Raw genomic sequence first — 72,089 nt, 5'->3', positions numbered from 1 at the left:
ATACCCACCCAGTCACCCACATTTGATGTATTTTTCATTCTTCATTGTTTAGGTTTATAATCTTTATATGAGAGAACACAGAATATTGTATTTTGTTTCATTTCTCTTAACATGACAATTTCCAATTCTATCCACTGTCCTTCAAATGGCACAATCTTATTTTTTCCTGATGTCGGAATAATATTCTACATTTTCTGGGCTCATTCATCTGCTCAATCCATACTTCGGCCTTTGGGAATCTTGTTGCTATAAGCATGGAGGTGTGGGGATGTCTATTAGACTAGCAACTATTTTATTGTGTTTCAAGGAATATATAACATTTTCCCCAAACAGAGCCTGTATCTTAGTATATATTTTGTTTCTAGATTAACAGCATGTTGAAATTTAAAGGTTTCATGGTGACAAACAAGGGTCTTTGTTTGTATTTCTGCCTATGGCTGCCCAGGTTTCAACACCAATTGTTGAAGGAGTTATGTGTTTTTGAATTGTATGTCTTTGTTTTATTTCTGGGTCTTCTAATCTGTTCAATTGATCCTAGGGTCTGTTTTTGTGCCAATACCAAGCTGTTTTTCTTATTATGGCTCTACAGTAGAGTTTAAAATCTGGTATTGTGATACTTTCTGCATTGTTTTTTTTTGTCTAGAATTGCAATGGTTCTTCTAGGTCTTTTGTTGTTCCATATGAATTTTTGGATTGTTTCCTCTATCTCAGTAAAGAATGTCATTGGGATTTTGATGGGGATTACATTGAATTTGTATATCAATTTTGGCAGTATGGCCATTTCACAGTATTGATTCTACCTATCCATGGACATGGAAGGTCTTTCCATTTCTTCTGATTTTCATTGTTCTATAAAGATCTTTTACATGTTTGGCTGGTTGATCCATAAGTATTTTTTAGTCTATTGCAAATATGGTTGTTTTTCCTTTTGCATGTACGTTGTTGGTTTTCAGAAAGGATACTGATGTTTTTGGGGGGGTTAATTTTGTATCCTGCTACTTTGCTGAAGTGGTTGATTAGCTCTAAAAGTTTGGGGGTGGTGCTTCTTGGGTCCTTTATGTATAAACTCATGTAATCTGCAAATAGGGATGATTTATTTTATTCTTTCCCTATGTAAATCTAATGTCCTTTTCTTGCTTTATTGCTCTGCCTAAGAATTCCAGAAACATATCTAAGAGGTGAAGAGGAATTGGGCATACTTGCCTTGTTACTGATTTTAGGCACAATCATTTTAGTTTTTCCCATTTAATAGGATATTGACTGTTGGTATGTCATATAAAGCCTTTATCATTTTAAGGAATGTTCTGCTTCTAGTGTCTCCAAAGCTTTTAACATGAATGTATGCATCAATTCAAATTGGATGAAAAACCTCAATGTCAAAACTCTGAAACTACTGTAAGAGAAAGTAAGAGAGATAGTAGAACTTATACATGCAGGTCAGAACTTCCTGAATAGGTTCCTAAGGGCAAAACAGCAGAGAGACTGGACAAGGGGGACCACATTAAAATAAAAAAGTTTGTACATGATATAGAAACAAAAGCCATATAATGAGTGATTGTTGTCCTCGATGGACTATGTTATCTCTCATCTCTTTTACTGTCCCTTGGTTATCTCATATTGTTACAATATTTCACCTTGTTATCTGATATGCTTAATTGGTTGTTTGAAATAGGAGAGGGAAGGGGAGAAATCAAGTTGTGAGGGGGAAAAGGGGAGGGAAATGGGAAACAGGACATGAGAAAGGGTATCAATATTTGTGAAGTAATGTACCTTCTATCTGATGAATATAATTTAACCCTTCTATTAATTACAATAAAATATATGAAAAAAGTTGCTACACAACTAAGGACATAGGTACTAAGCTAGAAAGACAACCAATAAATTGGGAAAATATCTTTACCAGCAATACATCAGAGAAAGGACTACTATCCAATATATACATAATACACCAATTACTAAATGGGTAAGGGAGCTCAGAAAACACTTTTCAGAAGAGGTGAGAATGTCAAAGAAATGCATGAAGAAATGCTTATCATCCCTAGTAATAAAAGAAATGCAAGTCAAAACAACCCTGAGATACCATCTTACTTCAGTTAAATTGGCCAACAGTTTGAATTTTAGCAGACCCCAAAATGCTGTACTTATATACAATGGAGTTTTATACAGCCATTAGGAATAATAAAATAATGCCATTTTTCAGAGGAAACAATCGAACTAGGACAAACCATGTTAAGTGAGCTAAGCCAAGATAGGAGAGTCAAATGGTTCATATTCTCCCAAATGTTGACGTTAGATCTAAGATACATTGGGATATGACAGATTTCACAGAATTATAGATACTCCTATACAGTGAGACCAAAAGAGGATAGTCTTAGGAGAGAATCACAAAGTTGCAATACCCAAATGTGTGTGTGTGTGTGTGTGTGTGTGTGTGTGTGTGTGTGTGTGTAAGGAAATGATGATACACTTCTTTTTTCCCTTGTTTATATTAAAATTATCTTCTGCTTCTATTATTTTTCTAATTTTCCCCCTATACACTCCTCTTTGGTGAGACTGCTGGGCGGCAAATTATTGTTGAAGGGGATCAGTTTCATGACTAGATTACTCCAACATTACAAGTGAAGTCCCCATAACTCAATCCTCTCCTACGGCCCCAATAACAGATGAATTTAAAAATTCTTTCCTCAATATCTGAACTTGGGAGACACGTGAAAGATGTAACAATTTGCAAGGAAATTTGACTTTGAAAAAACTCTGGTTTGGGAACAATCCAAGGTGAAGGACCGTGTCACACTGTCCTCTATGTCACCAAAGAGGCAGTGACAACTGGAGACTTTGTTATCTTCACCTATTTCCAAATGGCCTCTTCCACACAAGTAACAAAAGTCGTTCTGAGGAGTTAGAACCTGGGGAAGAAGTGTCTTTTTCCCACCAAACAGGATTATCCCATGTTTGGAAAGTAAATTCGTTTACACAAGCTGCTTCATACAGCTTCGCAAGAAGAAAAGCAGACTATGAATCTTTCTACTTCATTTTCTTCATTTTCTGACCTGGGGTTCTGTCAGTGTTGCCCGTTTGCACAGGTTTAATAAATATCTTCAAGTGTACATTCCAGTTTCCTGTGCCCCATCCTTCACATGCTCCTTAGCACTCGTGATAGCTCAATACCACCCATTCTCATAGCTTCTCTATGCTTCCCTTCCAATACCAAATAAATGCTAGGTATTGTTCAAGTGTCCTGTGAGACACAAGATGTCAATCTAGTTAATACCAACTCCTCTGACAATACAGATATTATTATTCTAGGAGCCTTACTGGGAACAAGTCAGGTAATTGAATCTCAAACCGTGAGGTGTCCTCAAATGAGTAAATACCAACACAAGAATGTAATAAATACAAGAAATCATGGTAACAAAACAATTTTAGAAACTATTAAGGACATGACTGTGGATCAGAAAGATATTGAAATGAAAGAAATATTATGCAGGAATCTCAATGGAATGATGATAACAACGTTTAATGAAGTGAAAGAGGACATTTCTAAGAAACTGTAGGAACATATACAGAGTACATAACAAATAAATAGAGAAATCCAAGAATATTAATAAATACTAATCAGATACAAATAAACAGATATATGACAAATACAAATAAAAGATAAATGAGCTCCAAATACAACTAAATAGTTAAAAATGTTAAAAAAAAAAGACAGCTCAGGGATGGGAGTTTAGCCTAGTGGTATAGTGCTTGCCCTGCATGCACAAAGCCCTGGGTTTGATTCCTCGGTACCACATACATAGATAAAAGCCGGAAATGGTGCTGAGGCTCAAGTGGTAGAGCTCTAGCCTTGAGAAAGTCCAAGGACAGTGCTCAGGCCCTGAGCTTAAGCCCAGGATTGGCCCCCCCCAAAAAAAGACAGTTCTACACAAGCACATGAAATAAAGACATCCTCAAGTCACATTAAAAGAAGTGACATTGATCAAGAGACACTGTATTCACAAACTGCTCAGGTGAATGGAAAATCCTTTGCACAACTAACTAAAGAAAATAACTTGAAAAAAGAAATTTTCCTGAAAAAACAAATCTCAAAAACTAGAAACTTATTTTCTGGTGATAAGAAATAATGTGGAATGTATCAGCAGCAGTATAGACAATTCATAAAATAGAATTTTAGGTCTTGAAGATAAATACAGTAGAAAAAGTAGGTGAGAGTACTAAAAGTATTTAGAAAATTAAAGACATTTACAACTTCAGGACTCTATTAATTAAGACATAATTTATGAGCAATAAGGATACCTGAATAAGAAGATGTAATAGAGAAGGCCTCAAGGAAGATGCTTAACCAATATCAGAACACTTCATTTAGGCACATAGTAAAATGGAAATTGCTGCATTTAGAATACCTTCTTCATGACTGTTCTTGCACCAATTACCTGTCAGAAATGCTCAGCATGCTCAGAGAAAGGCTAAGTCTTATATCCTTCTGGGAGCCAGAAAATAAATCCATCATTTTTTGGATCAACTATACTACAAGTAGGAACATAGAGGTTGTCCAGAATTAGGATATAGAGAATATAAAAATAAAGCACATCATCTTTCAGATAGTTATGTTTTATTGCTAGATGTGTCTATTTTATTGGAAAACTTTAAAACACATGAGCAGATACCTTAGTAATCCATTTAAATTGTTTCATTCACGTTTAATTCATCAGTTTACAGTAATGGAGATCAGTGGAATGATATATAAAATTTAATACTGTAGTCAAGGATTGATGCTATTGGAGTATAGTATATTGCATAATGATTTCTAAATAAGCATTCATAACAAACATCTAGGTCTCAGCTCTACAAACAAGCATGCTTCTCTTAAGATCAATCAACATGAGATAAAACATAAGAGGAAAATGGTAAAGAAATAACTTGCCATAATAAATTAAGAGCAACTAGGAGATACACTAGGCCTCCTTGGCACAAGTCGAAACTTTCTTAATAAGGACCAAGAATCACAACAAATCAGAGAAAGGCTGGATAAGTGGGACTGCATTAAACTGCAGAGCTTTTGTATGGCAAAGGACATAGATAGCAAATTAATCAGGAAGCCTACAGAGTGGGAGAAGATCTTCACCAACCAAACAACGGACAAAGGCCTCATATCTAAAATATATCAAAGCTCAAAAAATTGAATCAATCCAAAACTAATCTCCAAAGTAACAACCATCCCATTAAAAGATGGGCCAAAGACTTAAAGAGAGTCTTCTCTGAAGAAAAAACAAAAATGGCCTATAGACACATGAAGAAATGCTCAACATCTCTGGTCATAAAAGAAATGCAAATCAAAACAACTCTAAGATTCCACCTCACTCCAGTTAGAATGGCCATGATTAAGAAATCTAATAACAACAGATGCTGGAGGGGATGTGGCTAGGAGGGATCACTACTACACTGTTGGTGGGTGTGCAAACTGGTTCAACCACTATGGAAAGCAGTATGGAAGTTCCTCAAAAAACTAAACAAAGAACTCCCCTATGTCCCAGCAATTCCACTACTAGGCATTTACCCAACCATCCAGAAACTAGGGCATACTAAATCCACTAGCACAACAATATTCATTGCAGCATTATTCACCATAGCAAAGATATGGAACCAACCTAGATGTCCCTCAGTTGATGAATGGATCAACAAGATGTGGTATTTGTACACAATGGAAATCTATGCTGCTGTCAGAAAGAATGACATCACCCCATTTGTTAGGAAATGGAAAGACTTAGAAAAAATCATATTAAGTGAAGTAAGCCAGACTTAAAGGAACTTAGGCTCTATGGTTTCCCTCATTCATCATAATCAATAGAAACCTTGGGCTCTACTAGCAGAAATTTGCAATAGAGCAAAACCTTGATACATAAGGCCATATAGTATGAAGCTAATTGAATGGACCTCTAGGATAGTGAAACAAAAGCCATATAATGAATGATTGTTGTCCTTAATGTACCATGTTATCTCTCATCTCTTTTGCTGTCCCTTGGTTATCTCATATTGTTACAGTATCTCACTTTGTTATCTGATATATTGGATATATTTATATTTGGTTACTTGAAATTGGATAGGGAAGGGGGGAAAACCAAGATGGGGGTGGGGGTGGGGGGGTAATGGGGACCAAGTCATGTGAAAGGGTATCAATGTATGTGAATTAATGCACCTTCTATCTGGCAAATATCATGTAACCCTTTTATTAATTACAATAAAAATATTTTAAAAAATAAATTAAGAGCATCAACCACAAAGATAAACCTTTTGTTTCCATATCCTAGAGTTCATTTTGTTTAGTCTCATCCTATATTGCCATGTGTATATATAGATTTTGAGATATTGTGATCCTCTGTTAGGAGAGCTTAGATCAGTACTATACTAATTAATACAAATGAGAGAAACCATGGACACTATGTTCCTTTGGCTCTGGTTTACTTCACTTAATATGATTTTTTCCAAGTCTTTCCATTTCCTTACAAATGAGGTGTTGTCATTCTTTCTCATGGCAACATAGAATTCCATTATGTATAAATACCACATATTTTTCATATATTTTATTGTAATTAATAGAAGGGTTATATTATATTCACCAGATAGAAGGTGCATTACTTCACATACATTGATACTCTTTCTCATGTCTTGGTTCCCATTTCCCTCCCCTCATCTCTACCCCTCATCTTCCCTTCCCTATCCTATTTCAAATAACCAAATAAACATATATACAATATATCAGAAAACAAGGTGAAATACTGTAACAATATGAGATAACCAAGGGACAGCAAAAGAGATGAGAGATAACATAGTACATTAAGGACAACAATCACTGGAGGTTCTTTCATTTAGCGTCATTCTATATGGCCTTATGTATCTAGGTTTTGCTCTATTGTAAATCTCTGCTAGGAGAGCCCAAGGTTTCTACTGGTTATGACAAATGAGGGAAACCATTGAGCCTATGTTCCCTTGAGTCTGGCTTACTTCACTTAATATGATATTTTCTGTCTTTCCATTTCCTTATAAATGGGGTGGTGTCGTTCTTTCTGACAGCAACACAGAATTCCATCTTGTTGATCCATTCATTTACTGAGGGGCATCTGGGTTGGTTCCATAGTTTGGCAATGGTAAATAATGCTGCAAGAATATTGTTGTGCTAGCAGCTTCAGTGTGGCCCTGTTTCTGGGCACTTATATTAATGCCCAGGAGTGGTGATTGCTGGGTCCTAGGGGACCTCTATGTTTAGTCTTTTGAGGAATTGCCATGCTGCTTTCCAGAGTGTGTCTATAGGTCATTCTTATTTCCTGTTAAGAGCAGTCTCTCTTTTAAGTCTTTAGCTCACTTTTTAATGGGATGGTTGTTTTTTGAGGATTTGATTTTGAAAGTTTCAAATTTTTGAGCTGTATGTATATTTTAGATATAAGACTCTTGTCTGTTGTATGGTTAGTGAGATCTTCTCCTAGTCTGTAAGCTTTGTGTTTAACTTGCTAGCTATGTCCTTTGCCATACAGAAGTTCGGTAGTTTAATTCAGTCCCATTTGTCCACCCTTTAATTTGTTGTGTTTCTGGGTCTTTATTGAGAAACATTTGACTTGTGCCAATGAGTCTAGTGTATCTCCTCTTTCTTCTTGTAAAGTTTTCAGGATATCTGCTTTTACCTCAAGATATTTGATCAATTTTTAATTAATTATGGTGCAGGGTGACATATAATGATCTAACTTTAGTTTCCTACAAGTGCTTTACCAATTCTGTCAGCACCATTTGTTGAAAAGGCTGTCTTTATTCCAGCCAGTATTCTTGGCTATTTTATCGAAGATTGGGTCGCCATAGATCTGTGGGTTGATTTCTGAGTCTTCAGTTCTACTCCTTTAGTCCTGTTTTTGTTACTATACCTCTGTAATACAGTTTGAAATTTGGTATTAATATTCCTCCAGTATTGTTCTTTCTTCTAAGAATTGGTTTGCTATATGGGGTCTTTTATTATTCTATATGGATTTTTGGTTTGCTTCCTTTATTTTATTACAGAATGACTTTGGGTTATTTATGGGTATTGTATTGCATTTGTAGATAGTCCTTGGCAGGATTGCCATTTTCATGATGTTAATTCTTCCAAACCAGGAGCATGAGATCTTCCACTTCCTTATTTCTGCTTTAATTTCCTTTTTGAAGTTCAGAATTCTTAAAGTAAAACTCATTTCCCTTCTGTTATATAGACTAAACAACGGAAATGCACTCTCCAAATAGTAAATCAGGCAGTTTTCTGAGATTAGGCAAGATTTGTGCATGTGTTTCCATTTCTTATTTAATTTTATTTGTGCTCTTTTAGCATCCTTTCCTTAATTTAGCAATAATAAATGTACTTAGCTAATACTTCTTCTGTTTGTTTTGGAAAAAAAACCAATACAGAGTAATAACTAATATGCCAGATACTCACTATAGGCAAAATTACTGTATCTGAAAATTTTGAAGTGGTGCAATTTCATGGTATTAATTGAAGATAGGACTAATATAATATCATTAAGTCTGTCTTTGAAAAAATTTCAAAGGTATAAAGATTTTTCCCATTGACTGAAGCATTTAAATTCCTAAGCATCAATAGAAATGATTTTGATTCATGTTTAAACTTCATTCGACACATAATTGAAAATAACCACAGCATGTTTTCCAACCTATTGCATTTTTGCTTTGATATAATTGCTTAGAAATTTTCTGGTTCTCCCCTTTCTTTAGGTCAGTGAAAAGTTTGGTGGGTTAGATGCAATGCCCTATGCTAGATTTGCATATGGGCATAGTGATTCTCGTATGTGGATTCACCTTGTTCAGTATGAATTATCCCAAGGGGTATGCTGGAAAAAGAGCAAGGAATATGCTGCAAACAAAATGTCATATAAAGTAGACATGATTGAGAAAGACTAATCCTGATACTAAAGATCAGAAAGAAGGGGATGGTTTAAGATTTTCCTGTGATAATTCGGATCTGGGTCTTTAAAATGCAAGTTATGATTTAAGCCTCTATGACAGGATTGCTATTATTACTATGATGATGATGGTGGCATCTGGGGCAAATACAACGATGATGTATGACACAAAACAAAACACAGGAGTGTTGTGTTGCAATTTGTTCCTATTCAAGGGCAAATCAGTAGCTGTGCAGTGCTGTATGGAGCTCCAGGCATGCCAATTACCCTTAGGGTCATCTTCTCATGCTTGATATTTGTGGCAATGAGCAACTGACTTCACAGCTTTGGGTCTTTGTGTCCTTATTTGTAATATGAGTATGATGATATTGCCATATAGACTAATGCTATTAAGAATGCCACTTGACATGTACTCACAGTCACAAATAATATACTTACAATTGTTTGCTATTATTATGTATACTTAGCCTTTAGGACTTTTGGTTAAAAAGCAATGAACTAGAGCTTCCTCAAGTCATAGTGGAATTATCACAGTAATCCACAGGGGTTCAGAAGACAGAGGGCATGACATCACATATCATTAGGGCTGCATGGAATCAGTAGGGAAGCAGCACATCTTACCAAATAACTGCAGTGGCTGTCCTTCAGCACACACTGGAGGAAATGCACAGTTCTTTTCTAAAAACAAATAGTTTGAGTTTAAGGTTTGGAGGAGACTGTGAATTGTTCATTTAAATGAGTGCCAGACTGAATTTTTGGAGATCAGAAACAAAATTACAATCCAATGTATACAATAATATTATTCTGCTTATATCTTAAGAATACTTAATTCACTCTACTCTGGAGACTGAGATCTTAACAGTAGTGGTTAAAGTCAGCCTAGGTAGACAATTTGAGAGACTCTTTTATCTCCGATCAATCAACAAAATCTAATCAAATGATTAGAGTATCAGTGTTGAAATATAAATGCAAAAAAGGCACAAGTCCCCCAATTCAACTCCTATTACTAACCCACATATATACACAAAAAATGGAAAAAAATAAAGAATATAAAGCAGAAGAAATGTAGTTAAGAACTTGATATGTGCTTGAAGCACTGATGTTATATTTTATTGTGAAACTGGCTAACCGACACAATTTCTCATACTCTAATTTCTAGGGTTAGTTTTCTCATTAGAGAAGTGGATGGAAGTCAAAATAATTTAATTATGAAGACTTGTTTTGAGTTTTAAATGTGCGTAATAATCATCCTAGATCCATAAATGCTAGCCATGCAGAAGCAAGCAGTTAGTTTCTTGTTGATGATTGTGAAGCTGGTGGCAAATGTGAGTGTGTTGATGAACAGGTTCTTTATTCTGGGGAAGGTAACTCTTCTGACAACAAAGTGTATTTTAAATTACACGGTATTATTTGGTTTTCAAGAAGTTGGCCCAGAGTAATGTCTATCACTCAGGGACAAACAAATATTTGAAGAGAAGAACACATAGGCATCAAGTCCATCTATAACCTGATTAATTCTAAGGGACATCTGTAAGCAAATTGCTGTGTGAACAACGATGAATCGCTATGGAATAAACTCCCTGGAGTTGGGTGAAAATGAAGTACATATTTCGAAGCCAATGGAATTTTCTCTGATTGTGACAGTTTGGGGGAAAAGTAAAGATTTTCACACATTTTTGAGTTGCATGTTTCTCACTTCTGTGTCTATTACTTTTTTTTAAATGATAAATTGGATTTAAAATAACATCACAGAAGCTTTAATAATTTATTCTATAGGCATGTCTCAAATAAAATTGAATGACATATTTGAAATCATCTGAAAGTCAAAGCTGAGTAGCTTCCTTCTTATTTTATAGTATATTCTCATTTGGGTATTTGATCATTTTTAAATAGACTATATATTTCCCATGGACTTTCAGATATTTCTATGTTGTTATTATATATAAGGAAATCTCAAGCAATTAGAGCTATGAAAAAGGAACATTGAATCAGAAATTTAAAGACAATCCTATGAAATGAGAATCTATTTCTAGGTCTTAGCATATTCTCAAGCCAAAGTATTCTATATTTAGTCCCCAATTCCTGCATGACTTAGAGTTAAACTTTCAGAGATGATTTCAGGATCTCTTTGTACCTTTCATGGCTTATGGAGATCCATATGATATTTGAAATCAAATGTTCTGGGTTTGAGGCAGTACTGAGGTTTAACTCGGGACCTCAAGCATCCTGGACCATATCACCAGTATTGAGGAAAAGTATTTTTAACATGTAATTATAATATTTATATTGACCTTTACTATGTTCTATGTCTAATTAACATGGAACATTGAGTTCTTCTTGTATATAATCCATTATTATAAAAACAAACTCATTTTTAAATATATGAATTGAAGGTATGACATCATAAGTTAATTAAAAATTATGAGGTAAATATGATAATTCCTATTCTTTGAAGCACCACTCGACACTGTAAGCTTCTTAGATTTTTCTGTAGGTCTCCTTTTAGTATATAAAATGAGTTGTTAAGGGCCGGGAGTTTGGTCTAGTGGTAGAGTGCTTGCCTAGCATGCACAAAGACCCAGGTTAGATTCCTTAGTACCACATACATGGAAAAAAACCGAAAATAGTGCCGAGGCTCAAGTGGTAGAGCTCTAGACTTGAGAAAGCCCAAGGACAGTGCTTAGACACTGAGCACTGTCTGGCAAAAAAAAATGAGTTGTTAGTAGACTGTAATAAAGGAAACAATATAAATTAAATAGTATACCTTTTAAAATTATTGCTGAAATACAATTATAATTTTTCACTTGGTTAGAAACTAATGAGATTTTTATCTTTTTTTCCATATCATAGAAGCTATTCTGCTTTTAAAGTAGGGCTACAAGGTTTTCTGCAGAAGGAGATTGGTGTCAAAACTTCCAATAAAAGTTGATTGTGTGATAGATGACCTGCTCAAGTACTGATATATAGCTTCCAATGCCTTTAAAAACACATTCATCCCTCATTCCAGTGTACATATCACATAGATTTTATTTGAGATTTTTTTTTTGGCAAAAGTGCTGCTCAGTCATTCTTTGTACTTAACATGAAGGGGAAAGCTGTAAGTTTCACTAAAGCATGACATTTTCAAGCATATATTCACAATATATATGTAATTTTTCACCATTTTCCTTGAACACTTAACAGGTCAGTAGGCAAGATATTGTTGAGGCAGAGTACTTTAGTGGAATGCAAGTGTTTTAGAAGCATATCACTATGTAGCCTCATAAATTAGGAATGAGGTGATAGCAAGAAAGTATCAGTGAAGGATAATATTGTTTCTGAGTTAGAGCTATAAGAGGATCCAAGATAAATGTTCTTTATAACATTAACACTTGTGAACAGACACATACACCACACACACACACACACACACACACACACACACACACACATATTGACACTGTTTAGGAAAACAATCACATATATCATGGGATCATTTGCACCATAAATGTGTTGAAATGCTTGAATGGGGTTTTCTTCTTAGCTGGAAGACTTCATTCATGATAACATATGTAAGAAGAAAAGAAATACACATTGAAACCCCAGGGAAGGAATGTTTCTTTTCCTAGGAGCTCATGTCCCCATTCTCTACTGCAAAACAGTGGGACAACTGGTGGAGTGCAGGTGACGCAGACCTGTAATCCTCGCTTCTCAACAGGCTGCAATCTGAGGATCACAGCCAGACTGGGCAGAAAAGGCCATGAGATTCTTGTTTCCAAACAATCAGAACAAAAGCTGCAAGTGGTGATATTAAGTGTTTGAGTGCAAGCCTTGAGTGAAAACTCCAAATCCCCCAAATGACAATGAGAAACCTTGAGTTCAAGCCCCAGTACCACCACACACACTCACACCTACAGCCACATTTACCCCCCCACTCCCACCAAACATCAATAACAACATCATAATAGCCACCCAAATGCTGATTTGTTCTCTAATCAAAGAGTGAGAATCAGGTAGCTCATTCAGCCAGATTACTTGGTGCACAATGTAGGTATCACAGAATGACTGTCCAGTGGTGCATTTTCCTGTATATTTGGTAAAGTGGTTGGGTGGGAAATGTGAGCATCTAGAGGTGGTGAGAATTGTACTTTAAACAAATAGGCAAGAGAGCATAAATCCATGGCCCCCAGATCCATGCTTCTTCCTGTGTGTTCTTTTATATCCTGTGAGCTAACAAGTTTATAATTTATTTAAATGATAATGCCAATTACAAATTCCATATCCATAATTATATAAGTTCACTTGCAGCACAAGAGCATGTACTGGTTTACACATGTCTGACAACTTTGAGAGTAGTAGGTTTGAGTAATAACAGCAGGAACTATATCATCTGTAAAGGACTTCGGTATTTGTATTGGGAAATAAAAGTTTGTGGCTCCAGTGTTAAGTATCCAATTAATGCTGTGTTATAATGATTATAAATACTAATGTATCATTTGTGGCACTTTGTTGCCAACCAACTCTTTTTAGGAGGATTTGTTTGGTGGAAGAGGACAGGAAAATGACATTGAAATGAAAACTTTAATAGTTCTACTATTTAATCCGTGAAAGTAATGAACTTAACTGCTTATTATAGGCTCTCATAATCTCATCATCAAAGATCAAATGTCTTTCTAATGTCACTGAAGCATCACAGATTATATAAGCGATTATTTCTTTCAGTTAACAAATGTAGGAGAACTGACAACGGTTATTATATTACTCATTTTGATGTCTGTTCAGTGAGAGCATGCAATCTATAATAATTAAATATTCATAAAAGTTACTTTATTTTCATGTTATTGACCAATATTATCCATCATATCTTTCAGCCATTTTAGAAGATGAGTATTCACTTCCATATTCGTGATAAGGAAACAAAGTCACAATTTGGAAGGCATAAGAACTGGTAAATGTATGTATGAGAGGGTAAGCCAAGCTCTCTCCCCTAGCATCCAAAGCTCAAGTAGTCAGATTTTATTGATAAATTTGAAATAATCTAGTTTTAAAGCTGTATAATCAGAGGCCTTTCTCTCTTGGCTCGTTCCTGGAGAAATATAGAGCGAGTCTAGAAGAGATCCATCACATAGTTGATCAGACCCTGAAATCAGCAACACCCAGCATCATGATGTGGTTTTCAAATAACTAGCGTGTTTGTGGGATCCTTTGAAAAACAAAGCCACCTCCCTGAGCAAGGAAGCAAATGGACCCTTTGGTGGTAGATTGTTCACCACAGTTTTACCCCGAGGATGTCATGAGTGTGTCTACACACGTGATCCTTTGTACTTTTCCCAAAGACAGCCATTTTATCGTCAAAACCAATGAATAAATGCTGCTTCAGTTCTACTGAACTGAAATGACTCGCAACTCCATCTGAAGTCAAATTTCTGCTCAGAGAGGAAAGGCAAAACTTTGCGGTGATTTGCAAAATGACATCACGATATTCCCTTGTCATTACTTGGTACAGCTACTTCTGCTCGCTTCAAATACTACAAATGTAATCTAAGTGAAAAGTGACATGTTCACTCCCCACTGAATTCAAGTGTCTCCATCTTAATAGACTCCCACCCATCCTGCCACCCAGCGATGTCAAATAAATGTACAAATAATGAATTCCTTTTACCCTTCATGAGCTGCTTGCTTTTATTTTTATGGATGTTGGGCACAGTGATTTCCCTGTTGGTGCTGGGATTTTTCTTCAATATTCTCCTACAGAGATCTGTCTTCGTATTTCCTGCCAAACACATTCATTTCTCTAGTATTATGTTTCTACTTTCCCTTGAGCATTTTCTATTCTTCACTCCATGCCTAGAATTTTCTACCTCTGTTAGCATAGTTTTACGTAAATATATTATAATTCCGGTAGTCTCGGTACACATACTATTTTTTATTTGCCTACAGTATACATACTCCTTTAAATCACATGTTAGTGTTTTAATGGGTTTTCATAGTGTTTGTATCAACACTGTTTTAGCAATCACAGATGCTTCTCTGTACCCATTTTCCCATCCCTGGATATCTACTGCTTGTCTTTTTGACGGCATCACTTTTAATTTCCAGAAAAGAAATGTGTAAATGAAGTCTTCCGCTAAGTAGTCTCCTGTGTCTGGCCTATTTCAGTTACCGTGATGTTTGTGAGTTTCATGCCTGCTGTCGTGTGCATTAGTGGTGCAGTTTTCTCCTGTTATGGCTCATTTATCTCTGAGCAATATTGCATTCTATAGCTGTAACACATTTAGTTAGACGAATTTGAGGTTTGCTTTTATGGATAACACTGCTATAGAGAATGGTATACAAAATTTGTGTGGACATATGTTTTCATTTCTCTGAGGCAAACAGCTGCTAGTAGAATATCTGTCATATATTTATTGTGAGGTGTCTTTTACATTTTGGGGAACTGACAAGCTGTTCGCCCAAGTGTCTGCGTGATTTTAAACTTAAAAACATAACTAGAAATGAACACTCTCTAAATCCTTAGCAGTCTAGTGGTAATGTATTGGTACATCTTGTAGTCTTAATATTCAATTATTTAATAAGTAATGATGCTGAGGACTACTTTATATATTTATTTTCACTTGTGTAAACTTTGATTTAGGATTTGTTTAATTTACTTATCCAATTTATATTGCATTGGCTTTTCTTTGCCTTTTCATACTTAACTTACGGTATCATTTGAGATAATTCTAGGTATATTCCATTGTTAAATACATATTTTGTAAATGTGAAATCTAAAGCTTCATTTTAATGTTTAATTTATACTAAATTTGTTTTTGCCTCAGTATCAGGGCTTGAACTCAGAACCTCTTGATCTCATTTCACTTTTGCTTTCATGTCTGGAAACATGCCTCCACTTCGGCTTATTTGTATTTGTATTTGTTTGATTTGGCTGTCAATTAGAGTTTTACGTTTGGGTCAGCTTCCAAAATCAGATCTCAGATCTCAGATCCTTGAATAGCTAGCAATGTGCACACAAACCCCAAGCAGCTTGGTTGTTCATTTTAAATGTTCGCATTTTTTAAGAGAAAACTTGTCAATGTTCAATGTTCACTGTTTGTTTGTTTGTTTGTTTATTTATTTGTCCTGGGGCTTGAACTCTGGGCCTGAGCTCTTCAGCTCAAGGCTATCTACCACTTGAGCCACAGCCCCACTTCTTCACTTCTTGTTTTCTGGTGGCTATTTGGACTTTCATGCCTGGGCTGGTTTTGATCCTCCATCTTCAGATCTCAGCCTCCTGGACAGCTAGGATTACAGGCATGAGCCACCAGCGCCCGGCTCTTCTTTCTGTTTATTATTATTTTAAATTAGTTGTAAAAAGGACTTTCCATTTAACAAAGCAGTTTATGAATGTATTGCATCTTGATTGATGCCACCCTTTCTACCCATCCCTATCCATCTCTTCCCTCTCTCTACTTGCTCTTGTAGACTATGTATTGGATTCTGGACTGTATTTTCTCCCTGTTCTCCTGTTCATGTGTCTACCTATTTCTCTTTGATTACACTCCACACATTTTCACATCCACAAAAAAATGTTCCAATTTAACATGGCAAGGTACATGTATTATATATCTTGATCAACTCTCTTCCATCATTCTCTTTCTCAACATTATCCCACACAACTCATGACATAGTTCTGTTTTCACCTATGTTCATTGGATATCTGGGTTGCATTTTCTGCCTTCTTTCTTTTCATTTGCCTTTCCCCCTACACTTCTTACTCAAGCCATATTCCAGCTGCCTATCATTTATTTTGCCAGTTAGTTGTTCAAAGGGAGTATTGGTAATCACGAGGAGCCCATTTCCATTGTCTTCCTTATCTCTACTTTTACCCTGAGCCATCGCTCTTACACCTGCACCACAACACTGAGGCATTACATGCCAAGCAACAGTACATTTACTGAACAAAGGGCTGGTGTGTGTGAATTTGTGTTCACAAAGCTTCTATTTCCAGGCTGTGTGCTCACAGAACCTCCAGGGCAGCTGGACTGTTCTCCAGCAATGGTGGTGTCATCAGCATTACACTTTCTCTGCATGCCTTAAAACATATTGCCCACCTTTGTTTCTCCCCAAATCAGAGGCTTCTGCGACTGAAGTAGATGTGCTTAAGTGATTACTGAACTTTGCTCTCTTCAATCTGCACTAACTGAATAATGGATCAAGGCATGCAAAGCTCACTCAGTATTTTGTTCCCAAATGAATTTATCTCTTTAAATTCCTAATCTGGGGACGTAATACGTCCTTCTAAGAATTAGAAAACAGAAACAGCTTAGCTCTTTTTTACCTTTGTCTTTTCCTGACCACCATGTACATTACCTTTCTGTCTGCTTTCCCATTTCTGTTCTTGTCTCTCTAACTTCCTGCCCATGCTCTTATCTCCCACATCCCTGCTTTCTCTCCATATTACTGATTGTTACCTTAGTTTCATTTTTTTGTCTGTCTTACTTGAAAAGATAATTCTAAGTTTAAAATTTTTAAATTTCCTTCCAGCAACCGCTTTCCATTCCCACAGCTATTCAAGCCAATAGCTCGGAATTTGGATGTTACTGCCTTCCTAAATTCCTTCATTGGTTTCCAAGATCTATCAATAATGCAGTTTAGTTACTATAACATTCAGAAAGTGACATTTGCTTGGCTCTAACTACTTACTTATTTTTGCTGCTGAGTGAACTGTTTCTAAACCTGAGGTGTGTTTCTTCTCCCATGATATACATTTCATGATCTAATTTTGTTTCCACCATGCTTGATTCTGTCTGGAATACTTTTCTTTTGCCAGGTTTACAATTTCTTTGATTTTTGCTTGTTTGCTTGTTTGTTTTTTGTCCTAGTCATGGGGCTTGTCTTTGAGCTTGTGTGCTCAAGGCTAGCAGTCTATCACTTGAGTCACAGATTCACTTTCTTTGTTTCTTTTTATTCTTTTGGGGGGAGTGTGTTTAATTGGACATGAATGTCATTGACTTTTTCCTTCCTGGTCTGGCTTTGAACTTTGATCCTCAGATCTTAGTCTCCTGAGTAGCTAGGAATACAGGTGTGAGCTACCAGCACTAGGCTTAAAATCTCATTCTTTAACCTGACTTTATCTTACCTTTCAAAATATCTTTTGCTCCAGCATCAGCAGGATTAATGTTTCTTCTGTGTGTTCTGGAAGCATTTTGCGTCTTGACACTTGTTATTGAGAGATCATTTATGTGATGCTACTCCTCATTGCGTCAGAAGGCCCTGGGTGACACATCCCATGTATTATATTATTTCCTGAGTACATCACAGAGTGTCTGATGCATGATTAATACTCAGTACATCTGCACAGATGCCTGGAACATCAATAAATTCAAACGAACTTTCTTTCAGATATTTTTCTTAAATTGTCAGCAAAACAGGATAAATTGTGACATACTTTAATATGCGATTTATGATCTTACTAATAGGGAAGCATATCTGATTAGTTAGTTGTGTGTGATTAATTACAAATTAATTTAAAATATCTTTGTAACAGGCACAATTGGTTCTGACTGATCCATGATTAAGGGATCCTTATTTTTTTTATCTATCAGAAAGGATTTCTGTTAAATATATTACCTTCAGATATTTGAGAAACATTGATATAGGAGAGGAATTTTGGTTTGCTTTATAGGCCATCATGCAATGACCAGCATCCATGTTGGAAATAGAAAAAATCATGCACAGATAGCAGCAAGGCTCATCGTAAAAGAGATCAAATACATTTTTCTAATGGTAAACATGTCTTTGGAATAACTTGCTGGGATAAACTTCATGATTAATAAATACTTGTGTGAAGGTTCTCCTGGAAGTAGATAGATACATTGATTAAAGCACAGGTATGTCCCTGTTACCCATACATGTCAAAACACTTGTTCAGGTTAATGTTATATAGTCATTGAGAATCTTCTCTATATGGTGTAAGATTTAATACAACAGCCCTGAAGAATGAGGCATAATCTTATTAAGAGATGCACACATATTTTCTTGATATAAAAATACATCATTCAAATTCAATTTCACACCAATTGCAGCACATTTATGCAAGATTAGCTCAATTTATTTTGGTCATGTTGGCACCTTAAGTTTGCACCATTAACTGTTGCCTTAAAAATGAAAGATCTGGTGTCATAATGGCTAAGGATGAAATGAAACATCCATTAGAAATCCTTATTTCCTCTCATTTATTACATCCCTTCTCCTGTTTGATGAAGCTTTTGTATAATATTGACTGTGAGAAAATTGATTGCTGTTGTACTAGACTGTAGAACACCTTCTACCCAGAGAGCGTCACGTAAATAGTCTTGGGGCCAGCAGTGTGGCCTAGTGATAAAGTGCCTGTCTAGCATGCACCAAGCCTTGGGTTCAATTCCTTGGTACCACACACACACACACACACACACACACACACACACACACACACACAAATGGTGGTGGTGCTGTGGCTCAAGTGGTAGGGTGTTAGCCTTGAGAAACCCCAAGGAGAGTGCCCATGCCCTGAGATCAAGTCCCAATTCTGGAAAAAAAAAACAAATAGGCTTTATTGGTTAAATCCAGCATCGTATAAGTAATCTTTCTATATTGGATAATCTTTATTTACTGATGAAACTTTTTGTTGCCAGTCCTGGAGCTTGAATTGAGAGCCTGGACACTATCCTTGGACACTTTTTGCTCCAGGCTAACATTCTGCCATTTGAGCCACAGCACCACTTCTACATTTTCTGTGTATGTGGTTCTGGGGAATCAAACCCAGAGCTTTGTGCATGCTATGCAGACACTCTACCACTAGGCCATGCTCTAGGCCCTGAATTTTATTTGTTTTTATTTTATTAGTTTATTTTTTGGAGTCCTTGGACTTGAACTCAGGGCCTGAGCACTTTACTTGGGTTTTCTCAAGGCTAGAGCTTTACCACTTGAGCCACAGCACTACTTCTGACTTTTTTCTATGTATGTGGTGCCGAGGAATCCAGATCTTCCTGCATGCTAGGCAAGCACTCTACCACTAGGCCAAACTCTCAGCCATGAGTTTGATTTTCAATACCAAACTTTAGACTCTATTACAGAGCTATAATTATCAAAACAGCTTGGTACTGGCAAAAGAACAGGCCTGAAGACCAACGGAATAGAACTGAGGACCCAGATATTAAACCACACACCTATGGCCACCTAATCTTTGACAAGGGAGCCAAAAAAGTAGAATGGAAAAAAGATAGCCTCTTCAACAAGTGGTGCTGGCAGAACTGGTTAAGCACCTGCAGAAAGTTAAGTTGGATCCTTCTTTGTCACCATGCACTAGAATTAACTCCAAATGGATCAAAGACCTTGAGGTAAAAGCTGACACACTAAAAACTTTACAAGAAGGAATAGGAGACACACTAGGCCTCGTTGGCACAGGTCGAAACTTTCTTAATAAGGACCAAGTATCACACCAAATCAGAGAAAGTCTGGATAAGTGGGACTGCATTAAACTTCAGAGCTTTTGTATGGCAAAGGACATAGCTAGTAAATTAATTAGGAAGCCTACAGAGTGGGAGAAGATCTTCACCAACCAAACAACGGACAAAGGCCTCATATCTAAAATATATCAACAACTCAAAAAATTGAATCACTCCAAAACTAATCTCCAAAGAAACAACCATCCCATCAAAAGATGGGCCAAAGACTTAAAGAGAGTCTTCTCTCAAGAAGAAATAAGAATGGACTATAGACACATGAAGAAATGCTCAATATCTCTAGTCATAAAAGAAATGCAAATCAAAACAATGCTAAGATTCCACCTCACTCCAGTTAGAATGGCCAGGATCAAGAAAACTAATAACAACAGATGCTGGAGGGGATGTGGCCAGGAGGGATCACTACTATACTGCTGGTGGAAATGCAAACTGGTTCAACCACTATGGAAAGCAGTATGGCAGTTCCTCAAAAGACTAAACACAGAGGTCCCCTATGACCCAGCAATTCCACTACTTGACATTTACCCAACCGTGCAGAAACAAGGGCATACTAAATCCACCAGCACAACAATGTTCATTGCAGCACTATTTACCATAACAAAGATATGGAACCAACCCAGATATCCCTCAGTTGTTGAGGGGGTCAACGAGATGTGGTATTTATACACAAGGGAATTCTATGCTGCTGTCAGAAAGAATGACATCTCCCCATTTGTAAGGAAATGATTTTTTTCATATATTTTTATTGTAATTAATAGAAGGGTTACATGATATTTGCCAGATAGGAGGTGCATTAATTCACATACATTGATACTCTTTCACATGTCTTGGTCCCCATCCAATTTCAAATAACCAAATACAAATGTATCCGATATATCAGGTAACAAAGTGGGATACTGTAACAATATGAGATAACCAAGGGACAGCAAAAGAGATGAGAGAAATGATTTTTTTAATGAGACTTTATGTGCTGTTAGAATGATTCAATCTCCCCTTAGGAGAACTCATATGTACTACTTTTCATTTAAAAATTCATATATCTTATGGTATGCTGCAGTATTTTTGTGAAAGTGTCAGGTTTGTACTGAAACTTAGCAGATGAGGGTAGAAAGTCTTGATATTTTCCTATTTCTATAAATACGTATAACTTTCCCTACTAATCACATTCTGCATTGGAGTAGTACATTAATACAACCAAAACTGCACAGATAGATCAGTGTTACCCCAAACTCATTATTTATAGATCTATATCTACATATATCTTTTCCTTCAACTTCAATTACTTATATTTGAACCACTATTTATGTTTTTCCTTATGTGTTTTCCAGTACAAAAGCAATCAAAACTAGTAGTAATGCATGCAAAAACTGAGTTGATTTAGAAACCCCATCTTGCATAAACCAATTGAATTTAGAACATATTGTTGAGAACTACAAGGACATAATTATTTTGAATCAATGAATTCCTAGCATAGTGTGTATATGCCTTACAGATTCTCAGTTAAAATTATTTTCAACATGTTAAAGTCCTTATAGATATACAAAGCTTACCTCCCTTTTTTCTGCCCCTGTCGTTAATTTCTTTTAGCCCTGGGAAAGCATTGCTAGTGCAGCTTAGTGGTACTTTAGAGACCATGGTGAGTGAGTTGCTTCTGCATCTGTGTTCAATTCAGATGGACTCTCTGGCTCACTTTTCCTTCTTTATCTATCTCAGAGCATTTGGAGGAGTGGGTTTGGCACAGTTCATCATGGAATTTCTCTGAGAAAACCAAGTTGAGATTGCTGGTAAAATAGTTGCACGGCAAGGCCAATAAATGTTGGAATTACTGGTGAATGACTGCTGCCCACTGCTGCATAATATCTTTGCAATGTTCACCAATGATGAGCTAGAGGAAGTGAAATTACTAATGGTGTACTTGATTGGTCCCTAAGGACATAGCTGGCTTGTTGATTGGCAATTATAAGAAGAATTGGGGGGGGGGGCAGATATTGCCTGGGAGAAAGTGAATGAAAGGTGAGGGGAGACATTTTGATAATCAATACTAGCCAAGTCTAAAAGTCAGAGTAATCCTCAAAGAACAGAAAGAGCTGAAGATGGAATGGATGAATCCAGAAATTGCCATTTATGTAGGATCATTAAAGTTGAAAAGTTAAAGCAGAATATTGCATAACCAATCAAGGCATGTAGCTCATGCTATGTTTAATGAAACAAAAGAAGAATAGGACCTTGAATCATGTGATAGGACATTCAGATGATGTATTATAAAGCTTGATTTTCCAGCTATCAAAAATTAAATATTACTGTTGCCTTTTGTTTGAAATCACACAGCTACACATTGCAAAGCAATCCATGTTTCTCTTAGTTTCCCTCTTTCTTTCTAGGGAAAGGGAAAGGGAAAGAGAAGGAAAAGGAAAAGAACTAGAGTGCTACAAGTCAGACTCTCCCCTATCCAAAGGAGTGCTGGCCTCAGAAACAGAAGAAAGGGAACCGTATACTCTAGTGAGCAAGCAGCATGTCCTCACATGTCCTCCTCAAGTCCTGGTGTGATAGAATTCTGAGGGTGCTAGGGTGATAAGGAATAGAATGTTGGGTATAAAGGCATTATCATGGCAATCACATGCTCCCACAACATAGTTTTTAACACCCTAGATACATTGTGGGGACTTATCCATTACTCTTCTATAAATTTATTTCACAATCTTACAAGCTTCTGAATGCATAGAAACAGTGCAGTCATACCATTGAACTGGCTCCTGGAAGCTCAGAGAAACCAAGGTAAAACAAAATACTGGAAAAATGGCAGAAACTAAAGAGAAGTCTGTAGAAGAGACCAAACTATTGTCAGAATTGTTTTCCCCGACAAAAATATGTGTCATTGGACAATCAACAGAGAAAAGGCTTTGATCCCAGTGAGGAAAGAAACAGTTGAAGATCTGAGATGGTGCAAACTTATGACCTGCAGAGAGATTCTATTAAAATAGACTTAAAATAAATAATGGAATCTATTCTTTTAATAGAATCTATTAAAATAAATTCCAATATTCCAGTAGTCTTTCTGAATGGGGAAGACAGCTCTGAAAAGAAGACTATGGGATTAATATTTGTGAGGCAAAATACAATGAAAGGAACCTTCATGGTGAATGCCCCAGGTCTTTGTACATAGCCTCTGAATCGTTGGTTTAAACCCTATGTGCACACAGGAAATTGCACAAATGAGATGTGGACCCAACTTCAAATCCTACAAGATTAAAGAGGAAAACAGGAATGTATTTACCAAATGTCATATATGTCTACTGGTGTAATTAATACCTGTGCAGACTGTGAGGGGTTAAGAACATAAATTATAACTCCTATTCATCCTGTGTAACCTTTCTACCATCACATACATTTTGATAATTCACCCCTCTCCATCACTCTAATTGCCAGCACACTTCAGAGCCTTATAAAGTCATAAAAAATAAGAAAAATGTTAAGGTTATTCTACTATTTATGCTTGAAAGGAAATGGTGTGGTCGACTGCTTTCTCAGCAAAAGATTTTTCTCCTGGCAGGATCATAATTTTTTCATTGCATTTAAATTTCTTAACAGTACCTAATCTTCCAAAGCATTGCCTTAAATTGAAAGTTGATTCTTTTTCAAAAGTATTGTGTCTCATGTATTTTACAGTACATGGTCAGCTTCAGTTTAGCCAGGCACTGGTAGAGTTTCTCTTTCTTCTGTACAAAACCATTCTATGTTAGAATCGTAAAAAATTATAAAAGTTTGTTTGAAATCATTCTCCCCCAACGGATGGGAAAACTAACACATCAAACTTCATTAGACATTTTATTGCCTATATTTTATTTAAATTTCATATTGAATATATTAAACTAAACTGTGTGACTGTCTTATATTATGGAAATTATTCTAAATCATTCTAAGAAAATAATATTGAACAATTTCAGATAATTTTTATGATTTTTCACTTGTACAAAAACTGAAATTAATTCATTATGGTATGGGACATAAATTATGACATTTAAATAATCAGTAGCTTGACCAGGTGCTGGTAGCTCATTCCTATTATTCTAGCCCCATATTGGATTGAGGTCTGAGGGTCACAGTTTGAAGACAGCCCAGGCAGAAAATCCCATGAGACTCATATCTAATAAACTACCAAGAATCCAGGATTCCCAGGACTGGCACAAACAAACATACACAAAGAACACTAGTCAGAATATAGATAGTAGGATAATCAAAGTATCCTATAGGTATTACATGTTCTGATGTTGGAAGATACACTGGTATTATGTGAAAATATATATAATTTAGATTAAGAAGGGTTTAAGCATTTCAGGGGTAAAGAGGTCTAATATATGCAAATTATTATTAAATTGTTACGAGGAAGTTTTCAATGATGCATAAAGTTTTGTCAAAAGAAATTTACCATAGCAAATACAAAAATTTGAACAAATGAATGCTTTTGGCAGTTCTGGGAATTGGGTTTAGAACTTCATGCTTATTAGGTAGGTACTCTACCAGGTCAGTCCTATGTTCAGCATCTTTCTCTTATTTCTGAGACTGATAGGAGGGTTGAAAGGGGCTTGCATGAGATGTTGATATCCAACTACAATCTGAATCAAGTAATGAAGATAATAAAGGTATAGTTCCAGCCTGTGGTCTGCTAAAGGGGAGAGGTATGTGTAACGATAATGTATTCTTAAAATAATTACTGTGAATATATGTCAAATTAGAAAGTTTGTTAGAGGCAGTATGGTATGATAAGTATCAGTTATCATCTGAGTTGTTAGATGAATAAAAATGCTATTTTCAAGAGAAATTATGGTAAATATACTAAGCTAAAAGTTTCGCATATTTCAATGGTGGGGATTCTGTTTTAATATTAAGAGGATGATTTTCAGATGTGGAATTTCATAGAATGCTTCTATCTCAGAACTTAGAGGACACACCAACGGTCTTTGGAGAAAATGTTTCTCTCCTTTGGTGAGGTAGGGAGGTGGAAAGGAGAAGAACAGGAACAAAAGGACATTTCCAGAAGGAACAAGTTACAAGAGTTCACCTGTAAATGAAATGCACAATTCTGCAATGATATAATGGAACATGATCCTGCAATGTGAGAAATTTATTTCTCCTGTGACGAGGGCTGGAAAGTCTCAGATGAGTAGTCAGATAGGCTGGGTAAATAGTGAGTGGCTCTTTACGATTCACAGATGACATCTCTGGCTGTGTCCTCCATGTTCGGAATGTGAACAAGCTCCCCTCAGCTCTTTCACTTGAGAGAGGAACACCATTCACATGGGGTCTTCTCAATATGAATCTGAAGAAACCTGTTACTCTCACTCTTCCTCTCCTCTTTCTCTCTGCAGTAACATATTTGTTGTTTGCTCCCAGAGTTTACTTCTTTTTATTTTTCCCTTGCCTTAACAGTTTATATAGGGAACTCCTCATCCATTTCCCCTCCTGCTTCTAAACACACAGAATGTTGAATGGAGAGGAGGAGTCTTTCATACATCTTTTATGATGAGAAGTGAGTCTTCAATGACAAAGATAGCATTAAAGTAAATAAAAATGCACAGTTCTCCACACAGGAAGAATCCATCTGAGAACACAAGTTTTAGTAAGATGAATCCTCAGTTTCATATGCCACAGTTCACTCTGTTGAATTTAGTGTCAAATAATATGCTTGGTAAAATTGTTGGGTGAGGAAAAGGTTTTTGATCAAAGTAATACACTTTCATTTTAGTTTAATGTTAAGAATTAACAATTTTCCTCTCAGAGGTTCCCATTACATAGTGCCATAAGAAAGCACCAGGAAAGTACAGATAAGAGAAATTTTTTCTAGCTCACTTCTCAGACAATATATTAAAGTGATTCTTGGTAACAAAAAATTATATTAATCTGTTTGATAAGGAACATTAGAATTAATGTTCCTGTCCAGTAAAAGTTGCCTTTTTTAGTGTGCCTGATAAGAAGCAGATGACCTCAAATACTATTTAAGGAGGAAGTTGAGTTCATGGTTTCATATTTTTATTTCACTAATTATGTTTAAGAACTTTTAGATATATTCAAGTATAGCAATTTCTACCTAATGCTCTAATTGAACAGAGTAAAGCCAGAACTTTAAACAGTTTCTGTTTTGACTGTAACCAGGTAATATTTTCGGTTTTATTTGTCTTCACATTGTAAACTCTAATATCACAGATGGAAATCAATAGACATTTTTGAGCTCTACAAATGCTTTTGGATTCACTGAATCCAGATGAAAATCAGTGCAAATATCTTGGGAGTCTCATTCCATGCAGACATGATAGGAGATTACTGTGAGAAAGCTCTCATTTGCATCTGTGGTTTTAAAGAGTATTTAAACAGAGCTAAAATGATGTTGAAATTTAATAACCAGTACTTGATGAGTGCCTCCACTTTTTTAGGTTATTATAATATGCACTATTTAATTTGCCTTAGCAGCCACAAGCAGTGTTATTTCATATTCTCAGTCTACATGGCAATGGTAGTAGTAGGATCAGAGCTATATCTGAGTTTAATACATTAAGCTACAATTCTCTCATATTATCTGTCTCAAAATGATTATATTTTTGGTTAATTAGGTCCACTAATAAATCGAGGTCTCTGCCAAGTATACATGTGGTTATGATTTGGCTTTGATTTATCACCCTTTGTAGTTTTTTGTGAAACTAAAATATGTCACTTGCTTATAAAATACCATAAGAGCTTACAAATAGTTGAACATATTACTCATCAAGTTAGTATTTTGCATCTAGTTAAATATACTTTGACAAAAGAATTAAGAGGCATTCTATTAACTGAAATATAGCCTTTATTTGGTATTTTTCATATATTTTTTTGTAATTAATAGAAGGGTTACATTATATTCGCCAGATAGAAGGTGCATTAATTCACAAATATTGATAGCATTTCTCATGTCTTGGTCCCCATTTCCCTCCCCCCACCCTCACACCTCATCTTGCTTTCCCCCTTCCCTATCCAATTTCAAAGAAGCAAATACAAATATATCCAATATATCAGATAACAAAGTGAGATACTGTAACAATATGAGATAACCAAGGGACAGCAAAAGAGATGAGAGATAACATAGTACATCAAGGACAACAATCACTCATTATATGGCTTTTGTTTCTATATCCTAGAGGTCCTTTCATTTAGCGTCATACTGTATGGCCTTGTTTCTAGGTTTTGCTCTATTGCAAATCTCTGCTAGAAGAGCCCCAGGTTTCTACTGATTGTGAGAAATGAGGGAAACCATTGAACCTATGTTCCTTTGAGTCTGGCTTACTTCACTTAATATGATTTTTTCTAAGTCTTTCCATTTCCTAACAAATGGGGAGATGTCGTTCTTTCTGACAGCAGCATAGAATTCCCTTGTGTATAAATACCACATCTTGTTGATCCATTCATCACCTGAGGGACATCTGGGTTGGTTCCATATCTTTGCTATGGTAAATAGTGCTGCAATGAACATTGTTGTGCTAGTGGATTTAGTATGTCCTTGTTTCTGGACAATTGGGTAAATGCCTAGTAGTGGAATTGCTGGGTCTTAGGGGACTCTATGTTTAGTCTTTTGAGGAACTTCCATCATGTGGAAAAACTAACTTAATGGTGGTTAAATTGGTCAAATGCAAGATCTCAAAAAGTGGATCATATTGCCAAATGCATGTCTGGAAACAAATACATATAATTGCATAAACTGGAGTAAGGATTACAATATGGTCACTTGGACACTGGGTTTTCACAGCTTCAGCTACTTGACCCAGGATGAAATCTACTTGCAACAGTGTCCTGGCATTGACTGAGATAACTGGATCAGGATAGGAAACACAACTTTCTAGCAGATTTGGGCTTTTCATTGGACCTTAAATATTGGGTAGGTGCTTAATTTCTAGTTACACATCATTGTTATTACATAAAGAAACATAATCGTCATTTATTGGTGACTATTATATATGTCAATAACTGTCTCTGCAACTATAGAAAAATGGCTAAATGTTTTCTTCTTACCATCAGAAGATGTATGAACTACATGTTCAGAGCTGAGAATCAACATTTTTACATAACGAAATATGTAAGGTGTCATCAATTTTTGTCACACTATAGATATTCACTACTTAGTCATATATTTTTGGTAAGTAAATTTCTGAATTAAAGAATGAGCATCTTTTTAGAAGAGAGTGGAACATAAACATGTTATAGGCTTCCCAGTTCTCTGTTTTCCATGTATAATTTTCCAAATCTTATTTTCCAGTTAAAAAAGTCTGCCTTTGACCATACAGAAGGGAAAAAAATAATTTACAATATTTGTAAGTGGGTTGTGTGTGAAATGCTAATTAATAAGGTTTTGATTTGCATTTTCCCATAGTAAATGTGAGATATAAATATTTAATATCATTTTGAAAATAAAATTAGTTAATAATTTGAAACTATTATGAACGATAAGAATGAGGAGGACGTAGCAAGAGAAGAACCGGAGGAGGTGGAGGACAATAAAGAATTATGCAATCATAAACATCACTGGGCTTCTTACCATGGAATGATTTCAAACCTCAATATACATCTCAGTATATAAATAGCATCATCTTAATTTAGAGGCTGCACTTAAGTGAAAAATTGTGAAAAAGTAAATTATTTTTAAGATTGCAAATCAGCTTATGATGTATAGTTGTTCTTCACTATGATAAACTCTGGGTGAATATACTTGTTTACTAGTTTTTAACTAATACTTTGTTCTAGTTCATCAAAAAATCACTATGTAAAATATTCTAAAATATGACATGGTTCTTTTTTGTTAATCAAAGTGTCAGAAAAGTTTTGTGTTTCAACATATGGTTTGTCTGCAGCTGTTTCTCTGTGTGAGAAATGAAGCAGCATTACCCTTCGTAAGTAAAAAAAAAACTAAAAATGAGATAAAATATAGTCTAGATTATGCATTAGCCATTTGAGGGGAGCTGTTGGACTATTTAACAAAGGAGCTTTGTACATTTCATTCCAATGGGAAAAAACCCAAGTATTGAGTGCATACTGTGTAGAGTTGAAAGTGATATTCTGCTTTAATCAAGGATATACAAAAGCTTTAAGCAGTATGAAAATATTGATTAGTGGGGAATCTTTTCACTCTATTTGGCAGAACAAAGGGAACTTTTGCTTGATTGGATTTGACACTGTGGGAGGAAAGAAAATGTAACAATACTAGAATTTTCAGACAATGTTTCTGCACTTATACAGGTCAAAAAACCAAGCTAATTCCTTAATATAATGATGGAAAGTGGAATCCACAGGTAGAGGTGTAGAAATCAATGGGGTAATATTTTGGCTGGAATGTTTTCTATGTCTCTTTGAGATAAAATAATTTTGTTCAATAGTTTTTCTTTGTTAAGTTACGATTTTCTAAATCTTTCTCTAATTCATTTTTTTTTTTTTGCCAGTTGTGGGGCTTGAACTCCGGGCTTGAGCACTGTTCTTGGACTTTTTTTTTCTTTTTTCTCAAGGCTAGAGCTCTACCCTTGAGCCACAGCACCACTTCCATTTTTTTTCTATATATGTGGTGCCGAGGAATCAAACCCAGGTCCTTGTGCATGCGAGGCGAGCACTCTACCAGTAGGCCAAACTCCCGGCCCCCTTCTCTAATTCTTGTGGCTTATCAGTGTTTATCTTTCTTTCCCTGTGGTGCTTTTATTGGACAGGGAGATGGGTAAAATTGAGGATAATTAAACTACTTTTGCTTGAGTTAATAATTTAAAGAAATTAAGTCATATTCATTTCTCTTTTAAAAGGGTAACAATAGTAATAATTGTTAATCCAACGGATTCAAACACCCTAATAGATTTTAACACATTTTTAATGAGAGCCTTTCTGATAGTTTTAAATTTAATTCACTAATTTTTCTGTGTATGTACTTGCATCAGTGTACTTCGTTGTTTACACAGAATATGAGTAAATTGTAATACATATTCATTTTCTGGACTTTTATATCCAAGTTATTCTGAAACAAACACTAGAAACATATAATTACTAGTAAACGGTAGAATTAGTATGCAAAGCTATGAATGTTAAGGGATGGCTAAAGTAGAAATGAAAACAATTCAATACATGGGGTTTTTAATTTTAAAAGAATGTGCTAAATCTAGTTATCTAATTTGCAAATAGCAAAAGCTGAAATTAGGTCATCTATATATGTTCTAATACCAACCAAACCCTGACTTTGAAGGGTTAAGGTCTTAGCACCATGTCTGTTATTTGCTCAAATTTGTTTTTCACCCTAATAATATCAAATGAATCAATTAAATAAGTACTCAAACATGTACCTGTCTGTACAGTACCCACAGCACATAATTGGACCCACAGACACATCAAAACAATGTGACAACTGTCACTGTGCATTCTGCTAAGAATCAATATGGCTCACAAAGAGCATCAACAAAGAGAACTGATCAAGGTACAGACATATTACCCTCCCTAGAGGGAGATTTCTGCTCATATCTGATGTTTTTAATCACTCCCATTCAGTCAGTTCTTGGTCATTTGGCTCTACATTTTTCTCATTACCCATTCCTTAATACGTTCACAGCCATAAACAAGAGAATATACAGGAGGTGAATCTTGGACCTGACCATTCTACAGGACGCTAGCCATGTGTATCAACTTTACATAGGTAATCATGCAGTTATATGTGCTATAGATTTGACATAAAAATAGGTTATTATTTTTTCTATTTCCAGTTGTTGATAATAAAGTCATATAAAGGTAGAATTTTTAAAAGAAAGTTGAGCCTATAATTTTCCTCACAGAAATAGCTGTATTTTTGTATGACCAAATCAAGTTTTAGAGGCCATCTTTGAAATAGATTGATTTTAGATTAAAAGAGAAAAATGAAGTGGTAGAATTTCCAACTGCCTCTCTTGAGGCCCTCTTTATTTTTCTTTTAATCAGGCATGGATTATTAGATGAATGGATCATTCTTTAAGCCAGTTTGATATCCAGTTTCATTCCCAATGTTACCTCGTGTTGCACCTTAACGCCAATACCACTCTATCTCATTTGAACACTGCTGAAATGCTGTCTATTACACTTCGGTGACTTTAGGACACCAATATGTATTTCATGTCAAATTGTGTCACTCTCATCAAGTTAGGAACATTAATCAAAAGTTTTCAAGAATATCAACCTCTAAAGATAAGTTATGAATTTAAACTTGTGATTAAATATTATCAGATGAGCCATATTGCATTTGCAGTTAATAACCCTCAGGTAGAATTTCCAACAGGCAACTTTTCTGTAATAAGAGATTGCATGATGAATGCACAGAACTGAAGTAGAATTTGTATCTGGTCAGCATTTAAAGCCTACATTTCTATGAAGAATAAACCACTAGGATTAAAAGAATAAACCACAAAAATGTAGTTATATGTAGTATTACATAATAGTAAATACTAATCATAGTAATAAAGAGTAAATAATCTGTTATAATACTCATTCATCTACTACTTGAAATAACAAAAAAATATTTATTATGCTTTTAAGCTTCATGATGAAATAAATATGCTGAAGCACTTACCAAGTTTGAAATATTTCTGACAATTTAATGATTTCATAATATCTCTTCTGCCTTTTATATGGATGAAGCCCTATGAATAAAGGCAGATTGAAACTTTGTTGTTGTCTACTAGGGTCATCATATAATTTCTTCCTATAAAATGAATAGATAGTATGCATATTCACTGAATACCACTGAAATTTATTCATGAATTAGTTTTTGACATCATTATATGAAAGGTAAGCCTTAATAGTTTTACACTATTTTTGCTTGACCAGAAAGAAGAAATAAATGCTTAAAGCATTAATTTTGGCCTTAGGTATATTAATGATGCAAAAGCATTACAATACATTTTTATAGCTTAAATTTTAAAGAGAATATATGAATTCCATAAATGCAATGCTAATTCTGTAAGTGTATAGAATTTCTCTGTTGATGATAACATAAATCAACCGTAGAGCAGTTATCATCATTTTGCTTTGGAAAACATTTCTGCAAAAGGCTCCTCTTGAAGAGACCATGATCACCGAAATATGCACGTTATATGCTGGTATCATGTTGGTTTCGGGCAAAGGATAAAAAAAAACCAGAAGACATAGAAGAGGATGGCGATTTGGGATGGTAAATAATAGGTTAGTAGAAGAGAATCTGTTCTAAGAGAAGAGAGAATACCATTCTTCTCCTAGGGGTCTGCCAGCAACACACGTTCCCTAGGTTAGCCCATCTGTGTTGATGGCCCGAGGACCCGTGGCAGATCTCTCAGCTTTTTGATCCTGACCCAGACTTACCTACTAGACACACATCTACATGTGTCTCGTAGAGCCCAAGGCACTTCATATATTTTCAGGATTAACAGTACTTCAACCCATAAACCTGGACTAAATAGCTCTGTAAATTTGATCAGTTATTTATTCAATACCTATTATTGATTTATCAACTAAACTGTCCTAGAGACTCTGGTAAGCCTAAAGATAGAGGATCACAATGATAAATAAACTTGTAAGATATATCGTGGTGTACAAGGGACTTGGAAATCATGAAGGACTTTAAATTTAAGACGTTTATTTTGTCTTAGTTTATCTTCACCAGATCTAATTAGTCAACAGGTTTTAATAATCTTGGATAATTTGAAAACCTCTCATGTTTTGGTGTCTATATCCCTGTTTGTCACTGTTTCTCCAGGGCTGTCATTGACCCTTCTCAAGGCTATTTCAAAAATCTTCCACATTGATCCTCATGTTTTTGTCAGTAAATATTCCAAATGCTTCTGTCTTTCAGCTGCTAAAACGGAACTTGTAATACATTATTATATGATGATGTAGTAATTCCTATGAATATGAAATTATTCTTCTCATTATTATTTTAACTAGATGTACAAAGGAGTTGCCATTTAAGAAAAAAAGATTATTAGTATAGTATATATTGAAGAACGTCAACACTTTCAACTTTCTTATTAATCTCTCTGCACCTGTTCCCTCACTCTTCTTAATTTTGTAGGATATATATTGGATTCTTGACTGCATTATTTCCTTTTTCATTCCTATACCTCTTTCCCCTTATCCTCATTCCAATCCTCTCAAGTGCCCTCTTCTTGGCATTTTATTTTGCTTGGCATTTTATTTTGATTTCATTTTTGTAAGGAATTGAACTATTTGATATCTTTCTTGAATACACAGTTTTTCAGTTAATACCTTTGCATGGAGCCCAGTGTATTTACTTAGTAGTTTATAAGATACTCAAACTTCAACATACATGGGAAAGCCAAGGATCTTTTGTCTCTTTCTGTATCTGACTTACTTCTCTTAACATAATTGTTTTCTAGGTCTTTCCATTTCTTTACAAATGGTATAAGTAGAATTAAATCTTTAATCCATTGACTGAACAAAAAATAAATAAAATAATTTTACTATCAAATTAAACCATTTCTTATTACTTACCTCCTAATCTATATTTTAAAACAGTACTATTTTTCCATTACCAATAGTATTTCTCATATATTTTGAATTTCATATGCTTCTATTTCTATTTCTGCCCAACATTTCTTGTTTAGACTTAACCGTCAGAGCAGGTCAAAATGTTTATTTTATTTATTTTTTATTGTAATGTATAAAGGGGCCACAGTTATATTTGCCAGGAAGATGGTATATAACTCCTCACACATTGATACCCCCTCTCATGTTTTTTTCATATATTTTTATTGTAATTAATAGAAGGGTTACATGATATTTGCCAGATAGATGGTGCATTAATTCCCATACATTGATACCCTTTCACATGTCTGGGTCCCCATTTCCCTCTCCCCTCCCCCACCCCTTATCTTGTTCCCCTCTCATGTTTTTGTCCCCATTTCTCTCCCCTCACCCCCTCCCAATCATCTTGTTTCCCTCCTTCCCTTTCCTATTTCAAATAAACAAATAAATTTATATACAATATACCAGATAACAAAGTCAGATACTGTAGCAATATGATTTAAACCAAAGGGCAACAAAAGAGAACAGAAGTAACACAGTACATTAAGAACAGCAATCCCATAATTCAAAGCTCTTGTGAAAACGTTTACTTTTGAGGACATTCATGATGTCTAATACAATTAATTACTGATCTTTTACATTATTACTTCTTTTTCTACATTTTTTTTAAAAAATAAAAGATCTTCCCGCCACTAGTGGCTCATGCTTTTAAACCAAGCTATTCAAGATGCTGAGATCTGAGGATCATAGTTTAAGGTCAGGGTAAGCAGAAAGGTTCACGACACTTTTATCTCTAATGATCAAAAGGCTAGGAATGGAGCTATGGCTCAAGTAGAACAGAACGAGTCGTGAGCAAAGCAGCACAAGCCTAAGGACTAGCAGAAAGAGGGGAAGAAAAAAAAAGAGCAAACAGGTTCATAGTCATTTGTTTCATATTCAGTTCCTAAAATGTTCAAATAAAAGTATGTTCACGGGCTTTGAGCATAGTGGTAGAGTGCTCGCCTAGCATGCACGAATCCTTGGATTCTAGACTTCAGTACCACATACACAGAAAAAGCTGGAAGTGGTGCTGTGGCTCAGGTGGCAGAGCACTTACGTTGAGCAAAAAGTGTCCAGGACAGTGCTCAGGCCCCATGTTCAAGTCCCAGCACTGGCAAAACAAAATATGTTCAAAGAGAAATACTAAGATGTAGAAAAGATAACAAGACAAAGAAAATTATAGTTAAAGGCTTCAGCTTCAGAGATTCAGTAATAATTCAAGAAGTACACAATACATATATTTCTTCAGGAGCAACCGATGTCCCACAAGAGTGATGATCTGAAGTGAGCAGACTCAGGTGAGAAAGTATAGGCATAGCGGATATACATACACATGTATGGGTAAGCAGGTAAGTGTATCAGGTAAGACCAAAAATTGCCTTTATTTATCTTTTTTTCCCTTATACTTTGTCCTTGGTTGATTGCCTCAAAATAATCTGTTCAAGTTGCTCATTAAGCCTTAGTGCTCATCCTTGTTAGGAACAGAAAAGTCAGGAAAGAATGACCATAGTGCTTTGGCTAAGCCTCTTCTACATGCTTTTCACTTGGAATTTCTATTTGTCTTCCTAATAAATCTGTGAGGACTAATCATGGCACTGTTTCACAGACAGAGGCTAGCTGAGGACCAATGGTCTCATTAAAGAGTTGACAGTTCTACTGACAACTATTCAGTGGGTTGGAAAGTACACACTGGCCTTAGCCTGTGGGACTAAAGGAAAAATAGTCACTCCTACATAACTTAAGTAGTTCCAAATGATAAAGGTGAAGACATTTTCTGGGAAACTATGACAGGATTATCCAACAACTTTTAACAAATTCATTTTCATCCCAGATATAAAGAATCATAATTCAGATACTCAAACCATTCTAATTGGGTGCATATTCCTTGTGATGTAAAAATCAATGTTAATAAATTCTTTAATACAAAAGAAGTAATATGGTATATTTTGGATCTAATAATACACCATGTTTCTTCTTGATTACCTAATTGATTCTACTCAAAGGGAATGAAAATGAATATAATAATCTGACTACCAATGCAGTAATAACTCTGTTCTATGCATAATGCAGAACCAACAAATGAAGAACTTTCTTCATATCTCAAAAGTATTCCAATAAAAAAATCATGTTCTTTATTCTTCTATAAAGTGGCCTAGCAAAGAGTAATTATAACCTACTCTTTTATGCTTCAGAACAATGTCCTTTGTATAAGTTAAAAAAATATTTACTGCCTCCTACTATACACCAAAGTAGATGCAAGAATCTAAGCACACAAAGCAAACAGGGAGGGCCTTTTGCTTCTGACAAGCTCACTGCTTAGCAAAGAAATGAGAAGCAACAGGAGATAAATAAGTGTTAAATACCATGATAAAGACAAATAAAAGCAAAAGTTAGTAACTCTTGACTTATTACTCCTTGGATCAGTGCTTTACCATGTCTCTTACATGTCAGCTTGTCTTAAATTTCACAGCCACCTTATGTAAGGTGAGTATACATGTCTCCCTTGACAAGTAAGGAAATGAAGATTCAGATCAGGTAGACTTCATAAGATCAGTGGTAAAAACAGAGAAGCCAAGACTTCATACAGGTGATATTTGGGCCAAATCTATTTCCACTGGCCACAAAGTAAATTTTTTGAGGTTAGCAGGTGATGTCATCTATGTAACAACTACTTAATTCTGCTGTCGAAGTGGAGATGCAGCAAAATAGTCTACAAATGAACACATACTAAGGGGCTCTGACCAAACTTTATTAACAAAGACAACTGATGAGCAAAATTTGTCCTATATTTGTCCTTTATTTGCCAGCTCCTATTATAGCATATATGATGATTTAAGTGTTAATGCTTTTCATAGTATTATTTATTTTTAAGCTAAGAAGTTGAGATGCTAAATACCTAATATGGAGTCTAACAGGATAAATGATCAGGATTAAGGCTTGAATCCAGTTGTCCAAATTTAAATCAAGGGACCTTTCCTTAAATGTTTTGGAAGGATATTTACACAACTCCAGATGGATTTCCAATGCTGAGAGGATCTTAGCTTTTTACTCACTGAGAACACATATACAAGGAATATGTAGAGAAGTTAACCTATTTGTAGGGATTGCTACACTAAGAAAAATCTAAGGACAGAATATCATGGCTCTGAACATCTTTTCTGCTAACATTCAAAAGAGTGTGTAATCAGGTTCATCGATTGAACATTTTATTCCGTGTCGTTTTCATATAAATGTTAAAACCTCTACCAATCTTTCCTTATCTTTTCATCTTGCAAGGAAAATTTCTAACCCTAGAATTATTGGCAAACTTGTCTCCCTGATCACTGTTGTCAATCACTGCTCTAATATGTTTGGCCCTAATTGTCATTGATGCCTCATAGCTCATGGATTCCATTTTCTTGATTATGGGAATTTAGAATATTTCTAAACACATTTGATGAATTCCACCTTTTTTTCCCTCCTTTATGAAGGTTGGTTACTTATTGCAGATTCTCTGTGCCCGGTTCTTGCCTAACAGTATGGAAGGCTCTGACTTCGCTTCTGTGAAAATCGATATTGGAATCCAAATGCTACTCACAATTTTCTCTGTGGCCATTAGCAAGTTAAAGAATTACTCTGATTTTTATCAGCCTATGGCATTGATATAACAGCAGCATTCCAATATTCATTACAAAACATATGATGTAAATGCTAAGAATCCTTTCCACACCCAAAGCCTTGATTTTATCACCTCTTCCCTGACTACGTTTTCTCATGCTGAAGAAACTAAGCTCTGAGAATTTGTTCATGGTTTAATGGATACATCATTAAAAATTGACCATTAAAAGAGATGAGAGATAACAGTACATTAAGGACAACAATCACTCATTATGTGGCTTTTGTTTCTATATCCTGGAGGTCCTTTCATTTAGTGTCATGCTATATGGCCTTATGTATCCAGGTTTTGCTCTATTGAAAAATCTCTGCTAGGAGAGCCCAAGGTTTCTACTGATTATGACAAATGAGGGAAACCATTGAGCCTATGTTCCTTTGAGTCTGGCTTACTTCACTTGAGGAGTGGGGATGGAGGGGAGGGAAATGAGGACCACGGCATGAGAAAGGGTATCAATATATGTGAATTAATGCACCTTCTATCTGACGAATATAATGTAACCCTTCTATTAATTACAATAAAATATATGAAAGAAAAAAATTGACCATTAATTGTGTGCCTGTTGACACTTATTAAAAATGCAATCACTGGCCGAGGGTTTGGCCTGGTGGTAAAGTGCTTGCCTAGCATGCATGAAGACCCGGGTTTGATTCCTCAGTAACCCACATACATAGCAAAAAAAGTGGAGGTGGTGCTGAGGCTAAAGTGGTAGAGTACTAGCCTTGAGAAAGTCCAAGGACAGTGCTCAAGAAAGCCCAGGACTGGCAAAAAAAAGAAAAAGAAAAAAAATGCAATCACTGTATTATGCACAATGATCCATAGGTTGATCTTTCATAGCAATTGACTCTAAGGTTTTTATTTAAAGCATAGCAGACAGATTCTATGCTGAATGAAATCTGATGCAAAGAAATGGCCATCGTGCAGAGATATTGGTTTGTAGAACAATAAGGAAATTCTACCCAGAATATAGAATTGAGTATATCACTAAAATTGCATCTTATCCATCAGCAGATTAGCTTTAGCTGAGTGGGGAAGGAAGGTAGGTGGAAGTGTGCTGTGTACTTAATGGGGCAAGATAAAATTTAAGGTAGTTCTTTCTCTACAGTAGACCTTGCATAATGCTGTCAATAAAGGCAGTTATTCCTAAAATTTCAATCACTCAAGTACACCTACAGAGCCAGAATCCAGTCTTCCCTTCCCCTCGCCTTTCACTTGTCCGGTTATATCTCCTCGTTTAGTAGCACTCTGGAACCTGCCAAATACTTCTCTCACTCATGGGAAGGAGATCTGAGCATTCCACGTCTTTCTGACCACAGCAGGATATGCTTTTTCTTGTTGTGCATCCTGGTCCTTATTGCAAATATGCTTAAGGCTTGTTGCTTGGATTGGGTAGAATGGAAGTAAGAATTGAACTGGTTATTCTTGAATTTCTTTTGCAATAACCCAAGTTTACAGTCTTTAAGTTTTAATAAATTGTCTTTTTTACAATAACTGTTCAATAGTTTTATCTTTTTAACCAAAGTATACTGATAATAATAAATATATAGTGATAATAACATAGCAGCTGTTGTAGAATAATACTCAGAATTCACTCTGCTTTCCTCAAGCCATACACATTTTATGCACAGCATTTTATTCACTGCAAAACTGAATAAATAGATTTCCTAAGTTTATCTGCTCTATTTACTTATTGCTGTGCATTTTTCAAAGGATGTTTGCCTCTGCCTTCCTAAAGACTCTTACTGAAATAAACTGGCAATGATCCTCATGAGGATACACATTGATGACATTAGGGTAATAGCAGAAATGCATGGTGGAAGCCAAAGTTGGCTCTTCAGAACTGGTTCTTATATCTAAAATACATTGTAAAGATAAAACCTGTCTAGAAATTACATAATGGGAAATTCTACTTCCAAGCTATCCATGGGCTGAAAAGCTTCTGTCCTGAGGTAGTCATTTTTGGGAAGATAAGATTTGTAGGAGAAATCCCAACTGAAAAACACATATTGACAGGTAGACTATTTTCTCTTTCCCTTTTAGCATGAACCACACAATGACTTCAATTTTGGAATGACAGCCTCCGATTCCTTTTGAACCTGAGATATAATCATAATCCTAGCAAATGTTTGCATGATATGGTCTTAACTTTTGCAGATGGATTGTTATCAGCATCCTCCTCTTAGAAGAAATGATGTTGAGACACAGTTCGGTTAAATGACTTGCCCATGATGCCATTCAAAAGACAATGATTTATTTCTCATAAGGTAAGCAACTTAAATATTGTTTTGTATTCTGAGTTTGAACCTAAAAAATCTATTTCTAGGTCTTGCATCTTTATTAGAATATTAGTATTCTTTATTGACATGGTTTGGCATTAAAAATCCCATTTATTTATTGCTAGATTTTGACTTGTTAAGTTAAGGAGAGACTATGGTCTCTCTTCCCATTTAGCTCAAGCCTCTTGATTTTTTTCCATTATTGTTGTTATATAAATTGTTAAGAAAAATCTCATTGAAGAAACAGAACTGAATGTAATTAAACTAGGTTATATGAATTAGAGGAAACTTGCCCCAACAATCTCCATAAGCTTTGTACAATATATCAAGCTATCAACTGCAGCATATATATGAAGGGGCCGAGAGAGAAATTACAGGTAAGAGAGTCCCAGCTGTGCCAAGGAAGAATGTTTATGGGTTCCTCCTTGTCCTGTACAGGCTCCCTATTCTAGCCCTGAAGGAAGATGTGGAGACATGAGACAGGTTGACTGTGGATTGTACTTGATTTGATTATTTTTCTCTTTAAATTTTAGAAATATCAGCACCTCTACTTTCTTAGTATTTACAATGGAGAGAACAGTAGACTGTTAGAACTGAAGGAAGAAAATGATGCCACTGTGTATGGGCTGCACACATGCACACTTTTGAACAAATTTTCAAGCCTCCCACTCAGTAACACATGTGCCACTCATTTGGTTGAAGACAGTAATCAAGGATGTCCAAAAAGAGACGTTCAACACTAGAAAAGAAGACAAATTCTAAGGCTTGATTCTCCTGTGTGTGTAGGTTGACTGTTTATTCACCCATGTACATTTTTTTGCCAGTTCTGGGCTTGAGCTCAGGGCCTGAACACAGTCCTTGGACTTTCTCGAGGCTAGAGCCTCAGCACCACTTCTGGCTTTTTTTTCTATATATGTGATACCAAGGAATCGAAACCGGGTCTTTGTGCATGCTAACCAAGCACTCTACCACTAGGCCAAACTCCTAGCCCCCATCCATGGATGTTTTTTAATGGGGGTATTGATACCATTTAACATTGTCAGCAACCAATAAGACTATTCCTAATGGTCCAGGTAAGTGCCTGTACCCAGAAATAAACTATGTGATCTCTACTTGTCACTTACCATAAAACTACCTAGAAATGTCATACTGTTGTCATCATGGATTTGGTCTATGTGGTTTGTTTCAAATGTTTCTGAAAGTCTCCAGCTGTTCTGGATGAAATTTAATTCCTTTTAGAGGTCTTTGTGGCTGAAAGGCTGAAGGAGAGGTGTGACACCAGCTATCTGTAGGACATTCCACCTCACATAGGCAGGTCAGAGATTGCTTCTTATTTTTTTCCAAGTCCTAGGAGAATTGTTCCTAAAATCACAGTTCTTTGAAAGCAGGTGCTATTCAAGAATCATTTGTGGGTTTGTTACGGAAATGAACATAAGACTTGCCTGCATTCTTCTCCTGTGTTTCTTTTGCTGAAATCTGTTTTTCAACATTCTTTAAAAAGAGGTACTCTTTGGGAAGTTACATCCTAAATGGGTATGATACAAAACTATTTTCTGTTCGTTCTTGAAAATCATAAGTCCTTAAGAGACTATAGAGGTATCACGAATCAGACCAGGGGCAGATGATTTATCTGTCAGTTTTCAAGTTTATCAAGTCTGCTTCTGCAAGATCATTGGAAAAAGCAATTGGCTTCTTTTTATCCATTGCCCTATGTGTGTAAGAGGCACAATACAACTTTTCTCTTTCTCTGGGGCTGGGTGATTACCTTATGCTGACTGGCTTTACCCCAGCAGGACATGTGATATGATGGATGATGGTCATCTTGTACTTTCCATGTACCACTGTCCTCTATGCAGACAGGGACAAGAGATTAAAAAAAATAGAGGATGAGAAGGGGAACTGTGTCCCGTTAGCAAAAAGCTTGCTTTTTCCCTACTAATAACAATTCTGTTTTGCTGACCATAGATGTTCCTTGCTTTACTGCTTTTCTATTCATTATAACCATCACAAAGAAAGCATTTTCAATTCATAGAAATTGTAGTTTACTTGGACACCCTATCTCCATTCAGAAGTTATTATGAAATTTTCATTTATCAGCAATTCTGGATTCTGATACCGTATTTAGTGGCACTGGAACAATGTTCCACTGATTGACGAAAACCCATTTTGTAATCTGCTAAGGTTGGGATGAAGTGGATTTTAGTGAAAGCAGTCATAAGGGGAAAACAGAGGATATATGACCCAGTTCAGTTAACTTTTTTTTGTATTTTGATCTCCATATTGAACATGTTCCTCGGTGTGGTAATGATGTCACTTCTAATATTGCAACTCTTGTTTTCCAGATTGCCTTCCTTCCTAGTCTGTCTCACTCATCACTGGAAAATAGCCACAGTAAAAATTTAAGTTTTATTGCTTTCAAATCGTGTGCATGGGTGTGTGTGTATATGACTTTTGGATTCATTCCGGAGTTCTTTTTCTTTTTAAGGTCTATTTAAGGTGAATGCTTTTTTTTATGTAATTTTGTGTTTCCTCTGTCTTTTTTTTTTGCCTTCTGACCTATTGAAACTAATAAAGAACAGAGTCATTAAATGAATATTAGAAGCTTTAGACAAAATCCTGGTTGACCCATAAGTGAAATAGCTGGTAGCTTCTACAAGATGACTTGGTTATGAGCATAAAGGGAGCTCAAATTTTTCATCGTATCCTCTTCCACTTGTGAGTCCTTACTCTTACATCCTGGGACTGTTGAGTGGAGGGATGAGGTGAGAGAATGAGATTGGGAAAAGGTATCATTTTATCTGATAATATGTAAAAGTACTTCGTAATCTAGCAGTATCCCTCTGGAAAGTTCTCAGGTAAAGTTAGAGAAGGCAAATCCTCTCCACCTCCTCTGTTTCTATTTGCATACAATTTTAGGTCCAAGAAAATTGTGTTTAGATAATTGTAAAGATATTTTTATTGTTGATAAACCTGTATCATTCATGTTTTGAATTAATTTATATTATTTGTATATTGCAATATCAACTATTAGAGTCTAGCACAATTTGGAATGAATCTCCAATAGTATGTATGCTAAGCATGTTATTATGGCACTGTTTAGTTTATTTTTTCTGTTTATTAAAATGTTCATCTGTGCTATCAATTGTAAATATAATTGTAACTCTACTTCTATATCTATATACATATATATAGTTACTAAAAACATTGTCAATTTGAATTGTAATTGGGTAAAACATGATATTACTGAAGAAAAATGCCTTCAAAATGATCTCAAAAGTTAAAATTACCTGGGCTCTTCTATATTGTGACATATATCCACAACTGCATACATATGTGTATATACACATGTGTGTTTATTTTATCTCACTATCAGTCATATCCCTTCAACCTTACGTTACCTAGATTAAGGTTCAAATTCTAGCTCTGTGTCTTCTGAGTTGTGCGATGGCATTGTTCAGTAACCACACCAAGTCTCCATTTAAAACGATATAGGTTAAGTAGAAAAAAAATGCATCTCAGAGGTGAGAGTTCTGTGAAATGACTGGGTAATGCCCCCATGTCACAGTAGATGCTAAATAAGTAAGATCTAACTCTCAAGGTGAATATATTTCATTTCTATTATACTAGCTTCTAGTAGTAGTAGAAAGGGGTTCAATTCAGCATGTTAGTTTATAAGTGCATTGCATCTGGATCAATGTAAACTTCATTTATATCGAATGCAACAATGGAAACTGTTCACTTGAGATTAAATTTTACATGAAAAACACATGCGTGTAGGCTACAGTGATGATGCAAATTGCCTCTATACAAAAAAGAATACATTGCTTACCTCAATTAGAAGTTTATGATGCTACTTCTATATTGCTTGTTCTATTTTATGTTCTCACGATTCAAAGTTAAATAATACTGTATTCATTAGATAACAACAGTCTATTCTTTCCTTTCTTCCTGTGTTCTTACTTATATGTGCTTTGCACACAATGTTTCCTGGTGTTTTCTGTACTTGTTTCTGTTTTCATTTGCTTGGTGAACCACTAGATAAGTGTGTTATTCCTCCTCACTCCTCTGAGCAAGCTGATTTCCCTCAAAAATACAAGACTGTACCTGCTCAGACTAGGGGTTTTAAGTTAATAAATTCGTATGCAATCATGTTTCCTTCTTAAAACAATTAGTTTAAAAAAACAGATTCCACAAAGATGTTTGGATGTTAGTACTGATGTTCTCTGCCAACTAACAATGTTGTAAATCTGAACTTAAAAAAAAAAGAAGGGAAGAGCTTTGTTATGGTTTTAGGCGAGACACCTTTGCAGGTCTAAGAAGCTGGGTACGCGTCCTGAGACTGAGCATCTTATCCTTGACCGTAGCCCCACAACTGACCGTAGCCCCACAACTGCCAGATTGATAGATTCAAATTCCTTTTTAATGATTGAGAAGCGATGGAGAAGGACCCAGTATACCAAGTGACTTCTCTACCAAAGCAGAAGATTCTTCCTACCATCTTCTGAAAGCTCAATTCAGGTTTTGGGAAGGAAGAGAAATACAGAAAACTAACAAGAAGAAAACCTCATTTAGGAATTGTCTTCTCCTGACTCCCCTTTGTCTCACTGCCTACTTGTTTTAGTTTTGTTTTGAATAGTGAAGACCAAAGAAATAATATACATATTTAAGACCTTTATATCAAGAAATTGGACTTGAAAACTTCTATTTGGTGCAGGGAAAAGTACATCAAGTTCCTATCTGATTTTTTTAAGCAAAATTTCTTATGTTCTTAGACTTTAAAGATTAACAAATATAAATACGCATCTACACATTATTCTTAGCAGTTTTGTAAGAATGATGAGATATATGTTTTAAGGGCTTTGTCATATGGGTGTACCACTGGAGTTGACTACTCAAATCTTTTCCAGTGCTTTAATATTATATTTTTGTCTCTCATTTTGACATTACATACATGGGAGGCTGCTTATCTTTTTAGCTATGATCTTATAATAGCATTTGCACTCACTGTGCAAATGTCTATGTATTACCTACTTAAGCAACTTTGTAGGGCCATTATTCAAGAAGTTGAATGAGGTGAACATAGATATAACTTTCCCCCTTTTCCCTTTTTTAAAATGTAACAAATACTGTTCCCCTTCTCCTTCTGGAAAGGTGTCAGGAATTAGAGTAGTTTAGGATGAGTAATTGAGGGGATGAAGAAAGTGAGCTACACAGAGCCGGGCTTCTTTGTGCTTCCTCACAAGGCGTGCTGCTGACCAGGCCACTTAAAGCAAGGAGAAAAACCTCCTGGAAGATCCAGCTGGCGACTTAAGGCGTTCACACAACAGGACCACAGAGGTTAAGCTCTGGGATCCTGGCCATGAGGTTGGAAGCCTCACCTTGTTGAAAAGACACTGGACCTAGATGGCACAGCATGACTTTGTTCCTGCTTGGCTAAATTTCTCAACACCACAGTCAGTGAAGTCACCTACAGCCACTTTTGAAAAACAAAGTGAACCTCTGTCCGGAGGAGAAGGAAGATTTGGAGTGAGCAGACGTAGACACAATTCCTCTGATGGGTTTTTTAACAATGGGACCTCTACGGACTCCAGGAGATTCCTGGCACCAGCCATCCTTGTTCCGCCATGATTCTGTGGACGCTGGTGTCTCTAAGGGAACATATGCTGGAATCACAGGGAACCTATCTTACTGGCATGGGTCTTCCCGGGGTCATGATGGCTTGAGCCAGCGGAGTGGTTCCAGCACTGGGAACCATCGACACTGGAATGGCAGCTTCCACTCCCGGAAAGGCTGTGCCTTTTCAGAAAAGCCACCTTGGAGAAATGCTTATAGAGTTTGAGGACACAGAAACAAGTAGCAGTGAAACCTCAGCGGATGCTGCCTGAAAATAGACATACAGCCATTGACGGTGTGTGTTTAGGGAATGAATACACACAAGAAATTGTTCTTTTCCTTTTCTTACGTTGTTGAATATGTTGTGCACAAGGGAAATTATCAAATCCCAAAGAGAGAGCAGTTGGCTTGCTTAGCTTTTGTTCTTGTTCCCTGTTACCTGCTTGATAGAGAGGTTTGTGTAGTGGGGAAGATTTGTAAATGACACATATACAGAGCATAGGAGGGGCGACCCACAAGTGGGAGCTGGCCACGCAGGCACAGAGAGGGGGTAGCAGCTTCTACTACCAGCCCTTGGGGCACTCACCCTGTGCCCAAGCAATCACTGTCAATGACAAAGTGACTATTGAAGTTTATAACTGTATTAAATTAATGCTAATAATTTGGATATTTTATTTTATTTTTGGCTGCTCCGGTAACATTAGCCCCTTAACCAAGCATTGTGGTTGTTTGTTTTGTTTTTTGTTTTTTTTCTTTTTGGGTACAGCTGTAAAATATTTGGATTTAGGAAATGCTGTGTTATTCTTGCAGCCTTGATATTCAGGGTGGATTGTAAAATGTAAATTTTTTGTGAGATTTTGAAGATTAAGATTATTTTGATAACATTATTTACAGATTTAAAAGGTGTTTATCACAGGTGTTGAAGGGGGAAAATTACTACATAAAATAGCTAACTTGGAATAAATATTTTGCATCAGTAAAAAAAAGAAAAAAGGACAACCAACATTATAAGTTACAATTTGTACTACAAAGAGTTTCTTTCCATGGTGAAAAAAAAATGAATTCTTGTAAAACACTGTTCCCTGATTGCTTTAAAATGATTATTTATGAGAATTCAATGCATTCTCTCTTTTAACCTTAAAATAAAGTGAAGTACATCTGGTATGCTTATCGCTGCCCAAAAATTATTCATTGTACCACCCACAAAACATATTAGGATGATTCAGTTGAAACAACTGAGTGCCTGTATACTTTCCAAAGAACAGAAAAAATATTAGGATGCTTCTCTAGCTGAGTCATATAATGTATCTCTTAATTCTTCAGAATAACCTTCTAAACTTTTCAAGAAAAAGAAAAGCTTATGTTGCTACCACATTCCTTTCAGTTAGAATTATCCCCAGTGTATTTGATTATGTCCCTAGGAATAGAATGCAGTTAAATTTCCAATGTTACAGAATTAGTAAAAATATCTCACATATAACTTTCCAGTGCTCTCCTATTGACTGAGTGCCATATAGCAGGGTAGTGGCATATTTTAAAGTACAACATTTTGAGAATAATGAGGCAATAAAATGTGAAAGCATTGTAAGTGTTGACTTACAATTTGATACTACTGAATTATGACTTTATAGTATAGTTATCGTGGACTTGGGGTATAGTTCAAAAGGTAGAGAGCAAGCTCTTGAACTTGATTTTGAATGGTAAAACTAAAAAGAAAAATAAGATCAATAAAATGAAAATAAACTTTCCCAAATTACACTATAAAAGTAACTTTATTTTTTATTTTTTATTTTTTAGAAAGTAACTTTAAATGGATAAAAGAGTAGCCACAATCTGAAAAAAAGGCAATATGGTTTAGAATAATATAAGAATATAAAATAATTGGAACATTTTGGCATAGATTTATCAGTCAAGCAGCCAGGGCCTTCCATATTAGTCACATGTTATATGTAATTTTAACATTTTTTCCATGAGTGTTTAGAACTTGCAGCAATTTTTAGCAAATTATCTTTATAAAAATTGCACTTAATATCTGAATTAAACTAATATTTCACCTTTTTCAGTTTTCTATGTAGAGCACATGAGAAAATATTATCTACATAAATTTTACCTGCATAACTTTGAGAGAGATGATAAATTTGAAGCCTATATTCTCAATTCCATTAATTGTAGAAATACTACAGAGCTAAATCTTCTACATACTATATATGTTCTTATAAACTAGTCTCCTATTTTTAGTTAGCATAGTTCATATGAAAAATGTCTTTATAGGTCAAAAATTGTAAAAATTCATTGTACGTATGATTTCTGAAATATATAAACTAATTAGATGTTGAAAACCATTGGCTTTTAAATTTTCCTTTCACACCCATACCTTCCATAGATCCAAATAATTAGACAAAGATTCCACCAGAGCACACTTTTTAAAAGTCAACATATTTTAAAACAGTCACATCGTTCTACAATTCCATCACTTGTTTCATTCTGGCTCACAAAATTTAATTTATTCCTTTTATTCCTGACATTGGTAAAGTGGGTTTCCAATGTTTCCTTGGTTGCAAGTTTAATTTTCATCAATGAGTTCCTCAGAAGATAAATGACGAGTTTTTTCTCGAAAAGTGAGTTTTGCTTCTTCAGCTTTTAAACCATGTTATTTTAGCTGTTTGCTCATGTCTTTAATATTCATAAAAGCATTTTCTTACTATTTGGAAATTTTGTGATACTGGTATTTGCACTCAGGGCTTTGCACTTCATAGGCGGGGAGTGGATCTTGATCCTGCCTCTAGTTCCTAGGGAGGTTTTCAAAATGGAATTCCCTACTTATTAAATTTACAGCACAAATCCCTAGAAGAGTGAGAGGAAGGAGTGGATATAAGGGTAAGGAGTGGACAAAGAGTAAGGATCCAAGAGAATGGTGAAAGACCTAACATTGATCAAAATATATTTTATTCATAAAATGCTTTGTTAAATGGCAACGGCTTTATACTGCTACTTAAAGAAAATAATAATAATAATAGTAATAATAAAATATGAATGTTAGTCAATTCTGTGCATGGTTGTGCATGCTACAGCAAAATCAACAGGAAAGCATTCCATGTTACTAGACTCTCTTTAATCTAAATATACTCCTAAGATTTCTTCTCTTCCTTCTGAAATCTCTGCAGTTAAGTAGAAGAATTAAGTCGCTAAACTGGATCACTTTTAAGTCTTTATAATCTCAATATATGTTAACATTCAAATGATTTGTATGCACACAGATCCTAAGGAGACTTGAGTGAGTGACATTCATAGCATGTTATAAATGAAGCTAAAATTAATCTCAATTGTCATGCAATCCTTTTAATAAAAATATAATTGTCTTTCCCAATGAAATATGGGTATTTTAATTTAGTTGTTGATATAGTAATAGTGAGTGGCCATGTAGCAAGAGGAGTGAAACTCACTGAGTAAGCACAAAAAAATGCATCAAAATACTTAACTGTATGATGCCACATTTACTAGTGTTTCAGCCAGTCATTTAACCTATGACAAAGTTGATGATAAACTATGAATGAATGTTATTTTCCCCATGCATACATTATAATTGAAATTAACTTTCTGAAGTATGTATTAAACAACCAATGTTTATGCATTCAAGAATCAGATTTTGAGAAGAAGAAACACAGACACATACATTAAAACTCAGTTCTCTACCATGACTGTCGTTCATTCATGACAAAGCAATGAGGAGACAAAGCTTAAGATATTGCAGAATCAGGCCAGGAAATTGCTAAAGAGCTGAACATCTGAAAGAATTTCAGATATGTTCCACAGCTTGAGGTCATACTGGGCAGAAAAGTAACTACTGGGTGGTTTGTCCAGGTAGTGATTTTTAGTCAAAACCAAACATGCGAAACCTCCCTCAGACAAATGAATTGTATGACTAATTAGCATTACATGCAAAGGCCATTCAGAACTCTGGAATTCCATGTCCTCAATGCCACTTATTAAGTATGCTACTCTATTCACTTCTGTGGTTAATTCTTATGGACTCTTTGTCACTAACAAAAAATTCTACAGTTTTTGATCTATATAATTTGCTACAAAATAAGGCCCCTAAATGTTAATACCAAAGAAATATTTGCTGCTAAATTCCTTCTTGCTTGCCCCACTTTGACTTTTCAATAGTAAGAGCTTTTGTCCAACACTTACTGTTTCCTTATTTTCCTTCATTTTTATTCTCATCCTGCTGACATTACAGGAACAATTCATAATATACTTGACACTCCTTAATCATGGGATAAAGATCTCTCTTTCCTGAATGATTCATACCTTGGTTATATATCATTTTGGTTTTTTTAACATTTATAAGTGAGTTTTATTTAATTCCAGTGTTCTAGCTGATATATTGCCTATTATACATGCTTCTAACAGTATCTTTTTGTATCCTTCCACTGATACACTTCTTTTAAGTAATCTGAATGATTGTCCTCACTAGGAAAAAAAGTACATTGGCCATAATTAACATTCTATACTTTTGCTGTGCATCTGTGGTTTATGTCTGAAATCTGGGCCACTAGGGGGGTAGAATTGGGAACATTGTATTTTCAAGTCAGCCAGGCACACACTGAAGAGCCCATTGCAGTCAATAGGAGGACTTAGTGGGGCACCTGTCCTCTTTCTGTGGGAAGCATAAGTGAAGAGTCAATAGACAGGTTCAGAATGTGCAGGCATTACATGGAAGACCCTATTCAAAAAAAAAACTTACGAACTTGAAAAGAGATAGAGACCTGGTTAAAGATGTAGAGCACCAGACTATCAAAAGCAAGACTTTCCATTCGAACTCTTGTACTTCTAAACTTTACTTCTGGTAAGTTTGTCTGTCTTGTCTTCTTAATGAAATTATTCACGTATTGAATCATTATAAATTTAATCAGGCAGCTTTTGCTCTGATTTCCTCAAATCAGTCAGAGATTTGCATCGGTCTCCTTTCTATTGAAATTCAATTCATTCTGAGGCAGGGTGAGTTGTAAGGATTTAGCTTCAGATTTCTGCAGTTCCATAGCCAATTCTTCCAGCCCATTTGTTGAAGAGATTGTCTTCCATCCTGTGCTTTTGGCTCCTTTATCAAATATTGGCGGCTCTATGTCTGCAGGTCCATTTCTGGATCTTCTATTCCATTGGTCTTTAGACTTATTCTTGTGCCAGTACTAAGAGGTTTTTATTACTATGGCTTTGTAATAAAGTTTGAAGTTTGCTATTGTTAGTCCTCCAGCACTGTTTTTCCTGCTAAAGATTGTTTTGGTGCTATTTGGGGTTCTCTATTTACCCCATATAAATTTCTGGGTTTTGTTCTCTAAGTCATTGAAGAATATTGTTAGGATTTTAACGGGTATAGCCTTGAATTTGAAGATCGCTTTGGACAGTACTACCATTTTCAGGACATTAATTCTCCCAATGCCAGGGCATGGGAGGATTTTTCACTTCCTTAAATCTGCTTTCATTTTCTTCTTCAAGTTTTAAAAATCTTCATTATAGAGCTCGTTCACATCTTTGGTTAATTCCTCACTATTTTTTGAAGCTATTACAAATGGAGTTTCCTTCCTGATTTCAGTCTCACTCTTTTCATTGTTGATATACAGAAAAGCCACTGGTTTTGTGGCTAATTTTATATCCTGCTACTTTGCCAAAGATTCGAATCCGTTCAAGTTACTTGGGGGAGGAATCTATGGGGTTCTTTAAATACAGGATATTGCTATCTACAAAGAAGAAGTGTCTTCCTCCTTTTTTTCCTGTTTGGGTCTGTTTGATGTTTTTCTCTTGCCTTATATCTATGGCTAGGAATATCAGTACTGTACTGAAGAGGAGTGGAAAAGTGGACATCCTTGACTTGCTCCTGACTTTAGAGGAAATGTTTCAATTTTTCACCATTCAATGTAATGCTGGCTGGCGGTTTGTCATATTGCTATATTGAGGAACATTCCATGGATTCCTAGGTTCTCCAAAGCTTTTGTTATAAAGTGAAGTTGAATCATGTCAAATGCTTTTTCTGCGTCTACTGAGACGATGCTGTGGCTCTCATCTTTGCCTCTGCTGATGGGCTGAATTACATTAATTGGCTTGCTTGTATTGAACCAGCTATTCATTCCTGAAATGAATCCCATTTGATCCCAGTGTATGCCTGGAATATGACCCTCTACTGTCATTGTCTCTGGGACCTCCGACATCCACCTGTGCAGTAACTCCCCACTGGGAAGACAAACTAGCAAGGCCTTTTACTTCTGGGCAGGCCTGGTGCTATAATCCTACCAACATCAAGCCTACCACATAGCTTGTGATGACAAACAAGCATGTGCACTGCTCCAAGAACAAGTTAAAAAGTGGTCTCAAACTTCATCGAGCTATACTGGGGGTCAGATACCATTCTCAGATTCCCAGATGATAGGAGCCTTTGGAGCCTGGCTGATTTTTCCTGAAATTTTAATGTAATAATTTGCATCATGCGTGCACCTAGCACAGACTAAAAGCAGAAATGATTTGGCTCCGTTTACAGGTCCTTCATTCACAACATCAGACAGCAATGCTCAGTTTCTTGGTTTTACACAAACACTGCCAGAGTCTCTAAAGTGAAGTAAGAGAGGGGGCTGTGTTTATCCCATTCATCCTGCACTCAGAAAAGATGCTTGCAGAACTTCCAGATCCCCTCTGCAACAATAAAAGATATAAACCATCATTTGTCTTGGACATGTATCGAACAGCCTTTCTTATAAAATCCAGGCTGCTTTATGTAGCAATCTGGAGAAGACATTAACTATTGATGAGATAGTTAGAGAGGTGAGTAGGATAAGATATTGCTGATAGAATGAAACAGCCGAGTGCATTGTTTTCTCCCTCTAGCAGTAAAAAAGCCCAATCACAGGACAACACCAAAATCCAAATGGATTGGAATCAGCCCGAATTTAAGGATAAAAGAAAGTATCGAAACACTCTGAGCTACTGATCATTGAATGTCTTCCTGTGGGGCAGCAGAGATAAGAGAGGAAACATACTGCCTCGAAAGAGAGGAAATAGTCTATGATGTCTCTTAGTTTTTCTCCTGCTGGGTAGTATACACAGTTTGTACTGCGGAATTCTAAAGTTACATTAGGGTTCTGAGATCACACATTTCTTTTTCAGTATTTAACGTTTTCTCAAAGTGTAGCTCTTGGTAGGTTTGGCCTTGCATTCTTCTGTCAATGCCAAGGACATTAGGTGTATGGGTGCTTTTTAGGTATTTTATTATACCATTAAACCAAACAGGTAGCTCATTTGTTTTAAACTTTAAGGAAAGTCACATAGTGACTTTCAGTCTCATATGCCCTTGGCTTTTTATTGATTGAAGTGATTGAACAAGTATCTTTTCCCCTGCCCATATATTTTGCTCAAGAAGATGAAAAAGTGGCAACATTTTAACCCTCTCTGTAACCCTTTTGCATGTTAGAGCCCTCAGCCATACTTCTGCATTGTCAGATTTGTGATCACCGCTTTCTATTGTAGAGTCACACCTTCAAGAATTTTCTTACTTTGGAAGCCCTCTTGAAATGTGGTCAACAGGAGTTCAGTTCTAAGGCAGCATCTGTTGTCATCAACCACATCTTAGAAAATAGAGCTTTCACTGAATTAGGGAATGACTTTCTTGTCCCCCTCCTCAGTGATTTTGGTGATTCTACCACACTTAGGGTGTTCTTATTGTCTTCCAGAAGTCACTATTAACTTGTCTAGACTAGGTTGTTAAATTTGTGCCCTGCAAAAGTATTCCCAAATTAATTAATTCTAAGTTATTACATGACCCCTTTCTCCCAAATGCCATTGTTCATAACTTTACCAGTTTTTGCTGCAGACTTATAGACTTTCTTCTTAGATCAGGCCAATCATGTGAGTCCTTGGCTTGTGTTCCAATGGAACCCTACCTCCTGGCCTACTGAAGGCATGAGAGAAGCAGCCTCAACATATTCTTTAGCAAATTGAAGACATCACATTCTCATATTTACAGAGCTCCAGAGAATGTATTATAATCTAAAGAATTAATCTTGAGCCACCACCAATCTCTCAGGATCCCAATTCAACTGCAGCAGGCCCTTGACTGTGGCATAACAGATTTACCTGCATTATATTTAAATTACTTAGTGTTCACCTATTTTTACATGTTAGCTTTGGTGTATGGTGTACATTTTTCTGTATCTTTCACTAGGTGAGATAAAGGTCTCTTTTATACACTACTAAGGAAATCCTCAGACTTGTAGCTTAGAATGGCTACGGAGTCAATTTTAGCTTTATATTTATTTATTCATTTGCTTAGCAATATCTATTTGATTTCAGTGTTACTATAGTTACTCTTTTACCATTATATGGTCACTCATTTGTAAATTGCATGAGTCTGTGAGTTTGTTGTCACTGGAAATGTTTTTCTCTCCATAGTGGTAAAAATTTTAGCTACCATATACCAGGGTGGTAGATTTCTACACTGGTCACCCAAATATTAAGTCCGTCTTAGCAAATTAGGTGCCAAATGCTGTGCCAGTGGCTACTTTCTTATATCCCTTTGATTTCAGATGTTAAGATCTGGGTTTCCTGGAAAATAGAGCGGGAACTCTTGATAATTTAGAAGACAACAAAGATCTTGCTGTAGCAAACAACTCAAGATTGTGACTTGAAAACACAGAAATGAATGTTCTCCCAGTTGCAGGGGCCAGATGGGGAAAATAAGCTTCCAAAACAATCTGATTTCTGATGAGGGTCATCTCTGCAGATGCTGCTACCTTAATATACTTAAGAGGAAGATAGAGTAGTATCTGGTAATCTTTTATAAGGAGCAGAGCTCTGCCAGATGGAGGGTACAGGGTAGGACTCTTGAAATCATGTTTTCAAGGCTCTTTCTCCTATACAGCTACACTGGGTTGGGGAGCTAAAACTTGTGAATTCTGTAGGAAACACATTAAGTCAGTTCAAATTGAAAAGTCAGTGTTTGATCCTAGCACATTAGTCATGAGATCTTGGGTACTAGAGAATGTGCCATGGCCTTGTTCAGTGTTTCAACTAGGAAAATTCTGAGGAATTCTGACAAGACCATTCTCTCATTACTGGTCAGCACCCTCTGCTGCTTCATCAAGACTTCTCAGCTCAAGTAAACTGCCTCCCACACGCTGTGGTTCCTTACTAAGGACAGCTCAGGTTTGGAGACTGCTGGATCCAGGTGTGAAGAGCAGTTAAGGTCTCCACTGTGGAAGAATGTTTCAGAGCTCTCTCAGCTCCATAGCTCTGATGCACTTCCCTGAAATCCCGGAAACCTCTCCTCTCTTCCCGCAAGCTGTCTCCCTCACTTCCCACCCCCTGCAGGTATTCATCCTCAGAGCACTCACCAAGAAATTTTCTACATACAGATCTTTACCTTAGGGTTCTCCCTAGGAAATTCAATTTGTTCTATAGTAAAATTAATACAAGGGCTTTAAAAAAAAACATTTGGATCAAAGACTTTTTTTTGTGAGTTGTACCTAAATGTTTATCTACCAGAAAATTTTGTAAAAGTGTATAAGAAGGCTGGGAATACTATCTCCTATCTGTCGTGTTAGCTGCTAAGAAGGTTGAGATTGGGAGAATTGAGGTTGAAAGGAGCAAAAACCCATTTCATTCACTACAAAGCCTGGGTACATTTGTGAGCAATTGCCCCTATTATGTAAGAACTGTAAATAGAAAGATTGCTATCCTGTCCAACTCAACTAAAAACATTCAGACATTATTCAAAAGATGATGGGGGCAAAATGTGACAGAGATATGTCTCAAGTGGTTGAGCATCTACCTAGGATACAAAGGGGAGGGTAGGGGAAGGGAAATGGGGACCAAACCATGAGAAAGGGTATCAATGTTTCTGAACTAATGCACCTTTTATTTGGTGAATATAATGAAACCCTTATATTAATTACAATAAAAATATATGAAAAAAGACCTAAAGTTTAAAACCTAATACAGACTAAAAAGACTACACTAAGAGCAGCCACACAAAAGATACCTTTACAACATATTTTTATTAAACAGGATAGAAAAGTTCCATATAACTCTAATAATTAATAATATGTATCACACAACAGTATCACTTAGGAACTAGGTTTGTTTATGGAGTGACTTGGAAATGCAAAGTAAATATATTGCAACTCAGTGAATCATAAGCTTAAAATAGAGATTCAATGTAAGTACATTTATTATTCTAAGTCACATATACTGGAAAACAATGCACAACTTATTAGCAAAGAACACATTAAGAAGCCCCTATGGAATTATTTAACTTAAGTATGTGTAATTGTGTTACATTTCTAAATATTATTAATGAAATGTATTTTCAGCTCTTTCCACTGTATTTGGTCATAACAAAGCTATTTTACATGAACATAAATCTGATAAAGGAGTTATATTGATGATGTCAAAAATTGGTTAGACAAGATGATTTATCAATTATTGTAGATCCCAAATTGCAAGATGTCTCTGCATGCTATATACAGAGATTTTGGCTTTAAAAACCCATTCCACATGCAGGAAGAATAAATAGAAATCTTATACAAATCAGTGTTATCAATATTAGACAGAGCACCCAGTTTTACTTCCTTCAGATGATAGATCATGGTACTTATAAACTTAGTCTCTCCTGTCAGAAATGAGATGGTAGATTGGTGTTGCCAGTTGCTAGCAACCCTTTGAAAATGTAATCTCACTAAACTTCAGTATCTTTATCTCAAAATCGAGACTGACAACAAATAATAGCGAGCCACCATCGAGTTCTGTGATGACAGAAAATGATTACTTCAGAGCCTTTTATGTAGCAAGCTGTCATGGAAAGTGAACTGTTGTTACTGTGAACTGTATCCGAGTTTTATAAATTAAGTTTGTGTTTAAATGGAGCTTCCTAAACTATGAAGAATTATGTGTTGGTGTAAGTTCAATAAACTTGTAACATGCAAGTCACCATTCTATGAGTAATAATGAAAGCTAGCATCAGTCACTGTGCAGAAATTAGTATAATAATCTAGTAATAATCTTCAGAAGATCTTTCACATTAGGCTTCATTTTACCCTTGCTATTAATGAAAGATTCTCCAATACAAGAGACAAAAGCCTTGTCTAAAGTCAAATACCTGCCATAAAGTAGAAACGAGGACCAAGTTTATATTTTTATGAAGTTAACCTTTGGAATTTCTGCTTTAAATTCCATAGCTTTCAAAAGAAAATGTGGTAATATTAGATAGCAATGAGTAGTTATTTGTAAAAATGCTTTCAAAATCCACATGTAAGTATTCTTTAATTAGTGCATTTTTCAAGCCTCACACTCCACTTACTCTCAGAAATTTTCCACACAGAAAGACTGCAACCCACAGTCTTTGTAAGGTTTTATGTAGTCCAGTTAAGAATGCTCAGATTCTTAACCTAAAAGTTGCTGGACATTTTATGACCCATAAGAAGAATATTATCCTAGGTAAAGTCCCACAACTGATGAAAATGGGGATTTGTGGGTCTCATTTACTGAAGAGATGCTAACACAGTAACACTATGCAATATGTTTTGCAGGAAACACAATCAATTAGAGTCACAAAAGTGGTCATTAAGAAAATGCTCTGTTTAATATGATCTCTTTCAGTTTTTAAGATAATGCCTTCAATTGTGGAGGAAAACAAAATAGTACGTCAAGCATACAGATTCTGAGAAGTGATTGGCACAAATGCAAGGATAAAGAAAAGTCAAAAATTGTGAGCATTACCTAGAAGTCAAGCTCGTGGATCATAGTCTAGCAGCATGCTCTAGCTCGTGAGAAGACTTGAAACCTGTTTAATTCTTAAAGGTCAATTAAGAATAATTCTTAATTCTTTGGTATCTCTGGCAAACGCAGATCCTAAAAGATTCAAGCAGTCATATTTCATAAAATATTATCATGGACCCAGTGACTTATATAGTAGTAGTGATTTTTTTAAAGCAGTAGATAGGTTTAAAAAGTAAATACTTCTGGGCACCCAGTGGCTCACCCCTATAATCCTAGCTGTTAGAAGGCTGAGATTTGAGGGCCAGGAAGTCCATGAGACTCATCTACAATTAACCACCAGGAAAAAAGGCACTGTGGGACAGAGACCCGGCCTTGGTTTCAAGCCCCATGACTAACAAAAGAAAATTTAAAAAAACAAAAAAAAACCCAAGATAATCCTAATAGTTAGAGTTATAAGAGAAAGTAAAAGGTGAAAATCTAGCATTCATCTATGGAGATATATGTATGCATGTATACCTTTCTGTCTGTGTGTCTATCTATCTAGTATATCTGTATGCTCTATTTGTTGCAAATTCTAGGTATATCTTTATTCTTAAAAATAAAAACTTTTTTTTCTGAACAGAAGAGATACTACCTTAGACTTTTCTCTATTTGCATATCAATACCTGACCTATTTATTCGAAACAGTTCTTGGAAATTCTGAAGCTAACTTTTCTTAGAGGCCTCAGATCTTAAATTGTATGTTTTATCTGTACCTTCACTCTGAATACATAGTATGATAAAACAGCATAGCCCCAAAGCAAAAACTCAATCATGAATAACAGAACTGCTTATTATATATTACAGCAGTCCTCCTTGTCTCTCGAGGATATGGTCTCACACTTCAGGGAATGCCTGAAACCACCAGGTACTAATACCTATTAAAGCATGAACATATTCTTTTCAATGTTCCCTGCAGTAGTGCCACACAGTACTGGAGTTAATCTGGCTTCAATATTTTATGCCCAGTGCTTCTTTGCATCAGTACACTTGTGCTTTGAGGCTATGATTATGGAAAGTAAGGCTTCTTTCAACACAAGCACTGCCATATTTTGATGAGTGCTCTGAACTAAAGCCACCTGCAAAGTTACAAATGAGCAGGCGCACACACAGGTGCAGTGCAACAAAGGGTAAATAATTCCCAGGTCAGGATCCAGCAGGATTCAACAAGGCTTCATCAATCGACTCACGATGACCCTAATCAAAACTGACAGAATGCCTGCTTCTGGAACTTTCTATTTCCAATTGCTAATGCATAATCGAAAGTACATAAAGGACTACTGTATGTATTAGTATGTATTTAGAGATATACCTATATAGCACAATGCATATATATTTAAATATATATATAATAGTATATCAGTATATGACTGTCCATTCAAATGTGCCTTGATTTAAACATCTCAATAAATACAGCACACTTTGAAAATACTGCAAGGTGAAAATTCACTTGATTCATTTTACCTACCAAAGACAGTACTGAAACATTATAGCACACTATAAGGTGCCAGTTTCTTGAGTTTCTTCATCATGGTTGATGCGATAGGAGCTGTAGCTTTGGGGGCTGGCTGACATCCCCATAGTCTATCTTCACCATCTGTTGTGACCCTAGGAAATCATGAAATTTCAAAATCTAGATTTTATAGAGTGTGAGTTACTTTCATACTGTCACAAAGCTGAAAAAAAATTTATTCACGCTCAGCTGAGTTGGGCTCAACATCAAATCATTTTCTATGTACATAACACATTAGGTTTGCTGACAGGCATGAATTATTCCTCACAGGCTATGCTAAATGCCCTACCCAGTTGTCATGTTCTTCACATCTTTCACTAGGCCAAATTTCAGTTTCTGTTGCTCTAGTTCTGACTCTCTACTGTGTGATATTCCCTTGGATGCAAGTTTCAGGCCAAACTTAGTCTTAATCTATATTCTAAATGAAGTCAATTCTATGTTTTGGCTAGTTCTGGCTTGAACTCAGGGCCTGATCCCTGTCCTTTGGTTTTCCTCAAGGCTAGAGCTCTACCACTTGAGCCACAGCACCACTTTTAGCTTTTTTCTGTGTATGTGGTACTGAGGAATCAAACCTGGGTCTTCGTGCATGCTAGGCAAGCACTCAACCACTAGGCCAAACTCCCTGCCCTCATGTCAATTTTTAATATTCAAAATTATTTATCTTTTTTTGCATCATCCTTGGCCTAAATTCTTTGGTTAACACTGCATTTTCACTTCTGTTGAATGTTTACCACTTTTCTTCCTTCTCTAGGAAACTATTTTTAAGATTTGACTATTTAAGATGGTAAACCCAGCCAGCTAACTCTCAGAACGGTGTGATTTTCCTTGTCCTTCTCGACTTTTCCTTTCCTCATCTTGTTATGAATTGATAAACACAGGACTGGCAGAGTGTTTGATACCTCACATAATATGTAGATATCTACTTTGAAGCAATGTGTCACTGGCCCTCAGGGCCTGCATAGACTACAACTGCTTCCTTTTTATTACCATGTGGAATTTCCATTTCAATTCCTCACCTTCCAACCTTGGAGGTATAAACTAAGCTATATTAAAACAGTGGAAACTCATCTTACATCATTTTAGTAACAGATTAAATATAGTATACCCAAAGATCTTTCTCTGCTCTTTTGACTTTGGTTCACTAAAGCACAGCTTTCCTACTCCTACCACTACATCAGCAAAACAAGGGAGAGACACAAATATACAAGCCTAGGCACTGGCAAGCAAACCCAGCAGGTAGGCTCACAAATAAGTATTTCCTTAGACACATAGATGGAATATGCACAGACAAATGCACAAATAAAATTGTTTCATGTGATTTTCAAGGAAAACTACATGAGAAAATGTTAGTAAATTTTATCAACATCTTCAGTAACTTTATTTCCAAAAGTCATTCCTTCATTTCATGAACCCATTGAGATTTTTCTTGTGTATTTGATATTTTTTTTTCTTTACCTCTGAAGGATAGAAAATATTTTCTCTTTGGATGTGTGGCGATTATACAAACTTTGAAAATCTGAAGAAGTTCAAAATTAAATTTCTTAGAAAAAAATACAGCTGATATTTTCTTTCAAGAAAGCAAAGACCCATTAAAGTGCACTAAATTGAAGACTGAGCCGAGTGCTGATAGCTCACACCTGTAAATCCTAGCTACTCAGGAGGCTGAAATCTGAAGGTTGAAGTTCAAAAACAGCCCAGGCACGAAAGTCCTTGAGACTTGTCTCCAATTAACCATCAGAAAACCAGAAGTGCCACTGTGGTTCAAGTAGTAGAGTGATAGCTCTGAGCTGAAGAGATCAAGGACAGAACCCAGGCCCAGAGTTCAAATCCCAGGTTTTCTGATCTTTGTTTGATTCATTCTTAAATTGTACTTTTTTCTCTCTCAACCCACAGAGGTGCAGGTTTGCAATGGCAATGTGCTTCATAAAAGGCTCTTCTCCAACGGGGTCCTCAGTCACCAAAGTCCATCACTGAGAGTCGTATTGAGAAATATTGAGATGAACTAGATTAAATTTTAGAAGTAATACAGTCTGACCCTCACACTACAGTTGAATACCAGTCTCCAAATTGCTACTTGAATGTGGAAAATTGCAAAACATCAGAAATAGAACAGAATGATAGATAGATAGATAAATATAGATATACAAATTTAACTCAAAATTTAGTCTTGGCTACATAATTTTGATAGATTTTTTTTTGGTTACTTTCCATCTGATCATCTCAAGGAGCAAGAGTAAATGATTACATTCTTCAGAGGATGGTACCCACATTTGCTTCTTGTAATATCTGACCATTACTCCATATGAAATTCATGCGGTGACAGTCCACTTGGTATTTTCTTCTCTGCATGACAGCCATTCAGAGACCTGAGACTGTATGACCAGATGCTCCAGATCCTTTGGATTTTGTTTATGGGTGGGTTTGGATGGCCTGTCAGTTTCCGTCACGTGCACTGGCAGGCAGTTTCTCAGGGATTCTGCTTTGTGATAGTTCATCACCTACTCATGTCTATGATATTTTTCAACCAGACTGATTTTTTCATATATTTTTATTGTAATTAATAGAAGGGTTACATGCTATTTGCCAGATAGATGGTGCATTAATTCCCATACATTGATACCCTTTCACATGTCTTGGTCCCCATTTTCCTTCCCCCACCCGCACCCCTCATCTTGTTTTCCCCCCTTCCCTATCCAATTTCAAATAACCAAATACAAATATATCCGATATATCAGGTAACAAAGTGAGATACTGTAACAATATGAGATAATCAAGGGACAGCAAAAGAGATGAGAGATAACATAGTAAATTAAGGACCACAATCATTCATTATATGGCTTTTTTTTCTACATCCTAGAGATCCTTTCATTTAGCGTCATACTATATGGCCTTTTGTATCAAGGTTTTTCTCTATCAACCAGACTGATTTTCAGTATCATGCGCACTGTATTGTGTGTGTGTGTGCGCGCGCGTGCGCGCGCGTGTGTGTGTGTGTTTTGGCAGTGTAAGGAAAAGTGGAAACATTTGCTTTGGGGAGATAATGCCAGAAATGCATCTGTATATTTTTCCCAATAGTCTCATCTTTCTTATCTAACACATTTTTACCCTAGAGATGAGGGAAGCAGAAAAAGATAAGTAACAGATGTTGAGAGGGAAATGAATCTATCTCCAAGTAACCATCTTTCCTTGACCTCTAGCGTGCAGCGTGAGGAGAAACTACCCCTGGCAGAAGTTGATTGAGTCACACATTGCATAATATCAGATAGTTTATACCTACTGGGCTCTACTCATCATCATCTATTGAGGGTTAATAGCTAAGTGTCTATGACCTAAGCCATTACTTACTGCAGTGAAATAAAACATGTAAGAGTTGCAGAAAGAGGTGAAATGGAGTTCGAATTTCTATAATCACATTTTTCCATACATTTTTTATTGTAATTAATAGAAGGGTTACATTACATTCACTATGTGGCCAAAACATGCTCAATAAAACTTTCTGAGTTTGAAATGTGTGAAAGCAGAAAACAACACTAATCTGATATGAATGAAAATACTTGTGGTTAACATGTAACTAAATCACTCACAAAAGATGGAATATAGGAAGGTTCTAATTAATGTTCCTTCACACACACACACACACACACACACACACACACACACACACACACAGTATATAGACTCTAGACTCATGGGATTTATGCAAATTGCCAGCTTATAGCATTATAGCTACATACACATATGAGCAACGTAAATGTCTCAAAGTCATAACTTCAAGCATAATCTCCAAACTGTGCTCTAGTAAAGGGGAGTTTGAAACAGAGTAAATGGGTAATCATTACTATTAAGAAAATTTGGGATTGACAGCCATGACAAGCCTGCTGTAATCTGGCTGCTAACGTAATCTAAAGGTGAACTGATGGAATGGGTGGAAGCATTCATGGAAGCATGTCATGGTTAGTCATCTTGGCCTGCTGCTTTCTGCGCCATGGCTGTCTGGTTTTCAGTAAATTTACTGAGATACTCCCTTCCCCCCAGACCTGAGGTCTTTTCAATAATTTTTCATCCCTTCACCCCTCATTCTTCTCATTCACTGTAAATTCTCACTTTTCCCTTGTTTCTTTAGCAAGTTTGATTTCTCTCTCAAGCACAACCGTTGAAACATTTATCACAATTGTCCTAAAAATGTCTTCCCTATACTTTTAACAGGGTCAGGATATTTTTATACTTTGGTCTTTAACAAGGTTCGCTATGAATCCTAAACTTCTTTGGGTAGGGAGTTGGGGGATGGTCTGGACTTCATTATTTCTGTTTTCAGTATTTCTGTTTCCAGACCATTTTTTAAAATGCCTGAGTATCAGAGATAGAAAGACCAATTAGGTCAACACATGGTATGAAGTCAGTGTGGTATGAATATTATAAGTTAGATTTATGTTCCAATTTATTACAATCCAGAATTCAGAAATTCAGCTTACTGTGCACAACCACAGAAAATAGATACCTATTTTGCCTGGCCCTGTTTAGCCTCCCCAGCCTCTCAGAGTTTCTGATGGGTGGGGTGTTCAATTAATACTAATTACCAGGCTGTGATGGCTGGGGTGACCTTGTTGATTCTAAGGTTTAATTCCATTTATAATTTTTGCTGCCTATGTTATTTTTATGGTAAACGTATGTATTTGCTTTCAGGAAAGACTCATGCAAGCTTAACGACAAATTGCTTCCCATTTAAGTAAACACCCACAGATGGCCAAATACAACATCAACACAACCCCAGTTTTAGCTCAATAAATCTGACTGTTCTTGAACATTTTGTGGATTTGGAATATATGGTTTGTGTGATTGAGTGTTGTCCCTGAGCTCTTTTGCTCAAGACTAGTGTTGTGCCACTTGAGCCGCAATGTTACTTTCAGCTTTTTGTTGTTAATTGGAGATAAGAATCCCATGGAATTTTCTTCCCCAGGCTGGATTTGAACCACGATCCTCAGATCCCAGTCCTCTAAGTAGGCAGAATTCTAGGCATGAGGCACCAGTGCCTGTCTTATTTCGTCTTGCTTTAACCTTCTATCTATTTCACTGGCTTTAGAGAGCTAGGGAATTATTGTTTAACCCAGTCCAAGAAAATGTTAAAATTGCAATCCAAAACTGGGTTTAACTAGGTGAGTCAATAAAACTAAATAAGAACCGCGGTAAGTTATCTATTAGGTAAAATTGAGAAAATTTGAGTAACTATTTTTGAATAATAAGATATCAAAAAGGTAAAATATGGAATCACACAAACTGGAAACATTTATACTATGCCAATAATACATTTAATGTAATATTGCTATTTGAGTAGCATTTATGAGCTTTAATTGTTTTTATAACCTAGTCAAAGGTAAAAATGAATGACAACTCCAGCTGTATTAGAAAGAATTTTGCATTGTTATTATGTGTCTCTCAATTGTTGACACATTGATTTGTTCCAATAAAGAATATCTTGACACCAAAGAAAGAAAAACAAGCAGCAACCAGGCAGTAGAAAAGGAATAAAAAGGACAAAACATTTTTCTTGAAATTAGATGAGGAATTGTACCAACATGTAAAGAGATTTTAAGGAAATACTTCATGCTCCACTAATTGTACACCACACCAAGTTGCCATTCACAGTGTGTCCTAAGAGATAAAATAATGTTCCTGATGTCTGCATTTTGGAAAGTAGAATGAATTTTGTTCATTTCTCATCCAACATGAAAAAGTGACACTGAAGGTATTTCAATGTAATTGAATGAGTGCTTAGCAAGTACCAGTTACATGAGAGATAATTTTCTATGGCTAACATTCATGAAATCCATTCTGAAGAGACAGACCAACAGGGCTACCTAACCTGCCAGCCATATATCCCTCAGTACTTATCTGTATTTATAATCCAGTGTCTGCCTTATTTCATTTAACCGGGTGTCCTCCAGACACATCCAGGTTGCTTAAATGGCAAGATTGTATCCACTCTCTATGGCTAGTGTTCCAGTGTGTGAATATACTGTGCACATCAGCCTTGTTCACTCAAAAGAGACACCACCTTGGAAACATTTCAAACGTTTAAGGGTTGGGATAACTATTACTATTAAAAAGTCCCTATGCTAGGTACAGATTCCATATAATCCTATAAAAATTCCACATAAATAGAACAAAAAGTCATGACAATTCATGTGGCACCAACAAGATATCCACATTTTAAATGTGATCTTCAGCCAAAAGCAGAAAGCCAGAAGTATCACATTTGCAGATTGCAATAACCACAATGGTAAGTTCCTATAGCAGAAGAAGAGCTTGACACCATGAGATCTTGGGTGAGATAAAGAACACACAATATGGGAAGGATAGTCTTTTCAATTGTCCTGGGAAAACTGGCTATTATCTTGCATAAAAAATTAAATCAAATGTTTGTATGTCGTACAAATATTATAAAAAATAGCTTGAATGTTTATAGATATAAATATAAAACTCGACAGAGCATTCACACTAACAAAGGATAGCCTTCAGAAAGGGATCCCAACTGAACATTCAATACACTATTTACCAGACACATTCTAGGAAATGGAAAACATGTTTTTATTGTTGTTGGTAGTTGTGGTATTTGTTTTAGCTTTGTGTATTTTTTTTGCTTCTTTTGGGGAGGGAGCAAGAGAAGGTGCAGGAACTTAGAAAGGGTGAACTATTGCAATCCTGCTGTTTAGTATACTCAATGTGGAAAATGAACTATAAAACGTATGGGTAGGGATGCAAAAAAGAAACTGGGGAAAAGCTAAAGAATGAGTGACATTTTCCATAAAAAGAAATTTATTGATTATGAAATGAAAACCCTAAAGTACACCTTGTTGATAACAATGAAATTATATATTAAAATATCTATAAGAAAAAAGGAAAATATTCCTTCTAATTTGTAAAATGGTAATCTTTAAAAGATGCAATTAAAAATTTTACCTGTCCAAAAAAGATGAATGTATTTAAGATTTTACATATCATGTATGTATAAATGCATATGCATTATTCAATTACTACAAAAAAATAAAACTAAAAATCTAAATAAACATTCTTGGATACAATCTCCAAATCACTGACTATGAATATTTACGTTTTTTTCTGTCACTCAGTGTCCTTACATGATTTACATTTGGGGTTAGAAATTAGTCAGCATTAGTCAGCATTGTATATGTATGTACACACAGGCAGATTTTCTTATATAGACTTTTAAACTGAAGAATGAATAAATGATTAAAGATGAGACTATGTCTGTTTCTTTGAATATATTTATGACTTATGACATCATGCATATAAAATGAGATCAATATTAATTGTTGAATACAGAAACAAATTACACAGTTGATTGCTCAGTAAATTCAACAGAATGAACTGTCATAATTTTTTACTTGTTCATTATTCTTGCCTTGTTTTAAGTAGTTGAAGATACTGACAAAAATCGGGAAAAATGAACTATGTCTATATATTATGAAGAATGATGTGCAAATTATTTAGTGTGAGAAGTATCTAAATGTGTGAATCAAGGTTGGCATATGGCCTCATTTGAAGACCTTTTTGTTAAATATCAAGCAAAGGCTATTTATAAAAAATCAAATGCGATGTTACATGCTGTGGAATTTTTATACTGCAGCCTAAAATTACATAAAAATCTACACTATATTATCAAATTATTTCAGAGACTATGAAAGCTTGTGTGATAAAATCCAAATAATTAATAACTTTTTATAAGACCCTGTTATAAAAGAGTTGATGCTGTGCATGCTAGCAAAATCATCTAGAAATAAATAAGGACATTTTTCAATCACATTAAATTTCCCAATTCCACGGTATAAAGAAAACATTATAGTTTAAAGTAATACATTTAATTACATGCTTGAAATTCTTTAATGCTAGATTTTTTTGTACTAAATTCAGAGTTTTAAAGAAATTTATTGGATATTTTCATCCAGACAGACACAGGATGGCCTCTTCTTCATTGATAGCTCAGCTTACATTCAGAGCCAAGTTTGGGGACATGATTCAGAGAGCATGCAGGAGGGAATGGCACATTATTTTATCATGCTAGTGGCTAATGCAATATTGATTCCAGCTTTGAAATTGTCTCAGTTAGAATCAAACACTTGTCTTGACTTAGAGAGGATAATATAGAATGCAAGGGCTGAAGTCTTCATTATGGTGAAATTAATACATTTTCAATGTAGAAAACTTCTCTTTGAAGGATATAATGTGTAGCTTAAAAAAACTGTCACCCTGTATCATGAAATACTTATCTACATTGTACTAAATGCATTGCCTGAATCTGTACCAGCTCCCTGTGGGGTATCTTTTGTGCTTCATTCATCCATCCATTTGTACATCCCTATGAGACCGTTTTGCTTGCCATAGCTATGTGTATTTTGAATTCAGTTACTGTGCTGCCTTTCACTCTTTCTGCTTTTTTTAAGAAAATATTTTCCAATTATTTTTGATTTTGTCTTATTCTACATGAATTTAAAGTTCATTCATTACACTCCTATGAAGAAACACACAGTTATGTTGTCGAGGACAGCATTGTCTCTGCCAATTGCTTTGGGCAGTATGGGTACTTCAGAAATATTGATTTTTCCACTTCATGAGCATAGCATATTTTCCCATTTCCACAAGCAAGAATGTGTCCTCCTTATTTTTTAAGCCAATATTTTACTGTTTCCATTGTTTGAATCATAATAGCAAAGAATTTTTGGTAGCTTTTGCAAATGGACTCAATTGTTGATTTGTTTTATAATGTTCCTCTGATGTTTAAAATTCTATAGTTTTTTTTTTTTTCCAGGCCCGGTCACTGTCTTTGAACCTCTCTGTGCTCAAGGGTAGCAGACCACCATTCGAGCTTTTTCTGAGTAGTGTATTGGATGTCGGAGTCTCATGGACTTTCCTGCCCAGGCTGGTTTTGAACAGCAAACCTCAAATCTCAGCCTCCTAATATTATACGAGTCAACAGTACTCAGCAAATCTACAGATTTTTGTAAATTAACTTTGCATACAAAACTTTGTTGAATTAATTTGTTTGTTTTCATAATGTTTTTAGTTGGTGGAGTCTTGAGGATGTTTATAAGATCATTTGATCTGCAACTAGCAGTATTTTGATTTTCTCTTTGTCACTTTGGATTGAAAATTGGTATGATTCTTTGTAATACATACATACAATTTTCAGGTTTTAATATGTGTTTTTAAAAGGAGACTATAGAGATGTTTATCCTAATTTAATTTTTATCTAAAGTATACATATATGAAATATAAAATGAAATTCCATAAATGCATATAATTTTTGTTTTCGATATCAGTTAAACTGAATTTAAAATAAAATTCCTGCTTTGTTATGAAAATAAAGGAACACACAGATGTATAGTTCTCATAACCTACCAAAGAAACACAGTAAAATACATGACTTTCCACTGCTTTTGATAGATATTTAGAGTATGTATATATGTATATAGTTTATAGGGAATATTTTTGGCAGACTTCTTTGTATTTAATTTGGCTTCTTTATAGTACATTTAATTTTGCTTCTTCACAGCATTTATTTACTTTGGTACTTGTAGCATGAATATTTGCACTTTGGCTGTTTAAAGGAAGGAGATACGTGAGAAATACTGTCTACTGTGGTTAGATAGGCATTAAGAGTGTCATGTGCATTATAATCATGAAATCACCAAAGACTGAACTATGCCCTCAGGCCTCACTGAGTCAGCTAGGAATGTGCATTGCTTCTTGTCCTTTTCTCCTAAGCTTTTCTCTTTAACACCAGAGAAAGAATGATCTACAGAGATGGATTCATAAGTTATGTTTAAACTTTTACAGCCTATACTGAAAAGTTTTTTTTTTCGATCCAATACTCTATACAAATTATGTAGAGAAAGAATATTAGTATGGATTTTAAGTCTGTTCAAGTATATACTCTGCATGGAATTTAATAGTATGAGTGAACAGTTTATAAATAATGCACTCATGCAAAAGCAGTTGAAATTAACTTTAAGACTATGAAAATCATAAATTCTCTAAGTTAGTGCATTTTTATACTATCATATAATAATGGTATCATGCTTTGCTTTTATAACTTAAAGTATCATATTTTATGTTTTAGCTTTCAAATATTTCCACTCCAAAAGAAAACAAAAGCCCTTTTGGGGGGACAATAATCATATTTCATTTCCAATTTATTCATTTTATAACTTTGTATCATTTAATATATGAAGATTCCTAGTGGGCAAGTCAAGAATTTTCAAAATGCATTAAAATTCAACACTATAATATAATAACAGCATACACTGAGTTCTATTATTTTCTAGAAAACAGTTTACAATTCCAGGTATATAAAAATAATTATTTATAAGCAATTTCCTGTAGAAACACAAAAAAGATGGGAAATACTTGAAATATTACATTTCAAGTTAAATATAGGAATAATTTGGAGGAGGAAGAGTTAATTGTGGATGGATCACACACAAACACACACACACATGTTATTTTTATATTTGTAATGGTGAGTAGTGACCTGTATCTTGAGAACTCATTACCATAAAAGTATATGTCTATATATACATGTATTAATATACAATATTAAAGTAAGTGCCACATTCAGAAAGAAACTAAACCATATTATGGAAAAAGTACTATCAAAGCATTAAAACAGTAATGCATATGTCATTATCTTAAGCAACAATGTAGTTATTTAAAAATAAATTCAAAAACAGACATGAACAGACATCAATGATATATATATACCAGAATAGATTATGTATTGAATCAAATAATTACTGCATATTAGGATTCATATTTTTATTCTTCTTCTTAAGATTATGGACTATTCTCTTGAGCTTTAATGATTTGTACTTTTTAAGCATAAACTTGTATTTAATTGATTTATTTTTCTAGCACCCATTACTATCTCTGAAGCAAAAGAGTCCTTAAGTAAATGTTTGCTGGAAGTTATTCATAGATTAAATGTGCTTAAATTAGCACAGAATTTACTGTAATCTAGTGAATGCAAGATCAAATATTTACTGATTGCATTTTTTGGAAATATAACAATATGCCAATTCTTTATTGCTGAAGAACATATTTATTTTTGTTCCAGAACACTTTTACTAATTTTTAAATAATACCTTAGGCCTGTCAGAAAATACTGTATCATCTCTAACTGGAATTAGTAGGAAGGATGAAATTCTCTTATTGAGCTTCTAGGAAATTGGATAGATAGTACTTATAAGACCAGTACCTTCATAATAACTGGACACTGTACATACTCAACCTTTCTCTTCTCCCTGGGATTCTATACTCATCCATTGCATTTACTAAGAATGCTTATTAATGTCATGATGCCTTTATTAGTGCAGTTTTACCATGAAGAAAATGATGTTCCATGGTGATTATACAAATTTGTTTACAAGCCTATTCAACTGAGCTGTGGTGAAAATAGCAGCAAGTATCTCTCCAAAGATTCCTTCAGAGACCAGCTGAAATGATGAATCAATGTGCTAAAGGAAAAAAGGAAATTTGGGCCTTGATTATTTTTATGATGCTTAAAACATTTCTGTGGATTGATTAAAGATAGATTTAGAAATAAAAAACATGAATTGCAGCACCCTGGTTTTTAAAATATATTAATGTAGATAGCAAAGTTTTCCTTATGGAAGAAATGATAATAAAATACGGAAGTAGGAAAATTCACGTTGCTCAGGTCCTGAGTTCAAGCACCAGGACTGGCAAAACAAAAACAAAGTGCTTTTAAAAAAAAGGGAAAACAAGTTGAGGGGTAGGGATGGGGGAGGGAAATGATGACCAAGACATGTGAAAGGGCATCAATGTATGTGAATTAATGCACCTTCTATCTGGCAAATATCATGCAACCCTTCTATTAATTACAATTAAAAAATAAGTCCAAGGACAGCATTCTGGCCCTGAGTTCAAGCCCCATGACTGGCAAAGAAATTAAATTTCTAAATTCAAACTTTGAGCTTCTCCATTGACTTTCTTCCACTTTTAAATTAAGTGTATTTATTATTTTTATCATCAACACCATCTAAATAATAATATGAAGAAATATTAAAGAAATAATCAATGATATTATAAAGCCCTGGGTGTGAGGTGGGGAAATTGATGACTTTGGTTATGAGAAAAGGAAAATTATCCATAAGCAATTGAAGGACTCTTTCTGAAAGAAAATCCAAAGTGTTATTGCAGCTTGAATTCAGGAGTTAGGCAGTAACCCTGAGTTTTGGTAGTCAAGGCCTGTGCTCTACCACTTACACCATAGAACCACTATTGGATTTTTGGTGGTTAATTGGGGATGAGAGTCTCACAGACTTTCCTACCCTGGCTGTCTTTAATCCACCACCTCAACCTCCAGGATTACAGGCATGACCCACCAGCACTCAGCTACAAGTGAATACTTAATGAATGGAGGGACAGATCATTATTTTCAGGAGTCTTTTAGCAAGGTAAATACCCAATCTGAGTATATGATTCTGAGGACCCAGTAGTAAGACACTAGACTGCAAGCTGAAACAACTAAAGCTATGGGTGCTGACAAGAGCATTGAACTAGCTCAACTTCCTTTGATTAGATTCCAGATGCAGATGGTCATAGGTATAGAGAAAATTCACCACCAACATGTAAAATTTCCCAAAGATCGCATCCCTGATAAGCACTGCAATCCCTCTCTCTTAAAATGAACCAGCAGCTACGATTTGACAATAATCTCAAACACAAACAGCTGGGTGCAGAGCAAACAAATCCTATGAATAAATCTATAACACAAGTTGCAGTGTTGGAAACAGAATGAAACTTTAAAAGGGATATGCAGTTCTCTTCTGAGACAGAAAATCTGTGGCATCTACACAGCTTGGAGCAAATGAATTTGTAGGAAATAAACACCAAAAATAAAATGAACAGAAGCTCTTGAAAATTAAGAAATATGATGGCTAAAATAAAATATGCTATAAGTAAAGTTGTAGGTCTAGTATATGCTTAAATAGAACGAAAATAGATGAAGATAGATGTCTCTGAGGTCAAAGATTCTCTACCACAGAACTCATTGCCAATAGGCAGTGAAACAGCCCTACAAGATCCTGACAGAGAGAAATGGGATCCAAGATTTCAGAAGCTATAGGTTCTTCCAAGTGTAACAGGAATAAAAAGGCCCATGAGTTTTACTTACAGAACTCTTATTGAAAGATAAAAAAAACTAGTCAGGCCAGTCAAATATTAAAGTCA

The sequence above is a fragment of the Megascapheus bottae genome, chromosome 7 (genome assembly GCF_031878675.1).
Source record: "Megascapheus bottae isolate mThoBot1 chromosome 7, mThoBot2.hap1, whole genome shotgun sequence".
Lineage (NCBI taxonomy): Eukaryota > Metazoa > Chordata > Mammalia > Rodentia > Geomyidae > Megascapheus > Megascapheus bottae.
Note: the sequence above shows the minus strand (reverse complement) of the source record.